General features: G+C 38.4%; 1 protein-coding gene, 1 non-coding gene and 1 pseudogene across 2 annotated transcripts; 2 read left to right on the plus strand and 1 right to left on the minus strand.

Moving 5' to 3' along the window:
- The first annotated feature begins 7,967 nt into the window (after positions 1 to 7,967).
- LOC141697762 (uncharacterized) lies at positions 7,968 to 8,886 on the plus strand. The gene has a single exon (XM_074502301.1). It carries the CDS (start codon positions 8,021 to 8,023, stop codon positions 8,687 to 8,689), a length of 669 nt encoding a protein of 222 aa, XP_074358402.1. The 5' UTR covers positions 7,968 to 8,020; the 3' UTR covers positions 8,690 to 8,886.
- Positions 8,887 to 11,594: 2,708 nt separating this feature from the next.
- LOC141695722 (uncharacterized) lies at positions 11,595 to 55,787 on the plus strand (annotated as a pseudogene).
- LOC141699446 (small nucleolar RNA R71) lies at positions 13,874 to 13,980 on the minus strand. The gene has a single exon (XR_012565909.1). It is a non-coding gene; the product is annotated as a small nucleolar RNA R71 (small nucleolar RNA).
- Positions 55,788 to 72,089: the final 16,302 nt, after the last annotated feature.

The raw sequence follows: 72,089 nt of genomic DNA on the forward strand, positions 1-72,089 counted from the left end.
ATGAGATAAGATTACAAATCTTAACAACCGAACTTTAGTTGAGTCGAGATGATGAACACAAATGGTGAGATGGTCGAGGTGAAAATGAGCGAGGGAGAGGACTGTTTAGTCAGGAGAGATGGGTGAATTTTTCAAAGAGGGAAATAAGGGAACCAAAATATTGGCTCATGGGCGGGGTAAAATTTTGGGATAAATGTAAGAAATTTTGACTAAGGGGGAAATTAAAAAGCTGAGCGCGAAATGAAATTTTTTCATGTAATTTTAGACATCAGTTTTAAAATAAGCGATGTCTTCGAATGACAATAACATCATAAAAATACGGGGTGATGTTATAAATTCTTTTAACATCAGTGGCAAACCTAACTGATGTCTAATGTGTGATGTCTATTGACAGTTTTCTTATAGTGACCGAATAAGTTAGTAATAATAATCTCCATCTTCCTTGAATCCTCCAAAGAACCCATCCAAGTAACCATGTCAAAATATCACCCTAGCAATCCTAGAACTTAGGGCGCGCCTTAAGCTTTCCCAAGGGTAAAAGATTCAGTTCTATAATGAATTCTTCAACATCCTTCTTTCAATCGATAGGGCGCGCCTCCCTCATCCTATTGAGGGTGCGCCATAACATCGTACATGTGTAATTTTCAATCAAGTACTTGAACTACACGGCGCGTCCTTCCCTAAACATATCAGGCGCGCATATTGTTCTTCCATAAAGGAAAGTCTTCATATTTGTTCCTTAATTTTAGGCTTTTATTCCTCAATCTTGATCATGTAATCCAATTTCAACCTGAATAACGTTTATACCAATTTTTGGGCATAACAGTTTGTTTATATACTCATTCTACCAAAGTTTAAAGTGTACCTAGCTATATATGATTTGAAGAATAGAAGTTTGTATATGCAGTATAATGCGAAGGTGACGGTCACATAGTAAGTATGAAATGATGAACTGTTGGTGCAGATTGGGTATAGGGGGTGGATAGGATTTTCATTAAACATTTTTCGCACCTAATCTTTCTATTTCAAAATTCAAGATCTTTTCGTCTTCAAAATTATCTCTGCTGATCACTAATATACATTCAAGAAAATTTAATATTTTACAAGATATTAAACAATTATCAATGTTTAACCTCGGATAACAGATCTTTTAAAAAATTATTAGATTATACATCCAAGAAAATGAAACATAGTTTTATTTTTCGCAATTTAAATAATTTCAAAACTTTAAAAACTCGTACAACCCATCTATTATAAATTATTAGATTATGAATCAAATAATAAAAATATTTTATTCTTTTATAAATATTTATTGCCTAAATATTAGTAAATAATACAAAATAAAAATTAGCATCTTTTTAAAAAATGGTCTTGATTTGTTATTCGACCAAAGACCCTAAAAGATAAGGAATGGGTACGAACCGAGTCGAGTCAAGTTTTGATTAAATCGAGTCGAGCTTTATATTTTCTTCTAACGAATCGAGTCGAGCCGAGTTTTCTTATCGAACAGAAAATCATGTTCGAGCTCGTTAAGTAACGAGTCGAACAAAAGTTTATTCGCGAAAAAAAACGAGCCGAACCAAACCGAGCAGTAACCGAATAGCTCGTTACAAAATAAATATAAAAACAATGGTTCTTCTCATCCATACTTATTCAAGTTCAATTCATTTATCAAAATAAGTAATCCATAAATAAGTAATCCAAGCCTAGCCAGTGATCCAAAACCCTAAACCAATATTATCAAATACTCACCTTTTTATTCTCTTTTCACATCTTCCCTTCTCAATCTCCCTTCTCTCATTTCCCCTATTCATCTTATTCACCTAAATCTCAATCGCGCCTAAATCTTAATCATGTATTAACACACACAAGTTTTATTATGTATTTCGAGTAATACAAACAATCGTATCGATGAGATGGGGCTTCAGATTCAAGCTTATATCAACAAAGTTGCAGCTTCAGTTTGGGGTTTAACAAGAAGTGAAGGAATATAATTAGGTGTGTGAAAATATTTGTATGATTTGGTTATGTTTAGATTTAGTTTTAATTTGTATGATTTAGTTGTGTTTAGGTTTAGATTTGGATATGACTTGGCTGAGTTCATCCCTCATTTCTCTCCAACTCTGAGACTGAATGTCTATATATCTGTGTAAATTGTGTTAATTGTAAGTGATATAAGTATAATTAAAATTTATGAATTTTTTTTTGAGTTTTAACGAGTCGAGTTCGAGCCGAACATACTTAAACTCGGCTCGAGCTCGTTACACTTAACGAACACAATTTTATGTTTGAGTTCGAACTCAAATTTATAAACAAGTCGAGTCGAACAAGTTCTTTATAAGCCGAGTCCGAGATTGTTCGCGAACAATTCGGTTCGTGAACCGTCCTAGCTATTAACAAAACCAGTCTTCTGGTTGGGGACCATATATATTTAGAAAAAAATGTTGTAATTGGATGCATGACCATAAGAAACGTCTGTACTGAAAATACGAGAAATGCCAATTAGAGCAATTTGAAGAATGATTGCCAAGAAGGGTGCTGAAATAGAAGGGTGTCAATATCATGTGCCACAACTTGATTTGACATTTTTATTAGTATTTTATTAAAAGGTTATTGGGATGCCATTGAAAAAATTAAGCACTAATAACAACACACACACACTTTGTTTGTATTGCTTGGAAGAATATTTCTCACGTTAAATTCAAAAATATGATTACAAGACATATTAAAAACTAAGCTGATAAAGCCGGAGCTACAAAATAGCAACTAATTCCTACCACAACTTCACTTCCTTATTTATCTCCTAATAGTTATCTCTACTCTCCTGACTAAATCAACCACAACATAATTAAATAACAGCTACATTTTATTTTAGGAAATGTTTAGATTAAATCTTTTTCTAACACATTCCCCCATAATCTAAACATTTTCCTTTTCCAAGTTCTGCACGACATCTGCTACTACAAGATCGACCACTCCAATCAAATCTTTCATTGCTTCAAACTTGACGCATCCCAGTGCTTTAGTGAGGATGTCCGCCTTCTGTTCTTGGGTGCTAACATACTGAACAACCAATTCTCCTCGATCAATGCATTCCCTGATAAAATGAAACCTGACGTCTATGTGTTTACTCCTTCCGTGCAACACCGGATTTTTCATCAGTTCTATAGCAGACTTATTATCAACACACAGAGTAACTGAACCAACTGCTTGTCCTGAAACTTCTTTTAACAAACCTCGAAGCCAAATGCTTTGACACGCTGCAAACGTTGCAGCCATATACTCAGCTTCACATGACGACAATGCAATCACTCTTTGCTTCTGTGATGCCCAGGAGATTAAGTTTCCATTCAGGTAGAAGCACATTCCGCCCGTGCTTCTTCTATCAACTACATCTCCTGCTAGATCACTGTCCGTATAACCTGACAGTGCATTGTTCTTCCAACCTCGTGCATAACTCAGACCATAGTTTGTTGTTCCTTTTATATACCTCAGTATTTGTTTGACAGCCTGATTATGTTTCATCGTAGGCTGTTCCATGAACCTACTTACAACACCAAGAGCATAAGAAATATCTGGACGGGTATGAGTTAAGTACCTTAGGATTCCTACAATGCATCGATACTCAGTTGCATCCATAAGCTCGCCACCTTCATCCTTGTCCAGCTGCAGTTTTTGATCCATCGGGCTCCTTGTTAAATTGCATTTTTCCATTCCAGCCTTCTGTAAAATTCGCTTAACATATGCTGATTGTCTTAACGTAATATTTGAACTCGTCTGTTTGACTTCAATACCAAGATAATATGAAAGTAGCCCCAGGTCGCTCATCTCAAACTGCTGATTCATTTCTAAATAAACCCATTAACCTCAGTCAAATTAGCCCCTGTTACAATCAAATCATCCACGTAAATGCCCACAATCAGCACACTCCCACCTCTGTATCTCGTGTAAACAGCTTGCTCGTGTTGGCACTTCTTGAAGCCCAGTTCCTTAAGACATTTATCAAGGCCTGCGTTCCATGCTCTTGGGGCCTGACATAGCCCGTATAGAGCTTTCAACAGCCTATAAACCTTTGCTTTTTGACCTTGTTTGACAAATCCCTCGGGCTGTGTGATATACACTTCCTCAAGTAACTCCCCGTTTAAAAAAGCTGACTTAACATCAAGATGATGCACCTCCCATCCTTCTTTTGCTGCTAAAGCCATTAATAGTCGTATTGTTTCCAACCTCGCCACTGGTGCGAATACTTCATTGTAGTCGATGCCTTTCTTTTACACATATCCTTTTGCGACAAGTCTGGCCTTATACTTTACTATATTTCCCTCCGTGTCCTTCTTCAATTTGTATACCCACTTCAGTCCCACAGGTTTGTGCCTAGCTGGTAGATCCGTGAGCGTCCAGGTGTTATTTTTCTCGATCATCTATACCTCTGCCTTCATAGCTTTCACCCATTCACGTTTAACTGAAGCTTCACTGTACCGTGTGGGCTCCTCTGCCTTTAATAGCATAAGCTCATCGATCATCTGTATCACTTCAGTCTCATTATAAATCTCGCTCAGTGGCCTGTATTTATGAGGTTCAAAACTTTCTACACTCGACTGCCCAGTCCCACCTGTGAACTCATCCTCTGTTCGTCTGTCATGTGTTTGCACAGGTGTTGTCACCTCTCGCTCTGTCTCTGTATATCCTTCACTCATTGTCTCTTCCTCCATTTCCCACATCAACCCTGGAATCATCACCTCTGCAATTTCTGTTTGATCCCACGACCAGAACTCGTTCTCAAAGAACACCACATCTCGACTAACATGTATTTTTCCCGTAAGAGGGTCATATAACCTGTTTCCCTTTATTCCAGGCTCTCTTCCCAGGTACACCACTCTTCTACTACGATCATCCAATTTCTTTATGTGCACAGCCGGTATCTTCATATATACACAACACCCAAACATCTTTATATGTGCTAAATCAGGTAGTCTACCACTCCAAGCTTCATACGGAGTCTTTCCCTCTAGCACTCGGGTTGGTAATCGATTTAATACGTACACTGAGTGTCTCACGGCTTCCCCCCACATACACGATGGCATCTTTGATCCTTTTATGAAGCTCCCGACCATGGCTGCTACCGTATGGTTCCTCCTCTCCACCACCCCGTTTTGTTGTGGGGTGTATGGGGCTGTGTATTGACGTTCAATCCCTTCATGCTCACAGTACATACTAAACTCACTCGAGCAAAATTCACCCCCACGGTCTGTCCTTAACATTTTAATACGCATTTCACTTCTATTTTCAACCAACGATTTGAACCTTTTAAAGGCTTCAAATGCACAGCTTTTTTCTCTCAATAAATACACCCACATTTTTCTACTGAAATCATCTACAAAGAGTAGAAAATACCTGTTACCTCCTGGTGTAGTAGGCGTGATGGGACCACAGATGTCTGCATGTATGAGTTCCAACTTCTTCTTTGCTTTGAACATTGCACTTGCAGGGAAAGAACTTCTAGGTTGCTTGGACATCAAACACCCCTCGCACTTCTTGCTCGGTAGTGTCAAGTTTGGAATCCCTGTTGCCATTTTCTCCTTTGACATCAACTGTAGTTCCTGGAAATTCACGTGGCCCAACCTGTTGTGCCAACGCCATGTTTCCTGTTCAACTTTCGACATCAAACACATATCACTATTTTCTTCCAGGCTAATCTTATATAGTCTATTCTCTGATTTCTTCACCTTCATAAGTACTCTCCCACTTTGTTCATATACCCACAAGTATTCCCCGTCCATGACAATCTTATTACCATCCTCAGATAACTGTCCAAGGCTTATTATATTATTGCACAGCTCTGGAATAAGTAAACATCCTTAAATACTCTCTCTTCCCTATTTTTGCACTTAAACGATATCACACCTCTACCTTTTATGCTCACCATTGACCCGTCCCCGAATTTTACTTGCCCAGTGACACTCTTATCCAGTGATTTGAACTTTCCTTCTTCGCCAGTCATATGATTACTGGCTCCATTGTCAAGATACCACACCAGTGATTGTTTTTGTCCTTCACCTTGTCCTTGCAGCCTTGGAACCACATTCCCCTCCTTTACCAACATGATGGTCTCATTTTTATTCTCAACTTCATCCACGAGTAAGGCTGGTTCATCCCCCTGTACTTGAGAGAGGTTTACTTCTTTGCGTACTTCTCGTTCTCTACGAGGTCTACGACACTCTGCTGCAAAATGCCCAAAGCCTTGGCAATTGAAGCAGCGTATTTTAGTTCTGTCGCGAACACCACGAACAGCTTCCTTCCCACGGGTTTCATTACGACGTCGAGTCCCTTCTTTTGCACTCCATTTTAGCCACTCCTCTCGAGTTAATAATAATTCACCATCCTGAGTTTCTCTTCGTCTCCACTCCTCTTCAGTCAGCAAAAGGTGTCCTTGACCTGACCCATTTTCTATTTGGCCTCGAACTCTTTCTTCATGGGCTTTTAGCGAGCCCACCACTTCTTCTACTGACATCTCTTCAAGCTTTCCAAACTGCTCGATAGCTGAGGCAATGTGAAGGAACCTTGAAGGAACGACACTAAGCAACTTTTTCACCACGTAACTTTCTTCCATCTTCTCACCTAGTGCTCGAATGTTTGTAACCAAACCATGCAGTTTCAGATAGAAATCATCTAGCGACTCACTTTCTTTCATGCTAAGGCTTTCAAACTCCCCTTTCAGCGTTTGAGATTTAGCAGCCTTGACCTTGTCCTCCCCCAGGCTCATCACTTTGATTTCATTCTAAGCGTCCTTGGATGTTTTTTTTTCAGCAATGGCTAACAAAATCTCTTCAGGAATTCCCTGGTATATAACTGCCAGAGCCTTCTTATCCATTTTGTCATCTACCACAGCTTTCCCTTCTTTTGGTTCTATCGCCTCCCAGACTCCGTATACCTGCATGAACACTCTCATTTTGAGAGCCCATGCTGCATAATTCGTTTTTGAGAGCATTGGGTAATTCACCCCAAACGAGTTCTTCTTGGGCTTAATCGTCTCCATGGTAGGTCCTTGAGCACGCTCCGTCATTGATCACTGAAGCTCTGATACCAGATGAAGCACTAATAACAACACACACTTTGTTTGTATTGCTTGGAAGAATATTTCTCACGTTAAATTCAAAAATATGATTACAAGACATATTAAAAACTAAGCTGATAAAGTTGGAGTTACAAAATAGCAACTAATTCCTAGCACAACTCCACTTCCTTATTTATTTCGTAATAGTTATCTGTACTCTCCTGACTAAATCAACCACGACATAATTAAATAACAGCTACATTTTATTTTAGGAAATGTTTAGATTAAATCTTGTTCTAACAAAAAAAAGAGAGATCACATGAAATACTATTTTGGGATGTTAAAAGTTGATATGACATAAATTAGCGAATTTTGTTTGTGATGTCGATAATAATTAAATTATTATATTAATTTTATATATCGTCTCAATAATAAATAAATTATGACATTTTTAACTGATTTGTATTATATATAATTTTAGTAATTTTAGTAAACTAGTATGTGTGTAATTTATCGGAGTTGTCAAAATAGACGTGGAAAAGAGATATAATAAAAAATAATATTTATAAGTATTTAATAAAATTGACACTTCTTCACGAATGTCAACAAGCAACTATTGGACATGTTCTTATCGATAAAACTCAGTAATAATGCCGTTTACCAGATTTTACTCCATAAAGTTTGTATAAGCGTACTTAAATTGCTAGTAACGGTGGGCAACAGCCAATAGTTCATTTGGTGGGACTTTTTTTTGCTATTTGTTGGTGTATTTCCTACTGGACCATGTATATCACGATGTGGGGACTCGATCCATTATTTTAGTCCTTGATTTCATTCCGTATTATTTTAGTGTCTGTGTATATCAAAAAGTTGAACTTTTGTAACCCTAGCTACTACTTTAAATATGTTGCTCATTTCTTTGTTTTTCATCAGAGTCGATCAATTCAAACACATTTCTCAGTTCCAATGGCAACTCACAGAGGGCCCACTTTAGTGTTTCTTGTTTTGTTAGGTTTTGGAATATGTTCTGCTGCTAGGTCTCTCTTCACTTTTGAACAGAGTGCTGGCTATGATTCTTATCCGGGTCATGAATTTGCTTCCGGTGGTGGTGGTGGTGGCGGCGGTGGCGGTATTGGAGGTGGAGGAGGAGATGGTTATGGAGGTGGAGGAGATCATGGTGCAGGATCCGGAAAGGGAGCTGGTGAAGGTGGAGGTGCTGGATATGGAGGCGGAAGAGAAGGTGGCGGTGGTGGTGGAGGAGGTGGTGCTGGAGGCGGTGGTGGTTTTGGTGCCGGAGGTGGTGCACATGGTGGTGGTTATGGTGGCGGTGAGGGAGGCGGTAATGGTGCTGGTTATGGTGGTGCTGGGGGATACGGTGGTGGTGGTGGTAATGGCGGAGGCGGTGGTGGAGGTTCTGGTGCTGGTGGAGCTGGAGGAAGTGGATATGGGACAGGCGGAGGTTCTGGTGCAGGTGGGGGACATGGTGGGGCAGCTGGTGGAGGCGGTGGTGGAGGTTCAGGGGGTGGTGGTGGAGGTGGATATGGAGCTGATGGAGGTGGTGAACATGGAGCTGCTGGTTATGGAAGTGGTTCTGGGAGCGGAGAAGGTGGTGGACATGGTGGCTATGCACCCTGATAAACACATGCATGTGCTAAGATCTACTTGATGTCAATGGTGTTACCAATAAAAAAATTAAGATTGTTGAAAATGTGATTAAATTGTACATGCGTGTAAATCAATGTATGATTCATGCAAGCAATATGCTCTCAAGTCTGAAGAGCTTCAAGTACATTTGTAAGCTCTTCCGATCAACTAATTATCTTTTCAGCTCACTCATGCTCAAATATTTGATACCGTGCCTGGAATTTAATTACTACATATCAAAAAAAGTGTTACCTAACTTGACCAAATTTATGTCCGTTGCAGGGGGTGTGAAATTAAATTTAATACTATTATACTAAAAAGTTGTTTACGCGACATCTATTTGGATGGAAATACTTGAAATACACGTGGCATATGAAAACTGAATAAGCTGTTTACAAAATATTGATTTTCAGAGCATTCTACAAATGGTGTAGTTAGAGCATTTTTAACGGTATTGTTAAAATTGTTAGTTAAAATAATTTAAAGTAATAATTATCTAAAAATTTATTAGACTTCTAAGATTATTTATTAGAGTAAAGTTGACTATATTAAATGGCTATATTTTAAAAATATTATATTATTATTATAAATAGAAAATATTATTTGAATATGATAACATATTATGTGTAATTTTACTAAAGGTTATTAAAGGTTCGACAAATATAACAAATATAGAGAGATTGGCTAAGGGTAATGTATCATTGAAGCGAATAATTTTTTACATAATATCTAAAATGTATATTTATGTTATGTTTGACACATTTTTGACTAAGGCCCATCCCCCGTTGGAGATGCTCATATAATTGTTTATCTTAAATTTTACTAGACCACAATCAGCTTGTATTTCAGCCAGGAAAGTTGGCTATAATGATTCATTATATTTAAAATATTATGTAATTATTATTTTTGTTTATTATAAATAGAATATTTAATTTTAACATGGTAGCTAAATGATTTAGAATATTTCAACATGTCTGGAGAGGTTCAACATATATGGTAGGTTATCTAAAATTTTAACTAATGATTTTGCATCATTGGAGGGCATACTATTTTTAATTAATCTCTATAATTATAATAATTATGGTATTTCATATGAATTTTTTAACTAAAGAGATGTGTTATTGCCAAAATTTGGCATTGGATTATTTCGAATCAAAGATAAGTCAATTAGACTCAAATTAGGATAAAGGAATGGGAAATTAAGATTTAGGCTGCAGGGGGCAGGAACGAGGATGTGTCCTCATTAGCTGAAATATCTGATGTAAGTGACTCATGAATAAGTATGGGTGGATGCGCCCAAGAGTGGGTGACGCGCCCTCTATAGGTGAGGAAAAAAGAGATGATTTGTTTGTCAAAGTCAGGAAAGAAGCATGTGGTTCACAGGGTTAGGACGCGTCCAGCCCCTAAAGGGTGCATGGTATGAGACTAGGACGCGTCCAATGTTTGAAGGATGCATGATCTGGAACAAGCTCAGGACAAGGCAAGCATGGAAGAAGTGATAGGAGATATTTTTACTAAAGTACTTGTTGCAGGTACTCTTTGAAAAATTCCCTGCTTGAGACGGTCAATGAGGGGTATGTCCGTGAAAATCTTGAAGGCCTCCAGGGGTATGCGTGATGACTAAAGGCCTCCTCCTGTATTCAACGGGTATCCTCGTTGGGGATGCGGGGTTAACTTTGGTGTGTGCTCTGAGAACTCTGTTCTTGTATTCAACTGGTGTCCTCGTTGGAGAACTTTGGAGTCATCCTGCACTTTGCACCCAAAAGCTTGGGATCACCTGTCCTGCTATCTGGTGGGTTATCTTCATTCGGGGGACAGAGACGCTCTGACATTTGGGGTGAACCGTGGCTATACCTGCGTTTGTAAATCAAGGAAGATAGTTGTAGCGGAGTGTATCCTTGCACAGGGAGATGCACTATCCGTGAAGTCCTACGATTATGAACGAGCCTTGAGCCTTCACGGTAGGGCCTCATAGTTGGACATTCCTAAAACTAGCGGCAGATGGATTCTAGAAGGACTTCTACCGGGCCTAGGAATGAGAAGTCTAAACCCATTAGATTTCTTGTTCCCCAAGAACTACGGCAGGCTTGATCGCTATATATAGGGTACGTAGACACATTGAGAGGGGTAAGAAGTTGAGAGCTTAAAAGGAGCCACCACTTGCCCTAATCAATCTCAACGACCAATTAACACACAACCACTGCACACCACTTGATTTTCCGGTAAAGAACCACCGTCACAGATCTTGATTCCGACGAGAAATCTCAAACTTTGTTGTTACCAGATTCCTCCATCAACAAATTGGCGCTAGAAGGAGGGGTGCTGATCAAGATCATAGTCATAGGAGGAAAAGACGTCTTATAATCATGATGAAAGTTCTTCTGATGGAAGTGACAGCAGATCTAAAGGAGATGGCGAGGGAGACTTCACTCAACATGAGCCATACGTGCCCAGAAACGTGACGAATCTTCCGCGAGCTCCGAATGTGGGGGGGGACACCCCTAGTTCTCATCAGCAACGCCGATATCTTGGAGCAGCTATATCGCATGGGAGATACCTTGAATACCTTTAATTCAAGATTGAGCACAGTGGAACGTTGCAAGACAAGGCGAGGCCGCCGCCTTCCTCGCCACGACCATGCTGTGGAGAAGGCTCCTATAGTTGAAGGAGATACGCGAGATGTTCGTGGTCAAGCTAGTGGAGAGAATCCTCGAACCACTCCGCGATGCCTAGAGTATTCTAATGACGTTGAGCGTATTGTGGAACTTATTGATGAGGACACTGACGGGAGAGAAAGGCCCCGTATTGACAATCAAGTTGTTCCGCACCCGCATAGGTCTGGGCGTACAATTGACGAGCGTCGTCGTGCGAAAAACATCCAGAATCAGGATGAAAAATGAAGAGATTTTTCAACCCTGAAAGAAGACTTGGCATAAGGTTGGAAGATGAAGATTTGAGGAAGTTGCTGCTAGAATGGAAGAAGGAAGGAAACAGTGGAGAAGCGAGGCCCCGTGATACGACGCGTGTGCCCCTTACATATCCAAGGGATGATAGGATGCGACACCGTGAACACGAGCGTGCCCCTCCACGAGGAAGATTTGGGAATTATGGCCGAAGCTATCCGAGGAATGGACGGGGAAGGATTATTAGAACACTTCTTAAAGGCTCAAATTGGTGTTTTGTACTCAAGTTATTTGTGTATTTGATGTGTTATTGTAGTGTTTTGTATTTCAGGGCATAGATAGGAAAAAGGGCTGGATTTTGCATGATATGTGCTTGGAAGAGTGTGATGATGAAGCCTTGGTCAAGTACGCGAAGAAACCAGCAAGATAAGACAAGAAATAAAAAAATAATATTTTTTTCCAGTAGCTCAAGGCGGCCGCGCCAGTTTAGCAGAATGTTAGTGCGGCCGCGCCGCTTCACAGAGCGGCCGCGCCAGGACGTTTTCCAGAAATCCTGATTTGAATAGAAGACTGATTTGCTGGGCTTTTGGATGGTTTAGGCTGCTATATAATGTGACTCTTTAAAGATGTTTTTCATAATGGAGACTAATGAGAAGACAACGAGAAGACTTAGGAGCACAAATACAATGAAGGAGAAGAAAACTTGTTTTTACTTGTGATTCTTTGATTGAGTTGTAATCTTGGATGCTTGTTTTCTTGTTTGTTGAACCTATTACTCCTGATTACGTACTTTGATTATTTATTCAGTTTATAAAAACTTAGTTTATTATACCATGCTTTTATCGGAACCCACGGTGATGATGAGTTTGTTTATGAACTAATCGTTATCGTTGGGTTCTAACGGATTTACTTATGAATTCCAATAGTTAATTTGTTTCGATATCTTAGTGTGTGGTGATTGTATGATATCCTAGTATTGGTTGTGGTTATTCGTCTTATGAGCGACGTGAACCTATAAGATAGCGTGTTAATCTCTATTGAAGCGACAGTGAATATAGAGGTTTAGAACTTTCCATGGTAGCATAGGTTCATGTATTTGTTATGCATGATTCATAGGTAATTTTAACCATCTTACTTGCACTATGTAATCACGATAAATAACTTGCGCATTAAACTTTTATGTTATCAAATTCTATAGACATATAGGGTCTCAACATAATTGGTGTTTATTCAGCTTCTATCTCTTTTGTGGATGTCTGGTAGTAGGGTATTCATACAACGAAAGTTGGCGTTTACTAGTTTCATGTTATATGATTAGTTGTCATCACCATTGCATGTTAAGGTTAAGAACAATGACTTTGAATGAAGTAGTAATGAAGTTAGAATCCCATGTTTGTCTCATATAAGTAATTCAACCTCAATTCTCATAGTTAATGTTATTTAATATAATCTCTTATTTAATTAAAACCAATTTATTATTTGTCTTAGCATTGAACGATAGCCATATCATTGTTGCATATGTGCATAAATTGAAGTTAACCTAAACCTGTCTCTGTGGGAACTAACTAGAAAGAATTCTATATTACTTGTGAACGCGTATACTTGCGTGTAAATTTAGCATGAGTTTTCGTCCTAACAAGTTTTTGGCGCCGCTGCCGGGGACTCGGTGTTAATTTTTAGTTTATGTACTTGTCATCAGTGGTCGTTAAAGTTCACTTACTCGGATATTTTACTTACTGGTTTCCTTGTTGCTTTTTTAGGTACTCTAGAGAGCGTTTATGCTAACGCGTTCTCGATCTCGAAAGAGAACACTGGATAAAGCGGAGGAAGTAGTTGACGAAGTTTTTGTTGAGAAGAAAGTTGAAGAAGAAGTTGTTATAGCAATGGGAGAACCAACAGCGAATCCGAAGGCTTTGATGGATTACTCTCAACCGAAGATCGATGATATTCAGTCTAGCATTGTAAGACCATCCATCACGGCTAACACTTTTGAAATCAAGGCTAGCATGATTTAGATGATACAGAATTTTGTTCAGTTTAGGGGTTTTCCTATAGAAGATCCCAACATGCACATCAGAGATTTCATCAAGATCCGCGACACTTTCAAGTTCATTGGAGTTTCTGAAGATGCTATAAAGCTAAGGCTTTTCTCGTTCTCTCTGAGGGATAAGCTAAGAGCTTGTAACATTCTCTACCAGCAGGTTCTATCACCAAATGGCAAGATCTTGCTTAAAAGTTTCTAACTAAATTCTTCCCTATGGCAAAGACAGCTGCAATCAGGAATGCTCTTACTCAATTTGTGCAGCAATCTGTAGAATCGTTGTGTGAGGCTTGGGATCGCTATAAGGAGATGCATAGGAAGTGTCCTCATCATGGGATGCCTGACTAGATGATTATCAACTACTTTTATAATGGTTTGGGTGCGACTTCTAGACCCATGCTTGATGCAGCATTAGGTGGAGCCTTGTGGGCTAAAAGCTACGATGAAGCTTATGAATTGATTGAACTAATGGCTACTAATGAATACCAGAACCTGAAAGAGATATGTCCTAAGTCCAATCATGTATGAGGATTTAGGAATAACTTTTATGTAATCTATTTTGATTTCATTGATATTAATAAAAGACTTGTTTTGTTTTTTATTGCGGGCTCTATCTATTTAAATGTTTAAATAAGATATACCACAGTTTAGAGTAAAGCTTTTTATGGATTGTGATGAGATCATAATAATGAGACCTAAAAGATGATAACTCTAAACTTAAATAGTTCCTGGTCGTAGGATTACTAACTGGTAATTAATAATCCGCAAAGATCGGTACATACTATGCTTACTTCATTATGAAGGATGTATGTTCTCATAGACATTTGTGTGGTGACACTATAGCTAGTATGTAGGTGTTTATTATAGAATAAGTTCATTGAACATGACTCACACAACTGAACAATTGATGGAGTTCACTCACGTGTTAGCAGTTGTTCACATAGTGATAGTTGTACAAGTATCCTTAGACATGAGGTCATCATAGTCATCTTGTGTACACTGAACTATGCTTTGGTTTAGTTCTTAGTCTCAAGGGACAATTATAAGGGCTCTACTGGGTATAGGAATTTGTACACGAAGATAGTGTATGATCAATAAAGGATCTACCCCTTCCAGTGTAGGAAGAGAATGTTCAATACTGATTCACTTATGTTAGTTCGGGAATCTCTGGCCAGAATGAATGAAATTAGAAAGGAGTTTCTAATTTACATTAAATAGAACTAAGCATAGTGAATGGGAAAGCAAGTGATTAAATAAGATAGGCTTGACACAAGTTCCATGCCTTATATTTAATCGTGACATTGCAGGGTAGAAGGAATTAATTGTACGGTAACTACTCACTGAATAGGTTCTTGGTATTCCAAGCAGTGAATTCGTATTATCCGGATAGTCGCGATATGCTGACAAGTATCCCTCACGATGTAGAATAAATATGATTAATTAATTAATCATATTTAATGAATTAGAGAATTTATATAAATAATGATACAATAGTTTTATTATTTTTTATTTCTACTATCGGTTTAATATTGAACCTACAGAGTCACACCATAAAAGAGAATGATTTAATGGTGGAGAAATTAATTAATAATGGCTGATAATTATTTATTTATGAAATAAATAATTAATTAGAAAATTTAATAATTGATTAAATGAGATTTAATTGATTATAAATTAATTAAGAAAAGGTTCTTAATATTATTAATTAAGAATTTAATTTTTGGAAATTAAATCAAGAGAGAGAATTATTTCGAAAGTGTTTAGAAAAAGGATTAATAATTAAAAGGTGTTGTTATGGATAAAAAGCTAAGGTTACTACTTGCTGTATTTAATACTAAGATTCGGGAGCTCAAGGCCTTTAATGGCTGCTCTCGTACTTCGTAGCTTAATTCTGCCTTTCCGAGATGCCTACGTATCTCTGTGAATTAGAGAATCAAGCCAAAAAACGTAGTTCTGATTTGTGGGGTGAGGCCCCTTATATAGATGTGGGAGTCCTTGAATTGGACTTGGTATAGGAGACTTGGTGGACAAGCCTCTGAATTAGGATAGACTTAGGAGTCCTAGGAAGTAGGAAGCTGATTCCTTATCCTTTTAGGTCCCCTTGAGGCTAATCTATAAGGATTTATATCCTTATCGGGACTCTTCTCAATAGCTGATTTTTCCCTTATTAATTAATTAAGAAATTAATTAATAATTAGGGCTTTTGGGCCTTTTTTATTCCATCAGGCCTGATCTGGTCCATCAGGCTTAACCTTTCTGGTCTGAGTTTCATATATCTTTTTATTGGGCCTAGCAGCCCACAGCTTGTACAATTAATGCAGTATTTAATTATACAATCATAATTTATTTATCCCTATCATTTGCCCCCCAACTTTTGGGAAACATTGAATAGGTTTCGCAGAAGTTAAGTCTATTTGTTCCCTTACAGGGTTTCGTTTTTCCGTAAAGTGTGGAGCGACCTACACGTTTACAACGAATTTTTCCTTTTATTTAGGAATTATTTTGATTTCCAGGAATTTTTCCCTTATTTCTGGGATTTTTCCCTAATTTCTGGAATTTTCCCTAATTTTTCTGGGATTTTCCCTAATTTTTCTGGGATTTTTCCTTATTTTTGGATTTTTCCCTTAATTTCTGGATTTTTCCCTTAATTTCAGGGATTTATCCTTAATTTCTGGAATTTTCCCTTAATTTCTGGGATTTATCCTTAATTTCTGGATTTTTCCCTTAATTTCTGGATTTTTCCCTTAATTTCTGGGATTTATCCTTAATTTCTGGAATTTTCCCTTATTTTCTGGGATTTATCCTTAATTTCTGGATTTTTCCCTTAATTTCTGGATTTTTCCCTTAATTTCTGGGATTTATCCTTAATTTCTGGATTTATTCCTTATTTCTGAAAACATTAACATTTTTCAGAAACTATTTAAGGAATTTCCTTATTTTTTGTAATTTTCCAGGATTTTTTCTTCCCTTTTTCTTCCTTTTCTCTCTCTTTTTTTTTATATAATTTTCGACCAGGAATCCATTCGACCAGGATCCTGGTCGAATTAGCCTTTGTTGTGCCTTGGTCGAAGGAAATTCTACCTCAATTCATTCGACTAGGATTTTAAGGCAAGTCCTGATCGAATTGGGTAAAGGGTACCAACTTTTTATTTCTAACTTTCCTGGGCCTCTATCTTGGGCCATCCCTTTTTCTGATTAGATTTTCTTGGGCCAACCCTTTAGTGGGTTTTAATCCTGGGCCCATTCCCTAATAAATCTGGGTTTTCCCTTTTGGGCCTTTGATTTTCAACTAAATGGGCCCTTTTCTGGGCTAGTTTTATTGGGCTAATCTTTGGGTCCTCTGTTTTTAACTGGGCTTTTCTTTCACCCCTCTTAAAAAGGTATTTGGGCCTCAAACATGGCTTTTATACCTGGGCCTTAGTTCTGGGCCTTTATCTTTAAGCCCAAATTCCAGGTTCTTCTAAGGTTTTTCTGGATTCTTCTAGAATCTTTTAAAAATTAAAATTTTTCACTTGGTTTTTCCAGGAACTTCTTGGATAGTTCCAGAACCTTCTAAGCTTTGGGCCCAAATGGGCTTTTTTAAGGCCCATTATCCCCCTTCCTTGGCTATATAAAGGTGGGGTGAGAGTTTGATTTCTCCACACCTCTCATTTCACCTCTCTACTCATTCTACAACTTCTCCTCATCCTTCCTCCAACTTTCTAACCTTTCCTCTCTCAAATCCCCTCCTTTAGTTTTCCAACCTCTCCTTCCTAGCTTTACTAATGGCTGACAAGAGTTCTGAGAGGGCGGCCAAGATAGCCTCGGCTTCAAAATGAGGTAAGGATATCGAGATCCGTTCTTCATATATGTCTTTAATCGATATGATTAACACTAGGGGGGATGAATATCCCTCCACTGCACATCTCGACTCTTTTAATCATTGTAATACTTGGCACAACATGGATTTCAATAAACTAAATGCTCGTTATAACGTCCTTCCTCCCCTTAGATTAGTTCCAGTCTCTGGTGGTGATCGTACTTGCCACTGGAGACCCGATACTCTCTTCATTTACACAGATGCCCTTAATGCTGGGCTTAGGTTTCCTTTTCACCCCTTTATTCCTCATCTTTTGGCTGATTTACAAATCAACCCGTGTCAGCTTCCTCCAAACGCCTGGAGGAACATTCTATGTTTTATGGTCTGCTGTCTTAGGGAGGGCTTTCCTCTTTCTGTAGCTGTTTTTAGGAAAGTCTTTCAGTGTTACAATAGTTCTTCCAGCATCTGCGGCTGGGTCTATGTCAAGCAAAGGCCCAAAAGCAAACATATTTTTAACAGTGCCTCTATTCCTGATAATAATCAAAATTGGAGGAATAGTTTCGTCGGGTTACGTAGGGAGAATGGTGACTGGGGCACACTTTTTCGATCTTCCTTTGGGAAGGTCAGTGATGGTAGCCTCAAATCCATTCACTTAACTCCTGAAGAAACTATTATTTATAATGGGCTTACTCAGGATGATGGCACGACCACCAGCTGGACTCTCTTAGAGGAGTTTTCCCTGATTCATGTGGGACTATCCTCTGTTTCTCAACAGGGTATTTTTCTTCCCTTCTCAATTTTACTTCATTTCATGCATTACTAACTTCACTTATTTTGTCCTTTGCTTTGTTTCAGCTGCTAAGGAGATTAACGAGGACAATGTTCCTTTGGTTGAGGAAACAGCTAGGATGAAGAAAGCTCGGCTCGCAGGCCTAGACACCCGGGGAAAGGCCACGGAGCCTATCTTTTTGAAGAAGCACAAAGAGCCTATAGGGGAGGCCTCAACTGAAGGAGCTGGAGGCCATGGTACTCCTATCACTGCTGCTGCCCCTACTGCTGCTGCCACAGGCGCCTTTCAGCCTCTCTGGGGATTCCGCCGAGGGGACACCGTAGTTGGTTCCACGAAACATGCTTGGGATTGGTCTTACCATAGCGTGACCCCCAAGGATTTTACTGATGTGGTGGCCACCCCTGATCTTGAGAGGATCAAGCTCATGGGAGCTCAGTCTCTGGCTTCGGTATGCCTTCTCTTTTTTGAACTTATTTTTCGTTCTTGTAGCATTGCCTTATACTTTGTTAATTGCTTTGTTTCAGTCTAACGCCTATTTTCAAGGCGCTGTGAGGCAAGCCGAATCATGGAAGCGGGCTTCTGATAAGGCCGATAATGCCCTCAGGAGGCAACAGAAGAAGTATGCTACCCTGGAGAAGAAGCTCAAGCGCAAGGAGGAAGAACTCGGAGAGTCTAACGCCGAGCTGGTGGTACTTCGGGTGGAGAAGGATAAAGCTATAGACAACTATCTGGACTCGGAGGAGTTTGCCCAATCCATGAGGATTAGGGATGATTCAGTCTTTCCCGAGTTTTTTAGGACTGGTTGGGACACGGCCCTTGGGACCGTGAACGAGGCTTGTCCTGATATTAACCCGGCGGACTACATCTGCCCTGATGACGAGGCTTTGCTACAGAGGTTTCGTACCCGAGTAGTTGTCTCGGACCATGTTCCTCAGGATCCACTCCTTCCTCCTCCCGAGTCTTCTTCCAGACCTGCTGAGGACGACAGCTCTTCCTCCTCCTCCGAGATGACAGAGACATCCAGCGAGAGTGGAGAGGACGATGATATGGATGCCGAGGGTACTTCAGCTCCTTAGAGCTTTTTCATCCCTGCGTGGCTTTTTTTTATTTTCGAGACTTTATTTATCAAACTTTTGTAACATCTATCAGATCTATTTCATTTATCACCTTTTATGCTTGCATCCATGCATTTGATTTTTATTTGTTAGGCCACAAACATACTTTGAAGAACTTATGAATTTCATAAAATTGTCTGGGATTCGTCCCTTACACAAGTCTTAATAAATTTCGTAATAAAACTAAAACATATAAATCCTAAGCAAGCAAAGCTTCAAGGTGCTTTTCAACCTACTCGCCATCCTGACGAGTGAGAATCGTATCCGGCTTCCCTACACATAGTAAACCTTCAGGTTTTGTGCATGCCAAGTTCTCGGGACTTCAAAACCATCCATAGTCTCTAGCTTGTAGGTTCCTCTACCTTGAACACTCTTGACTCTGTACGGCCCTTCCCAATTCGGGGCAAGCTTCCCTTTTTGTCCTATACCAGATGCTTCTATCTTCCTCAAGATTAGATCGCCTTGTTTAAAAAACCTTTCTTTAACCCTTAGGTTGTAGTAGAATGAAGCTTTTTTCTGATATTCTACTATCTTTGCATGTGCTTTATCTCGCACTTCATCAATTAAATCCAGGGCTAATCTCTGCCCTTCCTCATTTTCTTTCTCATCGAAAGCCTGAATCCTTGGAGAGGAATGTGATATCTCCACGGGAACTACTGCTTCCGCCCCATATGCCAACATGAAAGGAGTTGCATCTGTCGTGACTCTACAAGTAGTCCTGTAGGCCCATAATATTGGAAGTATCTCATCTACCCAATTATTTCTTGACTTCTCGATCCTCTTCTTTAGTCCATCCAGGATTATCCGATTTGCTACCTCTGCTTGTCCATTGGCTTGCGGGTGAGCCACAGAGGTGAATCGTAACTCGATTTCATTTTCTTCACAATACTTCTTGAATTCCTCATTGTTGAATTGTGTTCCATTGTCAGTGACAAGGATACGGGGAATTCCATATCGGCACATAATGTTTTCCCACAGGAATTGTGCAACCTGCTTAGTAGTGATTTTGGCCAAGGGTTTGGCTTCAATCCACTTGGTGAAATAATCAATGGCTACAATCAGAAATTTCCTTTGTGCCGTGGCCATAGGAAAAGGCCCTAGAATATCCATCCCCCACATGGCAAAGGGAATAGGCGAGTTGATAGAGGTCAGCATCTCAGGGGGTTGTCTAACAATCGGTGCATGCTTCTGACAGCGGTCACACTTCTTTACATATTCTTTGGCATCAGCCATCATTTCTGGCCAATAGAAGCCTAAACGAGTTATCTTATGAGCCAAGGCCCTGCCCCCCAAGTGTTTCCCACAAATACCTCCATGCACTTCCTCAAGAGCTAAGCGTGCCTCATCGGGCCTGAGACACCTCAAGTAAGGAACCACGAAAGATCTTTTATATAGAATCCCATCTATCAAAGAGTACCTTAGTGCTCGAACAGTTAACTTCCGTGCCTCAATTGCATCGCTTGGCAACCAACCGGTCTGAATGTGAGCCTTGATGGGATCAATCCATGACGTCCCCAAGCCTACGGGAGCCACAAGCTTAACATCTATGCTTCGTGTCTTCAAAACACGGAAGTACACACTTCCTGAACTTTCTTCAATCTCAGATGAAGCAAACTTTGATAGCACATCTGCTTTAGCATTTTCTTCCCTTGGAATGTGTTCAACATGGCATTCATTAAATTGGGTCATCACAGCCCTTACTAGGCGAACATACTTAGCCATCGTATCATCCCTTGCTTCAAATTCTCCCTTTACCTGGGATATGATCAACTTCGAGTCTCCACGGACCTTTAAGTTTTTGACTCTAAGTGTCCCAGCTAGACCAAGGCCAGCAATCAGGGCTTCATACTCTGCCTCATTGTTTGTGGTTGGGAAGTCTAGCTTCATGGCATACTCAATTAAGAATCCATCAGGGCTTTGCAAAACCAACCCTGCTCCACTGGAATTTGTTTTTGATGCTCCATCAAAATAGAGAACCCAATATTCTTTCTCCTTGTCCCCATTGTCGACTCCCTTGTCTTGATGTATGGTATCTTCCTGCCCCCCGACTTCTTGGTTGGGTATGGTACATTCCACCACAAAGTCAGCTAGTGCCTGGGCTTTTATGGCCATACGTGGCTTATACTTGAGATCGAACTCTCCCAACTCTATTGCCCACTTAATCAGTCTCCCACTTGCCTTGGGACTGTGAATGATATTTCTCAGTGGCTGATTTGTTAGCACTTCAATTTGGTGAGCTTGAAAATAAGGACGCAGCTTTCTTGAAGCCATTACCAAGGCTAAAGCGAATTTCTCAATGGCTGAATAATTCAACTCAGCACCATGCAAAATTTTGCTGACATAGTATACGGGTTTCTGGACTTTCAGTTCCTCCTTAACCAACACCGCGCTCAAGGCGCTTTCTGAAACAACCAAGTACAAGAATAAAACTTCACCCAGAACTGGCTTGGCCAACAACGGGGCCTGGCCCATATACTTCTTTAACTCTTCAAATGCCTTCTGATTTTCCTCACTCCATACAAAGTCTTTAATGTTCTTTAATGACTTGAAGAATGACAAGCACTTGTCTCCTGACTTGGAGATGAATCGTCCTAGCGCAGCAACCCTTCCTGTGAGTTTCTGAACATCCTTGACAGTTTTTGGGGGTTCCATGTCCAGGATTGCCTTTATTTTATCGGGGTTAGCCTCAATTCCCCTCTTTGAGACCATCAATCCCAAGAATTTTCCAGATCCTACTCCGAAAGCACACTTCGTAGGATTCAACATCATCTTGTGGTACCTCAGGACCTCAAAAGCTTCCCTCAAATGGGTTATATGATCAGTCTTTACTAGACTCTTGACTAGCATGTCATCAACATAGACTTCCATAGTCTTCCCAATAAGATCCTTAAAAATTTTATTCACCAACCTTTGATAGGTGGCTCCTGCATTCTTGAGACCAAACGCCATAACAAGATAACAATAAACACCAAAGTCAGTGATAAATGATACCTTTGGAATGTCATCCTTATGCATTTTGATCTGGTTGTATCCGCTAAACCCATCCATGAAACTCAGCATCTCATGTCCAGCGGTGGCATCAATCAAAGTATCAATTCTAGGCAGCGGAAAACAGTCTTTGGGGCATGCATCATTCAGATCGGTGAAGTCTATACACATCCTCCACTTTCCATTAGCCTTCTTCACCATTACAGGGTTTGCTAACCACTCCGGAAATTGAATCTCCTCAATAAAACCAGCCTCTAAGAGCTTTTCCACTTCCTGCTTTATAGCCTCTTGTCTTTCCGGGGCAAAATTTCTTTTCTTTTGTTTCACTGTCTTCCGGCTTGGATCCACGTTTAACTTGTGAGTAATTAACTCCGGGTCTATGCCTGGCATATCAGCTGCTGACCATGCAAACACATCACTATTTTCTTGCAAAAATTTCACTAACTTCCCTCTAAGGGGCTCCTCTAATGTGGCTCCAATGAAAGTCATCCTCTCAGGATTCTTGGGATCTAAAGGAACCGAAACCAATTCTTCTGCTGGCCTTCCTCTATTCTCATCATTTTCTCGAACATCCATATCTTCAATAGGAAGAACCTGCCCCCCGACTCCATCCGCCCTCAAAGAGGCCACATAACAGCTTCTAGCCATTTTTTGATCCCCTCTCTCTTCTCCAATCCCGTTTCGGGTGGGAAACTTCATGACTGAATGGTAGGAAGAGGGGACTGCCTTGAAGGCATGTATCCCTGTTCTCCCCATGATAGCATTATAAGTTAAACTAGCCTTTACCACTACGAAATCCAGCATCTGCGTTGCTTGCCTTGGCTCCGTACCTATGGTGGTTGGCAACTTGATTATCCCTTCCACAGGACATTCTACTCCAACAAATCCATATATCGGCATGTCGGTTGGTGTTAACTGGGAGTCGTTATACCCCATCCTTAGAAAGGTGTCGTGGAGCAAGATATCCACAGAAGCACCATTATCCACAAGGACCCTCTTAACCGGGCTATTTCCTATTATCGGCGTTATGACCAGCGGGTCGTCATGGGGAAACTTCACACCCTCTAGGTCGGAATCATCAAAAGCCAATGTTACTTCTGTCCTGGCCCTCTTCGGGGCTTCTCCAACAATATGCATAACCTCTCTAGTATATGCCTTTCTGGAATTTTTGGACAATCCAGCAGCAGTTGGACCTCCAAAGATCGTGTTTATCACAGGCCCTCGAGGTCTCGGCCCTCCATAAATGGTGTTTATAACTGGTCCTCTAGGTTGGGGATTCCGCCCCTGATCATCTTGGTCCCTCCTACGATCTTCAAAGTTCTTCCTTCCATTATTATTTCTGTCTCCTCCATCTCCAGTATACTTGTTCAATCTTCCTTTTCGAATCAAAAACTCAATTTCATCTTTCAACTGTCTACACTCATCGGTGTCATGGCCAACATCTTTGTGAAACCTGCAATACTTACCCTTATCTAGCTTGGCGGGATCAGCCTTCAAGGGCTTAGGCCAGCGAATATCTCTGTCTTTCTCAATCTCCATCAAAATCTGACTTCTGGGAGCATTCAGCTTAGCGTATTCAGTGAACTTTTGCCCAGGTCCTCCCTTCTTGGGGGTTGAATCAGGGTTTTGTTCAGTTCTAGGATATTTATCCTTAGCGATATACTCCAAATCAGTTTTTCGTTTCTTGCCTCCAGTGGGCTCATTACTTACTACGGTCTTCCTCATACTTTCTTCAACCTTGATATACTTCCCTGCCCTCTCTTGGAGCTGCAACATGCTCTCAGGGGGTCGTTTGGCCAAAGACATCTTGAAAAACTCATCCCTAGTTCCTTGTTGCAGTGCTATCATGGCTACCTTATCATCAAGGTCTGGGACTTTTAAAGCCTCCTTTGTAAAACGATTCAGGTAATCTCTTAAGGATTCCTTAGCTCCCTGCACAAGACTCATAAGAGATGCTGAACTTTTCTCATGGACTCTTCCACTGATGAATTGCTTAATAAAAGCCTGACTTAATTCTCTGAATGATCCAATAGAATTTGGGGGTAGGCGACTGTACCATCTTTGAGCCATACCCGACAGGGTTTGAGGAAAGGCCCGACATTTTACAGCATCGTTCACGGGTTGCAGCAGCAGTGCATTAGAGAATGTCCTAACATGATTAGCGGGGTCTCCCGTGCCATCATAGGCTTTGATAGTGGGCATCTTGAATTTCCTTGAGATATGGGCATTCATTATCTCTTCTGTGAAGGGTGGAGTTGGATCATCAGGATCTCCAAGGGGAAGGAGATTGCTTGGATCAGTTCTTGGGACAGCAGCCCTTCTTCTTACCGGACCATCCAGGTCTATGATAGGAGGAGGATTTCTCCCCCTAGGAGGTATGTGGGTTCTGGTGGCTTGGTGAGCCTCCAAGTCACGCCTCAGCCTTTGGATTTCAGCCTCATGAGCCCTGATCTTTTCCCGCACTTCTTGGGGATTCACCCCTGGGGTGCTTTGGGGGCGTTGCCTTCCATCGGCCATTGGCTCTTTTCCAGGACGCCTCCTTCTCGGGGCCACTTCATCATCCGAAGATTCGGAGTCTCTCTCAGTGTATGGACCAGAAAATTCCCGATCCTCAGGGATAGGATCCAAACCTCGTATATAGGGGGGCGACCGCCCTCGTGCTTCACTTCGCCCAGCATATCCGCTTCCTCCAACCTCAGGGTGAAGGGGCATCCCATAAGGGGGGTTAGTAGTAACAACAGTTGAATATTCATACCCGACGGGTCGAGAATTCACAGGTATATGTACTTGTTGAACTTGAGGATTCGTACCTTGAATAGTCGGGGGAGTTGTCCCTTGTGGCTGAGGTTGAGTTGCCCCTGTCTGGGCTTCCCCCTGAGTAGATGCATAAGTTGAATGGGGAGGAACCTCCACGGTTGATGAAATCACCTGGGTTGTCTCTGATGGTGTTCCTTCCTCTAGAGCTCCAATTGTTCTCCGTGTTCTCGCCATGGTTGTTGTTTTTCCCACAGACGGCGCCAAATGTTATGGATAAAAAGCTAAGGTTACTACTTGCTGTATTTAATACTAAGATTCGGGAGCTCAAGGCCTTTAATGGCTGCTCTCGTACTTCGTAGCTTAATTCTGCCTTTACGAGATGCCTACGTATCTCTGTGAATTAGAGAATCAAGCCAAAAAACGTAGTTCTGATTTGTGGGGTGAGGCCCCTTATATAGATGTGGGAGTCCTTGAATTGGACTTGGTATAGGAGACTTGGTGGACAAGCCTCTGAATTAGGATAGACTTAGGAGTCCTAGGAAGTAGGAAGCTGATTCCTTATCCTTTTAGGTCCCCTTGAGGCTAATCTATAAGGATTTATATCCTTATCGGGACTCTTCTCAATAGCTGATTTTTCCCTTATTAATTAATTACGAAATTAATTAATAATTAGGGCTTTTGGGCCTTTTTTATTCCATCAGGCCTGATCTGGTCCATCAGGCTTAACCTTTCTGGTCTGAGTTTCATATATCTTTTTATTGGGCCTAGCAGCCCACAGCTTGTACAATTAATGCAGTATTTAATTATACAATCATAATTTATTTATCCCTATCAGGTGTTTTAATTATTAATGAGAAAAATAAAGGGTTAATAATAATAATATTTTATGGAAAAAATTTCAGCTGAAAATTTTGCCTATAAATATACTACTATAGACCATATTTTTGCCTCAACCAAAAAGATTTACAAAACCCTAATTCTCTCCATCTCCTCCTCCTTCATTACATCGTTTTCTTGGTGGATACCGGTGGAGTGCTTCACACTTGAGGAGCAGCTGCTAAGGATCTCCGTTCATCGTTTTTGGATCACCATTAAAGACCTCCATCTTTCCATTAACGTAAAGCTTCTTAAGGTAAACATACTGAACTACGAATTAAATATTATTTTTCGCATGGATCCTGCGGAGGGTTTCGGTTTTTTTTAAAATTTAAATTTACGTTTTCGCAGCGTTTATGTGCTAAAAACCCTTCAATGAAATCAGAGCTACTTGCGAAAAGTTTTTAATTCATTTATGTGTTTAAATGTTTTCGATATATGAGCATGTACGTGATTCGCCATGATTTGATGTTGATATAATATGCTTATATATGTATGATTTTGAATATTGATATTTATATGAGTTGTATAATCATAAGATGATTATGTAATCTGTATATATACTGATATATACATGATTTATGTTTGTTATAATTATGAGAATCATATTAGATACGGATTCTGAATTGCCTGCTGCAGATTTGCTGAAATCTGGGTCTGGTGTCCGATTTACGCAAACGAATACCCTATTCCATAGTTAAACGAGCGTCTGAACAAAACTGATAGCTAAAGATATCAACGACTCATCTGTAAGGCGTTTGACATCGTTTACTGCCCGTAAATAGTGATTCTTGTTTTTCTGATTTGATTCTGATTTTTGTCATATTTTCTTTTTATGATTAGATCATGGATAATATGATATGTTAAGATCATATTATGTGTTTTAACATGATTTTATGTGTTGTAAGAGCATGGTGGATGGTTATGGCCTTTCGACCTTAGTGTAATGGTTTTGGTTTTGGTTTTAAATACGACTTGCATGTCGTCAATCTTTGTAATCATAAATCTCGAATGTAACTCGAGTTATTCTTGTAAGTTCATTAGATTAGTTTTACTTTCAATCATGTAATGTAATTGAAGACTCAAGAAGGCTATCCAATGGAGAGGTGATACAAAGAAGAAGACGAGGCATACAAGAAGACTTATGTAATAAGTAGTTGTATTTATTTCCATCACCATATTAGATTGACCTTGATCTTTATCATGAGCTTGATAAAGATCACATAGGATGGGGCCATAACCAAACACATTTACTTTATTTCACTTTACATTTACTTGTTTATTTAATTTTATATATGAGATATATGCCTATGTTTACCATGCGATGATAGATTTAGGTGAACTTAAATCAATATAAGGCGTGCTCTAGAAAATCTAGAATATGAATCGTTTCTTGCCTTAACAATAAATATTATGAATACGATCATGAGATTCTTGTGTTTATGAAACACGTAACTGAATATGAATTTTCAATATTGAGAGAAAGGATGATTCTGTCAACAACAGATTTCTATCTGTAAGAAAGGGTTATTAAGTGACGCCTCTTGACAATGCTCCACCCGATCTGGGAATCATCTGATTATCGGTTATTGATTTGAAATATTTAATTTAAAAGGAAGAATCTCTTTATAATATGATTATGATTGTAATGTAATATAATCCCTCTAAAATTAAATAATATCATGTAGTAATTGGCCAATGACACAACGGGCTTGTGTCGGTCATAGCCTTCCAACATGGTAGAAAGTGGTTCTTATTTTTAAATCATTGTCGTTTCGTGCTACAGCCGAGGGCTTTGATTTCGAAATAAGAAATACTTGTCTATTACATAGAGATGTGTACATTGAATTAAAATCTAAAGGTCGGTACGTGCCACAGCCGTGGGCTGTTGGAGACTGATTCAATTGTACGAAATGTTGGGTTAGACTTGACTTAGAATATTGAGTTTATCGTGCCACAGCCGTGACTCAATTATTCAAGAGGCTAAAGTTATATTAGGGAATAACATAAGATGTAATTGACAAGAGTTGTCTGCCTATTGAACATCACATGACGTTTCATGCCACAGACGAGGTTGTGTGATGGAATGTAGGATCCCTATTCCCACTAGCATTATGAATGCTTAATTTTCACTTAAGGGATTGAATAAATTAGATAAACTAGTGGGAGACAGTTATGAATAAAGACCCGATTCATATAGTGTTTTGAAATGAAATTGAATATTTGTTAAGTGTTGTTATGTGTTTATCATTTACAGATTTACTATATTCGTTATGTCTTCTGCACTATCACTCTGAAGCATACTAGATGCTCACACTGGTCCTAATTTAGCTGTTTGTTTTCACTATAACAAGTTGGGGCACTGGAAGAGGAACTGCAAGGTTTACCTTGCAGAATTAAGAAGAAGGGTAGTGAGACTACCGCTTCTGATTCACGCATGTTCATGATCGAAGTTAATATGTCACTAGGTCAAATTTCTACTTGGGTATTAGATACCACATGTGGTTCTCATATTTGCAATTCGTTGCAAGGACTAAAGGGAAGTAGGACTCTTGAAAAAGATGAGGTGATTCTACGAATGGGCAATGGAGCAAGGGTTGCGGCCATATCTGTAGGATCATTTAGTTTACATATGCCTACGGGCAAGACTATTATTTTGAATAATTGTTATTACGTTCCCTCTATTGTGAGGAATATTGTTTCTATTCCTATGTTGGATGTGGATGGTTTTTCATTTATTATTAAAAATATTGAATGTTCTATCCTTAGAGATAATATTTTTTTTGGACGTGGCATTTTAAATAATGGTCTGTATGTATGTGACGTAGAGCATGATTTACTTCAGATTGAACAAACTAATAAAAGAAAACGAGATGATGAAAATATGACCTATTTATGGCACTGTAGGCTAGGTCATATTAGTGAAAATCGACTGCGGACATTGCATAAGGAAGGGTTACTTGACCCCTTTGATTTTGAATTATATCCTAAATGCGAGTCTTGTCTATTTGGTAAAATGACCAAATCTCCATTTAGTGGACATGGAGAGAGGGCTGCAGATTTGCTAGGATTGGTACACACAGATGTATGTGGACCAATGTATACGCAAGCCATAGGTGGATTTTCGTACTTCATTACTTTCATAGATGATATATTTAGATTCAGATATGTGTATTTGATGAAACACAAGTCTGAAGCCTTTGAAAAGTTCAAAGAATATAAACATGAAATGGAGAAACAAACCAAACACAGTATTATAACTCTTCGATCAGATCGAGGTGGTGAATACTAGAATGGAGAGTTTCTAGATTATCTCAAAGAAAATGGTATAGTCTCCCAGTGGACTCCTCTATATACTCCACAGTTGAATGGGGTACCTGAAAGGAGAAATCGAACTTTGTTAGACATAGTTCGGTCCATGATGAGCTATGCGAATCTTCCAGTATTCCTATGGGGTTATGCATTGGAAACCTCAACATATTTACTGAATAAGGTGCCTTCCAAATCTGTTCCTCAAACACCATATGAGATATGGAAAGAAAGGAAACCGAGTCTTAAACACGTTAAGATTTGGGGATGTCCAGCTTATGTCAAAAAAGTTGACCCAGATAAGCTGGAATCTCGATCCGTAAAATGTAATTTTGTGGGATATCCTAAAGAGACTTTGGGGTATTACTTTTACACCGATCATCGGGTGTTTGTCTCCAGACATGCTACCTTCTTGGAAAAGGAGTTTATCCTTGAAGGAAACAGTGGGAGCAAAATTGAACTTGATGAAGTTCAAGAAGCACAAACTACTACGGATCAAGTGGAAACACCTGTTCAGACTGAACAACCTTCTGTGGAACAGCCCATTCATAGGACAGGGAGAGTGTCTCGCCAACCTGAGAGGTATTATGGCCTTGTCATTGAGAATGACAATGAGTTGTCAATCACTGATGATGACCTGTGACCTATAATGAGGCTATGAGTAGTGTTGACTCAGAGAAATGGCATAATGCCATGAAATCCGAAATGGAATCTATGTATACCAACCAAGTATAGACTCTGGTTGAGGCGCCTGAAGGTGTTAAGCTTATTGGGTGCAAGGGGGTATACAAAAGAAAGATTGGAGCAGATGGCCAGGTGGAGACCTATAAGGCCAGGCTCGTGGCAAAAGGATTCATACAAAGGCAAGGGATTGACTTTGATGTAACTTTTTCGCCTGTAGCCCTGTTAAAATCAATATGGATTTTGCTTGCGATTGCTGCTTACTACGACTATGAGATCTGGAAAATGGACGTGAAAACGACCTTCCTCAATGGGGAACTTGAGGAGGAAGTGTATATGACACAGCCAGAGGGTTTTCTTTCCAAGGGAAATAAACACCTAGTGTGTAAGCTGCTGCGAACCATATATGGTTTAAGGCAAGCTTCTCGTAGATGGAACATCCATTTTAATGAGATAATCAAAGAGTTTAGTTTTATAAAAAACATAGATGAACCATGTGTCTACAAGAAGGTTAGTGGGAGCGCGGTAACATTTCTTATATTGTATGTGGATGACATACTTCTTATAGGAAATGATATACCGATGCTACAATCAGTCAAAGTATGGCTATCAAAGAACTTCACCATGAAGGACTTGGGAGAAGCATCCTACATTCTCGGTATGAAGATCTATAGAGATAGATCTAGAAGAATGATAGGTCTTACCCGGGGTACATACATCCAGAAAGTGCTTAAAAGTTTAGCATGGAAAACTCCAAAAGAGGTCTCATACCGATGAGCCATGGAGTGTCCCTTTCCGAAAAAATGTCTCCTAAGACACCTGAGGAAAGAGAGCGTATGAGTAAGATTCCTTATGCTTCAACAATAGGATCTATCATGTACACGATGTTGTGTACAAGGCCTGATGTTGCTTATTCAATTAGTGTGACGAGCAGATATCAGTCCAATCCAGGTGAAGGCCACTGGAAAGCAGTGAAAAACATCCTTAAGTACTTGCGAAGGACTCAGGACATTTTTCTTGTTTTTGGTGGTGAATCTGAGTTGAAAATAGAGGGTTATACTGACTCTAGTTTTCAATCAGAAAGTGATAGCAAATCCATGTCAGGGTACGTGTTTACTCTGAATGGTGGTGCAATTCAGATTGTTGAAAGAGGAGATGTCAACGTCGAGAGAGTTGACACACATAACAACGTAGCAGACCCACTCACAAAGCCATTTTCTCAAAGTCACTTTGATCGTCATAAAGATAGGTTGGGTATTAGATACCAGAGTGATTGGCTTTAGTACAAGTGGGAGATTGAAAGAGATATGTCCTAAGTCCAATCATGTATGAGGATTTAGGAATAACTTTTATGTAATTTGTTTTGATTTCATTGATATTAATAAAAGACTTGTTTTGTTTTTTATTGCGGGCTCTATCTATTTAAATGTTTAAATAAGATATACCACAGTTCAGAGTAAAGCTTTTTATGGATTGTGATGAGATCATAATAATGAGACCTAAAAGATGATAACTCTAAACTTAAATAGTTCCTGGTCGTAGGATTACTAACTGGTAATTAATAATCCGCAAAGATCGGTACATACTATGCTTACTTCATTATGAAGGATGTATGTTCTCATAGACATTTGTGTGGTGATACTATAGCTAGTATGTAGGTGCTTATTATAGAATAAGTTCACTGAACATGACTCACATAGCTGAACAACTGATGGAGTTCACTCACGTGTTAGCAGTTGTTCATATAGTGATAGTTGTACAAGTATCCTTAGACTTGAGGTCATCATAGTCATCTTGTGTACACTAAACTATGTTTTGGTTTAGTTCTTAGTCTCAAGGGACAATTATAAGGGCTCTACTGGGTATAGGAATTTGTACATGAAGATAGTGTATGATCAATAAAGGATCTACCCCTTCCAGTGTAGGAAGAGAATGTTCAATGCTGATCCACTTATGTTAGTTCAAGAATCTCTGGCCAAAGTGAATGAAATTAGAAAGAAGTTTATAATTTACATTAAATAGAACTAAGCATAGTGAATAGGAAAGCAAGTGATTAAATAAGATAGGCTTGACACAAGTTCCATGCCTTGTATTTAATCGTGACATTGCAGGGTAGAAGGAATTAATTGTACGGTAACTACTGACTGAATAGGTTCTTGGTATTCTAAGCAGTGAATTCGTATTATCCGGATAGTCGCGATATGCTGAGAAGTATCCCTCACGATGTAGAATAAATATGATTAATTAATTAATCATATTTAATGAATTAGAGAATTTATATAAATAATGATAAAATAGTTTTATTATTATTTATTTCTACTACCGGCTTAATATTGAACCTACAGGGTCACACCATAAAAAAGAATGATTTAATGGTGGAGGAATTAATTAATAATGGCTGATAATTATTTATTTATGAAATAAATAATTAATTAGCAAATTTAATAATTGATTAAATGAGATTTAATTGATTATAAATTAATTAAGAAAAGGTTCTTAATATTATAAATTAAGAATTTAATTTTTAGAATTTAAATCAAGAGAGAGAATTATTTCTAAAGTGTTTAAAAAAAGGATTAATAATTAAAAGGTATTTTAATTATTAATGAGAATAATAAAGGGTTAATAATAATAATATTTTATGGGAAAATTTTCAGCTGAAATTTTTTCCTATAAATATACTATTATAGACCCTATTTTTGCCTCAACCAAAAAGATTTACAAAACCCTAATTCTCTCCATCTCCTCCTCCCTCATTACATCATTTTCTTGGTGGATACCGGTGGAGTGCTTCACACTTGAGGAGCAGCTGCTAAGGATCTCCGTTCATCGTTTTTGGATCGCCATTAAAGACCTCCATCTTTCCATTAACGTAAAGCTTCTTAAGGTAAATATACTGAACTACGAATTAAATATTATTTTTCGCATGGATCCTGCGGAGGGTTTCGTTTTTTTTTTAAGATTTAAATTTATGTTTTCGCTGCGTTTATGTGCTAAAAACCCTTCAGAACCCTTCTCAGAGACTACCTCAAGGCAAGGTAGCAGGAATTCTGGAGGTGGATGCAGCTACTGCTATAGCTGCCCAGCTTAAGGTTTTAACGATGAAGGTGGATTCTTTGGCTAATTATGGAGTTAATCAGATCACTAGTGTTTGTGAGCTTTGTGCTGGTGCGTATGAGATAGAGCAGTGTGCTATTTCTAGTGAATCAGCTCAGTTCGTGAGCAACTTTCAGAGGTCACAGCAACCAGTTCCAGCCACCTATCATCCCAACAATCCCAATCATCCTAACTTTAGCTGGAGCAACAATCAGAATGCGGTGCAACAGCCTTATCAGCAGTATACATCAAAGCAATACAACCCTCCTGGTTTTCAGCAACCGCAATATGCACCAAAACAACTCCAACTGCAACAATCTAATGAAAAATCTGAATTGGAGGAGTTGAGGCTCATGTACAAGAGCCAGGCGGTTTCTATTAAGACCTTGGAGAGTCAAATTGGGCAGATTGCCAATGCCTTGCTGAATCGACAACCTGGTACACTCCTTAGTGACACAGAAGTTCCAGGAAAGAAGCAAGAAAAAAAGGAGGTTAAGGCAATTATATTGAGGTCTAGGAAGGTTGCAAGTCCCGAAAAATCTCAAGTTTCAGAAGATGAAGTTGTGGCTGAAGAAGATGTGCAAAAGGAAGCAGAGGTGAAACCAAGGAAGAAAACTGTGGAACAGACTCCTCCTGAGGGTAATAAATGGGAGAAACAAGTCTATCCTCTACCTCCTTTTCCTAAGAGGCTGCAGAAGCAAAAGTTGGATAAGAAATTTGCTAAGTTTTTAGAGGTGTTCAAGAAACTTCATATCAACATACCTTCCACTGTAGCTCTTGAACAGATGCCTAGCTATGCGAAGTTTATGAAAGTATTCTCTCTCGGAAAGTGAAGCTTGATGACTTAGAGACTGATAAGTGGCATTTTATACCACTTAGAACATTTTATAATGGCTTGAATTGATGTCTTAAAATCAAGTATTTTGTGTATTTGATGCGTTTTTCTAGTGTTTATGCATTTTAGGGTGTTCCTTGTGTTTATGGGGAGATTTCATCAAGAATAAGCCTTAGTATGTGTTTGGCATTGCAAGTGGGAAGATAGGAGCAGAATGCAGCAGAGAACGGGAGCATAATAGAGCATTTTCAAGTAAGGTGCTGGGCGCCCGCTCAGCCTGGCTAGGCGGTTGCTCAGGAAGCTGGGCGCCCGCTCAGGATTGCTGGGCAGCCGCTCAGGGGCGCGAACTAAAAATCTGATTTTTAGAGTTCTTGTTCTGCTGGACTTCTGACTTCTTAGATGGATGGGTTTTGTGGGGCTTCTATATAAGTAGTTTTTAGAGACGTTTCACGTGTGTTGAATCGTCGTATTAATCAAGGAGTAAGGAGATAAGGAAGAAGACCATTTTAGCACATCACAACAAAGAGGAAGCATAGTTTCTTGTGATTCTTTTATTCGTTGTAACAGTGGATGCTAGTTTTCTTTACTTTGAACCTATTTACTCTTGTGACGTACTCTGGTTTAATATAAGTAGTTTTATTAATTATTCTCGGGTGTTATTATCATGTTTTCATATGAACCCATGGTGACGATGAGTTCAATCATGGGTTAATCGTGATCATGGGGTCGTAACGGATTTGCTATGGAATTCTTTAGTTAGTTGTTTAATACCTTAGTGTGTGATGATTGTATGATATCTAGTATTGGTTGTGCTTATTCGTCTTATGTAAATCGCGAACATATAAGATAGGGTGTTAATCTCTTGTGAAGCGACGGTGAATCTTGAGATTTAGAACTTGTCATGCTAGCATAGGTTCATGTATGTGTATGCATGATTAGTGGGTAACTCTCACCGTTTTACTTGCCCTGTGTAATTATAAGGAACAGCTTGTGCTTAAATCATTATGTTGTCAAATTCTATAGACATATAGGGTCTCAACATAATTGATGACTATTCAACTCATATCTTAATTGTGGGTGCTTGGTAGAATGGTATTAGTACAACGAAAGTTGGTTTTTATCAGTTTAGTGTCGTTCGATTAATATCATCATTGTTACATGCTAAGGGTAATAACAATAACTATTGAAGGAAGTAGTAATGAAGTTATGATCTCATGTGTGTTTAATATTGTTAATTCAAATGTCAACTAAGTGTTTAATTCTAGTAGTTAATTCTAGTTAAAAATTAGTAAATCAATTCTATATGTTATTGTCTTAACATTGAGAAGTAATCATACATTGGTGAGTAAGTGTTAATTGAGCATAATTAGTCTGAGTCTCAATGGGAACGAACTAGAAAGTATTCTATATTACTTGCGAATGCGTATACTTGCGTGTATTATTAGCGCGTGTTTTCCGCCCTAACAAGTTTTTGGCGCCGCTGCCGGGGACTCGGCGTATTTGTTTAGTTTATGTACTTACCATCAGTGGTCATTAGGACTCATTGATTAAGATGTGTTACTTATCGTTTCCGGTTGTGTTTCAGGTACTTTAGCGAGAGTTTATGCAAACACGTTCTCGTACTCGCAAGAGGACTTTAGATACGGCTGAGGAGACAGACTCAGTTCTTGATATTCCGGGGAAGATAGATTTTGAAGATCGGATAAAGAGAGTGAGCAGAAAGAACCAGTAATCATGGGTGATCGTATAGTTCCGATAAATCCAGCTCTTATGGATTTTTCTCGGCCTAAAATTGATGACATTCAGTCAAGCATCCTTCATCCGGCTATTCAGGCTAACACTTTTGAAATCAAGTCGGGCACTATTCAGATGGTGCAAAATTCTGTTTCTTTCGGAGGTGCTGCAACTGAAGACCCCAACATGCACATCAGGAATTTTGTCGAGATCTGTAGTACTTTCAAATATAATGGTGTGACTGATGAGGCTATCAAGCAGAGGTTTTTCCCATTCTCTCTGAGGGATAAAGCTAAGGACTGGTTACATTCTGAACCAGCTGGGTCCATCACTACTTGGAAAGATCTTGCGCAAAAGTTTCTGGTAAAGTTTTATCCAATGGCGAAGACTGCAGCTATGAGGAGTGCTCTTACTCAGTTTGCGCAGCAACCAACAGAATCTATGCGCGAAGCTTGGGAGCGCTACAAGGAGATGTTAAGAAAGTGTCCACATCATGGTATGCCTGACTGGATGGTGATCACTGGTTTCTATAATGGTTTGGGGGCCCAATCTCGGCCCATGCTCGATGTAGCAGCTGGAGGCGCTTTGTGGGCCAAAAGCTATACTGAGGCTTATAATCTTATTGAAACTATGGCTGCAAATGAGCATCAAAACCCAACTCAAAGGACGATGCCTGGGAAGGTAGCAGGTATTCTGGAAGTTAATGCAGCTACAGCTATTGCAGCGCAGCTCCAAGCGCTATCTATGAAGGTCGATTCTTTAGCCACCTATGGAGTCAATCAGATAGCTATGGTCTGTGAGCTTTGTGCAGGTTCTCATGCTACAGATCAGTGTTCTCTTGTTAATGAATCTATTCAGTATGTGAACAATTATCAGCGACCGCAGCAGCCTGTGCCAGCTACTTATCATCCGAACAACAGAAATCATCCCAATTTCAGCTGGAGCAATACTCAGAATGCTATTTAGCAACCATATCATCAAGGCGTAAGTAAACAGTTTAATCCACCTGGATTTCAGCAACCACAGCAGTATGCTCAAAGGCAATCATATCCTCAACAAGGAGGTGCTGCTCCACCTTCTAGTGCTGATTTCGAGGAACTCAAGCTGTTGTGCAAAAGTCAGAATGTTTCTATCAAGACCTTGGAAAATCAAATCTGTCAAATAGCCAATACAATGCTCAATCGTTAACCTAGCACACTTCCTCGTGATACTGAAGTGCTAGGCAGGAAGGAAGCTAAAGAGCAAGTCAAGGATATTACCTTAAGGTCTGGAAAAGTTGTTGATGCTGAAAAAGCAAAAGACGGAGAAGCTGAAGTTGGTGATGAAGAAAAGAAGCAAAAGGAGAAAGCGGCGGAACCAAGGAAGACTACTGTTGAACACACTCTTCCTGAGGGTAATACAGGGGAGAAACAACTCTATCCTCCACCACCTTTCCCTAAGAGATTGCAACAACAAAAACTGGATAAGCAGTTTGGTAAGTTTCTGGAGGTGTTTAAGAAACTTCACATCAACATACCTTTCGCTGAGGCTCTGGAGCAAATGCCTAGTTATGCGAAATTCATGAAGAGTATTCTTTGAAGGAAGGTAAAACTGGATAACCTTGAGACCGTTGCTCTAACGGAAGAGTGCAGTGTTGTGCTACAATAGAAATTAACTCCAAAGCTTAAAGATCCAGGTAGCTTCACCATTCCTTGCACCATTGGCAAGTTGTCTTTTAATAAATGCCTGTGCGATTTGGGAGCAAGCATCAATCTGATTCCGTTGTCTATCTTCAAAAAGTTGAATTTGCCTGATCCAAAGCCCACCTACATGTCTCTACAATTGGCTGATCGTTCTATTACATATCCACGGGGCATAGTGGAGGACGTGTTAGTAAAGGTGGATAAGCTCTTCTTCCATACAGACTTTGTCATTTTGGATTTCGAGGAAGATAAGAAGATCCCCATAATCTTGGGAAGACCTTTCTTGGCTACAGGCTGTACCTTGATAAATGTGCAGAAAGGTGAACTTACTATGAGGGTGCAGGATCAGGATGTGACACTCAATGTATTCAAAGCGATGAAATTCCCTACAGAAGACGAGGAATGCTTAAAGGTGGATTTGATTGATTCTGTGGTAACTTCAGAACTTGATCATATTCTAATGTCTGACGCATTAAAAAAGCCTTAGTGGGGGAGTTTGACAGTGATGATGAGGATGGCAATGAGCAACTACAATATCTAAATGCTTCTCCTTGGAAGCGAAAACTAGACATGCCATTGAATCTCTTGGTACTTCTGATCTCAAGAATGCTGAAGGAAAGCTCAAACCATCTATTGAGGAAGCACCTACTTTGGAGCTTAAACCATTTCCTGAACACTTGAGATATGCTTTTTTAGGTGATACATCTACTTTACCTGTTATTATTGCATTTGACCTTTCAGGTAGTGAGGAGGACAAGCTCTTGAGGATTTTGAGAGAATTCAAATCAGCTATTGGATGGACTATAGCAGATATCAAATGGATCATCCCTTCGTACTGCATGCATAAAATTATGCTAGAAGAAGGTAGTAAGCCAACTGTTGAGCAACAGCGATGACTTAATCCTATCATGAAAGAAGTGGTGAAGAAAGAAATTCTGAAGTGGCTGGATGCAGGAATCATATATCCTATTTCTGACAGTTCTTAGATGAGCCCCGTGCAATGTGTACCTAAGAAAAGAGGTATTACTGTGGTAGCAAATGAGAAGAACGAGCTCATCCCCACTCGAACAGTCACAGGATGGAGGGTATGCATGGATTACAGAAAGTTGAACAAGGCCACGAGAAAAGATCACTTCCCTCTTCCATTTATTGATCAGATGCTTGACAGGTTCGCCGGTCATGAGTAATATTGTCTTCTGGATGGCTATTCGGGGTATAATCAGATTTGCATTGCACCAGAGGATCAAGAAAAGACTACCTTCACTTGTCCATTTGGCACGTTCGCTTTTCACAGAGTTTCGTTTGGCTTATATGGCGCCCCTGCCACTTTTCAGAGATGTATGATGGCTATATTCTCTCATATGATTGGAAATAATGTCGAAGTGTTCATGGACGACTTCTCCGTCTTTGGACATTCGTATGATGAATGTTTGAATAATCTTCGTGCGGTGCTCAAAAGGTGTGTGGAAACTAATTTGGTGCTCAATTGGGAAAAATGTCACTTTATGGTGTGTGAAGGCATTATTCTTGGGCATAAGGTCTCTAGCAAGGGTCTTGAGGTGGACAAAGCCAATGTGGGAGTCATTGAAAATCTTCCACCACCTATTTCTGTGAGGAATCCGTAGTTTTCTTGGTCATGCGGGTTTTTATTGGCATTTCATTAAGGACTTCTCGAAGATATCTAAGCCATTGTGCAACTTGCTCGAGAAGGATGTGCCTTTCAAATTTGATGATGAATGCTTGGCAGAATTCGAGACTCTCAAGAAGAGTTTGATAACATCACCGGTTATTACGGCACCTGATTAGAGAGAGCCTTTTTAGATGATGTGTGATGCAGGTGATTAAGCGATGGGAGTAGTTCTTGGGCAGTGCAAGAATAATCTTTTTCATGTGGTCTACTATGCTAGTAAGACTCTAAATGGAGCTCAAATGAACTACACCACTACTGAGAAGGAGCTCTTTGCTATAGTCTTTGGTTTCGAAAAATTTCGATCTTATCTACTTGGGACAAAGGTGACAGTATTCACTGATCATGCGGCCATTCGCTATTTGGTTTCCAAGAAGGATTCGAAGCCTAGACTTATTCGTTGGGTGCTCTTGCTACAGGAATTTGAGTTAGAGATCAAGGATTGAAAAGGTACTGAGAATCAAGTAGCTGACCATCTCTCTAGATTGGAGAATCCCGATTCTACTTCACATGATAAGACATTGATCAACGAATCTTTTCCGGATGAGAAGTTATTCGCAGTTCAGGAGGAAGAGCCATGGTTCGCAGATATTGTGAACTATCTTGTCAGCAATATAATGCCTCCTAATATGAATACAGCTCAAAAGAAGAAGTTTCTGCATGAGGTGAAGTGGTACATATGGGATGAACCGTATTTGTTTAGACAAGGAGCTGACCAGATCATCGGGAGATGTATCCCATTCTGTGAGACGGAGGGGATATTACGAGACTGCCACTCCACAGTTTATGGTGGACATTATGGTGGTGAAAAGACAGCAGCTCGTATTCTGTAAGAAGGGTTTTTCTTGCCTACTTTGTTTAAAGATGCACATCAGTTCATTTTAAGGTGTGATCGTTGCCAAAAATGGGGAATCTTACGAGGAAGGATGAGATGCCGTTAAATGTGATGCTTGAAGTCGAGGTCTTTGATGTTTGGGGAATCGATTTCATGGGACCATTTATCTCGTCCTGTAATAATCAGTACATCTTGCTGGCAGTCGATTATGTCTCAAAATGGGCAGAAGTCAAGGCTCTACCGACGAATAATGCAAAGGTAGTGTTGAATTTTCTTCATAAGCAGATTTTCACAAGGTTTGGAACGCCACGAGTAATCATAAGTGATGAGGGGTCGTATTTCTGCAACCGTAAGTTCACTTCTATGATGCAGCGCTATAATGTGAATCATCGTGTTGCTACTGCCTATCATCCGCAAACGAATGGTCAAGCGGAAGTGTCTAATAGAGAGATCAAGCGTATTCTAGAGAAAATTGTTTATCCGTCAAGGAAGGATTGGTCTTTAAAGCTCGATGAAGCTGTTTGGGCTTATAGAACAACATACAAGACTCCACTTGGGATGTCCCCGTTTCAACTTGTTTATGGTAAGGGATGTCATTTACCTGCGGAGCTTGAGCATAAGGCTTATTGGGCGTTGAAGAAGTTGAACCTTGATCTAGATGCAGCTGGAAAGAAGCGAATGCTTCAGTTAAATGAACTTGATGAATTTCAACTCCAAGCGTACGAGAACAACAAAATGTACAAGGAAAAAGTGAAAAGGTGGCACGAAAGGAAACTATATCCTAAGTCATTTGTGTCGGGGCAAGAAGTTCTTTTATTCAACTCTCGTCTCCGACTTTTTCCTGGAAAGTTGAAATCAAGGTGGTCTGGACCTTTTATTGTCAAAACTGTGTTTCCACATGGAGCGGTAGAGATTTTTGAGAACGATTCGGGCCAAGCATTCAAGGTTAATGGTCAGCTTTTGAAGCATTACTATGGGGACACGGAAAACCGGGAAGTGGTTAGTGCCGTTTTATTGTCAACTTGAGCAAGGTACACTACGTCAAGCTAATGACGTAAAAGAAGTGCTTCTTGGGAGGCAATCCGAGATTTGTTGTTATAGGAACCATTAAAGGTCAGTAACCTATCCAAAAACACAAAAAAAAATCAGAAAAAAGGGCAAGAAAAAAATATTTTTCCAGAGACCACCTGGGCGCCCGCTCAGCCTTGCTGGGTGGCCGCTCAGGATGTTGGGCACCCGCTCAGCTCAGCTGGGCGGCCGCTCATGACCCGTTTACCTGAATTTTTTTAAGCCTAATAAAAATAAAAAAAATCAGAAAACACAAAAAATAAAAACACAACCCACTACCCACGAATCCTTTTCCCATAAACCCACATTTTTAACCCTCAACCCCACTCCTAATCAATTTTTAACCCTAATCTCTACCCTATATATACATACAACTATTCCAAATACTCCCTCATACACTTTCAACCTTAAAACTCTCTCCCATATTCAAAAAACACAAATCTTAAACACTTTTTCTCAGTTTCAGTGGCACCCAAGAGATCCAGGACTATTGATAGCAGCACTGTTCCTACTGTTGATTCTTCGAGGGGTACTGCTGCGAGACCTCGTTTGTTTGATAGGGCTGTTAAGGAGGAGTATACTAGGCTTCTGGGTAAGCCGATTTTGAAGGAGAAGGGATTCTTACCATCGGGGAGGGATGGTGAGTTGTTGCCGATGATTGCTGAAAAGGGTTGGATTTCTTTTTGTGAGTCGCCAGAGGCGGTTCCGATGAGCGTGGTTCGCGAGTTCTATGCAAACGCAAAGGTTGAAAAGAATGGATTTTCTGTTGTGTGTGGGCTAACGGTGGATTATCATCCTGAGGTGATTCTTCGTGTGATTGGGCAGCGACAGCGGAAGCCCACGCAGGAGAATTGGAATGAGAAGCCCTCTGAGGTATTTGATTTGGATTTGATTTGTGCTACTCTCTGTCAACCGGGCACGGTTTGGAAGTTCAAGACTGGGACTAATGAGTATCGTTCTTTTCTGGAGATTGCGATGAATAGGTATGCCCGTGCATGGAATGCCTTTATTTGTGCTAATATTCTACCTACTTCACATGCACATGAGGTTACAATTGAGGGAGCAAGGTTGTTATGGGGTATTTTGAATGAGGGGTATTGTGTGGACCTTGGTGAGTTCATCTACCAAGGAATTCTGAAGTTTTTGAGGGGAGCGAAGCACATGAACATCCCTTATGCATCTACTGTCATGAAGCTATGCCGAGCAGTGGGAGTTCATTGGCCTTCTCACGAGCAGTTGCAGATGCCGGCCGCTCCTATTGATTCAGGGACTTTGAATGTGATGCAGGAGTGGACGGGTGGAGAGCCCAAGGAGCATGGGCTGGGTTATCGTCTTCCAAGAGGACGTCCAGCAGCTGGTGCTACCATTTCTAGGCTGGGTTGTGATGAGGCAGGCTCTTCTAGAGCTCAGGAGGGTGCTGGAATGGCTGATGCCCAATATAGGAGGCTGTCGAGGAGGATGGACGCTATGTACGAGACGCAGAGTAGGTTTGCTCAGGAGCTCACCCTTGCACTGGGGACTGCTTTTAGAGGCCTTGGAGCTGACATCCAGTGGCCCATTTTTGGTGAGGACTCTGTTTATCCGCCTCCTGATACTCCACCCTCTGAGGGTGATGACGATGATTTCTCCGAGTAGGTATACCCTGAGTTCCTTTCTACTACCTTCACTGGGGACAGTGAAGATTTTAAGTTTGGGGGTGGTAGTTAAGGAATATTTTTTTATGTGTGTCATATAGTTGCATATTCATGATAGTTTAGTTCATATAATTGCATATTTTTGCCATATAGTTTTTTTTTATTATATTTTATAGCTTTATTTATGATGTCATTTAGCTCATGCATTTACCATGATCCCTTTTGCGTTGCTTTACCAATTGATTTGTGATATTGATGCGAGTGTAGTGATAGCGTTAGAGTGATGTTGAGTCTTGTAGGATGACATGCATGCTAGAAACACTTGTAATTTCACTAAGTCTTAGAGTATGCTTAAGGACTAGATTGTTGTCATGGTTTGATGGTTTTTGAGGTTAATCTATTGATTATGCTTAGAATTTATAATAGGTTCTTAATGATAAAAGGCATGAAAAGAATACATTGGTGTAAAAATTGGAATTCATTGCTAATTGTGGTTAGGTGTCAAATGGCTAGTAGCCGGCTCGTATTTTTGTGCGAGTAGTCTAGGGTTGAGCAAGATGGAGCGAAACACATTTGCTCAGAAATTTGAAAAAAAAAGAAAAAAAAAGAGAGGAAAAAATAGAAAAAAAATAAAATAAAATAAAATAAAAAATGTAAATAGTTAATGCATAATTGATCACGCATGGGCTCTTTGGTATTCGAGTTATTAAGTTCTTAGGGGACTTTGTGCCTAGTGACCTAAGGCTTTTATAGTATGGGATCCGCTAACCTAACGCTCGCTAAATGGATGCCATTGTATAAGTCTTTTGTGGACCTCACTCATTGCACGGTCAAATAAGCATTGTTGTTGTGTTGAATAAAAAGCATGATTCCGCAATAAGCTCCAGTAATCTTGAAGTGTTTAAGTCATTTTGTGCCTAGAATTTATTCTTCGTATAATCATGTGATTACCTTGAGGATAGTCGAGTTATGATAATTGATCTAGTTTCGAAGCATATCTGTTAAGCATCAGCACACACCACGTTTCTGGTTGTATGTTAGTTTGCATGATTTGATTGATCTTTATTCGCCTAATTGCATTTGTTGAGATGTCATAAGTTGGTTGGTTTGGTCGTAGTGAGGGGGATCACTGCATATTATATAGATTGCATTCATGCATGTTTTTGTTTTGTTTTTGAGTCTGTGACGCTTGAGGACAAGCATCGATTTAAGTTTGAGGGTGTGATAAGTGGCATTTTATACCACTTAGAACGTCTTATAATGGCTTGAATTGATGTCTTGAAATCAAGTATTTTGTGTATTTGATGCGTTTTTCTAGTGTTTGTGCATTTCAGGGTGTTCCTTGTGTTTATGGGGAGATTTCATCAAGAATAAGCCTTAGTATGTGTTTGGCATTGCAAGTGGGAAGATATGAGCAGAATGCAGCAGAGAACGGGAGCAGAACAGAGCATTTTCCAGTAAGGTGATGGGCGCCCGCTTAGCCTGGCTGGGCGGCAGGGCGGCCACTCAGGTTGCTGGGCGCCCGCTTAGGGGCGCGAATTAAAAATCTAATTTTTAGAGTTCTTGTTCTGCTAGACTTCTGACTTCTTAGATGGCTGGGTTTTTTGGGGCTTCTATATAAGTAGTTTTCAGAGACGTTTCACGTGTGTTGAATCGTGGTATTAATCAAGGAGCATGGAGATAAGGAAGAAGACCATTTTAGCACATCGCAATGAAGAGGAAGCATAGTTTCTTGTGATTATTTTATTCGTTGTAACAGTGGATGCTAGTTTTCTTTACTTGAACCTATTTACTCTTGTGACGTACTCTAGTTTAATAAAAGTAGTTTTATTAATTATCTCGTGTGTTATTATCATGTTTTCATATGAACCCATGGTGACGATTAGTTCAATCATGGGCTAATCATGATCATGGGGTCGTAACGGATTTGCTATGGAATTCTTTAGTTAGTTGTTTAATACCTTAGTGTGTGATAATTGTATGATATCTAGTATTGGTTGTGCTTATTCGTCTTATGTGCATCGTGAATATATAAGATAGGGTGTTAATCTCTTGTGAAGCGACGGTGGATCTTGATATTTAGAACTTGCCATGCTAGCATAGGTTCATGTATGTGTATACATGATTAGTGGGTAACTCTAACCGTTTTACTTTCCCTGTGTAATCATAAGGAACAACTTGTACTTAAATCGTTATGTTGTCAAATTCTGTAGACATATAGGGTCTCAACATAATTGATGACTATTCAACTCCTATCTTAATTGTGGGTGCTTGGTAGAATGGTATTAGTACAATGAAAATTGGCTTTTATCAGTTTAGTTTTGTTCGATTAATATCATCACCGTTACATGCTAAGGGTAATAACAATAACTATTGAAGGAAGTAGTAATGAAGTTATGATCTCATGTGTGTTTAATATTGTTAATTCAAGTGTCAACTAAGTGTTTAATTCTAGTAGTTAATTATAGTTAATAATTAGTTAATCAATTCTATGTGTTATTGTCTTAACATTGAGAAGTAATCATACATTGGTGAGTAAGTGTTAATTGAGCATAATTAGTCCGAGTCTCTGTGGGAACGAACTAGAAAGTATTCTATATTACTTGCGAATGCGTATACTTGTGTGTATTATTAGCGCGTATTTACCGCCCTAATAGAGACCGTTGCTCTCACGGAGGAATGCAGTGTTGTGCTGCAACAAAAGTTGTATCCAAAGCTTAAAGATCCTGGAAGTTTCACTATTCCTTGTACCATCGGAAATTTATCATTCGACAAGTGTTTATGTGATTTGGGAGCTAGCATCAATCTGGTGTCTTTGTCTTCCTTCAAGAAGTTTGATTTACCTGATCCAAAGCCTACTTATATGTCTTTGCAGTTGGTCGATCGTTCTATTACATATCCACGAGGCATTGTGGAGGATATTTTGGTCCAGGTGGAGAAACTCATCTTTCCTGCTGACTTTGTAATTTCTTATTTCAAGGAGGATAAAAAGATTCCCATAATCTTGGAAAGACCATTCTTGGCTACTGGTCGAACCTTGATTGATGTGCAGAAGGGTGAGCTCACTATGCGAGTACTGGATCAGGATGTGACGTTTAATGTTTTCAATGCCATGAAATTCTCTACTGATAACGAGGAGTGCTTATAAGTCGAATTGGTCGATTATGTGGTTACTTTAGAACTTGATCAAATGCTAAGGTCTGATGCCTTAAAGAAAGCCTTGATAGGGAATTCAGATAGTGAAGGTGATGTGCAGTTGCAGTATTTGAATACTTCTCCTTGGAAGCGAAGGCTGGATATGCCTTTTGAATCTCTTGGATTGGAAGAGCTGAAAAAGTCTACAAAGCGTCTCAAGTCATCTATTGAGGAAACTCCTACACCCGAGCTTAAACCATTACCTGAACACTTGAGGTATGCATTTTTAGGTGATGCATCTACTTTGCCTGTTATTATTGCATCTGACCTTTCAGGTAGTGATGAGGAAAAACTCTTGAGAATTCTGAGAGAGTCAAATCGACAATTGGATGGACTATAGCAGATTTCAAGGGAATCAGCCCTTCTTATTGCATGCATAAAATTCTGCTAGAGGAAGGAAGTAAGCCGACTGTTGAGCAACAACGAAGGTTGAATCCGATCATGAAAGAGGTCATAAAGAAGGAAATTTTCAAGTGGCTAGAGCAGGGATCATCTATCCTATTTCTGATAGTTTTGGGGTGAGCCTAGTTCAGTGTGTGCCGAAGAAAGGAGGCATCACAATGGTTGCTAATGAGAAGAATGAGCTCATTCCTACTCGAATAGTCACGGGGTGGAGAGTTTGCATGGATTATTGGAAGCTGAAAAAGGCCACGAGGAAGGATCACTTCCCTCTTCCTTTTATTTATCAGATGCTTGACAGGTTGGTTGGGCATGAATACTATTGTCTTCTGGATGGCTATTCAGGTTACAATCAGATTTGCATTGCTCCAGAAGATCAGGAAAAGACTATCTTCACTCGTCTGTTTGGTACTTTTGCCTTCAGAAGAGTTTCTTTTGGGTTGTGTGGTGCACTTGCCACATTTCAGAGATGTATGATGGCCATTTTCTCGGAAATGATTGGTCAGAATATGGAGATGTTCATGGATGATTTTTCTGTGTTCGGGAATTCTTTCGACGAGTGCTTGCAAAATCTTGGCGAAGTTCTTAAAAGGTGTGTTGAGACCAATCTGGTTCTCAACTGGGAGAAATATCATTTTTGTTAGTGTTTGTGCCCTAGAGACAACATTATTATGTTTATATTATGAAACATTTGGATTATTAATTATGATTCTAAAGATTATTCTTTAGTAATATATTATATTTTTATTTTCTGCGATAAAATGTTAGATTAATAAATGTCCTTGGAGTATGATATGTAAATCTGTATCTCTAAGTACGTGATTCAGAAATGAGATTATGAGAATAGTATTGATATTCCTAAAGATCCCTAGTCAAGTATTATTGTTAAGGGATGATAATAAATACGTTGAGACTAGCATGTTTTTTGACTGATGATCATATCTCATTGATCATAGGTATGGTGATATTAAAGTCAAAACACAGGCACATGCATTAAATACATGGTGCTGGATTGACCTGTTGCGAGATACTACATGTTTAAAGTGTCATAAGTTAATCTCACACTGATAATGATGTATTGGTCCTTTGACCCAAAATCATTATATTTCTATACGAGAATTAATATACTTTGATACTATTGAAAGTTATCCTTGATCGGGTAATAATAAAAATAGACAATGGGTATTTATAAATCGTATGAGAAATATGAATGATTTAGATGGGATTTAACTCTCCTTTATCAAAGGAATGATATTATTGACCTCTTGATTGAGTGAGACTATAAAATGCATGGTCGTGCTCAAATAGTGATTTGTTTAATAGTTTACTCATTGATCAAGGAAAGAAGGATTAAACACTTGCAGAGGATGAAACAATGCATTCCTCGAGTTTGATCTATAATGTAAGGCTAAAGGGATTATATTAGATTGTACATTATTCACGAAAGGTTTAACTGAATCACCAATCATTATTATTACTTGGGGAGCAATGATATATTACTAGATGCCACTCATTATTTAAAATTTTATTATTAGAAAATAAAATTATTTCCAACGTAATAATAGCCTATAGGGTCACACACAAAGAACGTTTAAAACAGAGTGTTATTTAAACTATGAATTTAAATATATTATTGTTAATTCGAATTTAATTATATAATTAATTAAGTGAGACTTGATTAATTGTATATATATTAGAATTCGAATTTAATAATTATATAAACCCAAAATCAGAATGGGTCCTTTTAGAAGCCCATTAAGATTAGGGTTAGGCCCAAATCCTCTCTCCCTATATATACATTAAGATTTATATTTTTAGGGTTTAGTTGACACATCACGTTTTTGAGAAAACCCTAGCAGCTCTACATCTTAGAGAGGCTAGAGAGGGAGAGAGAAAATAGGCAACCAAATCGGCTAGTACCGTCTCCGGTGATCGTTGGACGATCGGGCTTTCGTGTGGATACCTTGGAGAGCAGATCTTCGAAAGGAGGGCTGCTGTGTTGGTTCATCAAGATCTGTACATTCATCACAATCAGAAGGAAAGCTTTATTAAGTTAAACATCTAATCCAAATCGGCTAGTACCGGCTCTGGTGATCGTTGGACGATCGGGCGTTCGTGTGGATACCTTGGAGAGCAGATCTTCGAAAGGAGGGTTGCTGTATTGGTTCATCAAGATCTGTACATTCATCACAATTAGAAGGAAATCTTTATTAAGGTAAACATCTAATCTCCGAATTAAATGTCTTGTTTCGCATGGATCCTGTGTTTGGGGTTTCATTTTTTATATTTATTTTTTATTTTTCCGCTGTGTTTATGTCATGAATCCCAACAATGGCATCAGAGCTACTTGCGAAACATTTCAATTCGGTTGTATGTTTACAATTTTGATATAAGTGAGCATGCATATAATTTTTGGTGCGTGTATATGCCTGTATATATGATTTTGAATATATATATATATGATATTCATGATGTATTTTATAATCATGTGATGGTTGTATGTATCGATGTGTGAGTATATATGATATAGTTTATTTTTATTATGGAGATTGTATACGATGTGATTTTTGAAAAAAGCTGAACAGATTTGGTGAAATCTGTGTCCAGTGTCCGATTTTTGCAAATGATATGAGTTTTCTGACTGTAATCGGGTCACTGAGCAAGACTGACAATGTCAGATTCGCGTCTGTAAGCCATTGGATGTTGTTACAGGCCTTGAAATAGCGATTTTTATTTTTTAGATAGCTGATTTTAATTTTCAGATTTTGGAAAATATGTTGTGTTTGATTATATAGTCTGAACTATGATACGTGATACCATGTTAAGATTATAAGTGTTTTTTTATGTGTCATGTGATATCATGGTGTATGGTTATGGCCTTAAGACCCTTAAGTTAATGGTGTTTTTATGGTTTTGGTTTCTAAATATGACTTGCATGTCATTTATTCTTTGTAATTCGTTTATCTCGAATGTAACTCGAGTTTTCTTATGTAAATACATTAGTATAGATTGTTTTAATGTAATATACTTCAAGGAGGCATGATCCAAGAAGAGAAGTAGTAATCGAGACAAGAAAAATAAAGATTTGTAATTATAATTGTATTTATATTATTCACTATAGATTGACCTTGATCCTTTCATTAGCTTGAAAGGATCACGTAGGATAAAGACCATAACCAAACACGTTTACATACCGCACATTACATATTGATGTATGAATGTATGTATAGAATAGCTAATGATGCATGCTTTAATTAGATTAATCATGCATGAATGTATGCATTAGATACGTCACCCATGTCATGCCTGCTAAACAAGATAAAATATGTAATGACTCAAGATTTTAAAATTTATAAATGATTATGAGATTCTCGTGTTTATGAAACACGGAATGAAATACGAATCTTCTTTATTTCCGACATGGGGCGATTTTGTCAACAACGGGTTCATTGAACTTGTAAGGCTGTGGTTTTTAAGCGATACCGATGTGACTCCTCCACTACCTGGAAATCAAACCATTGACGAATATTGATTTGAAGTATTTTATTCAAGGAAAAATTGGGAATCTCTTTATGATGGGATCATGATCGTTATATTACTAACAAAACCCTAATGTTTATATTAAGTTGTTTAGATGCCTTCTTTATACTGGAGCTCTTTTTCTATTATTTCTTTCTGTCATATCGTTAATAGCAGGTTGGTTATAGTGATAATTTGATTCTTCGTCGCCGTAGTAAATAGGAGAGAAAATATAATTTATTTCTTCTCAATATATCTAACACGTTAACCCCTAGATCGATAAGGAGTGGGTTCTCCAGAGAGAAGTACTCCCATCTATCGTGGGACAGCGTGTTGAAGTAGATGATACTTTTTAGACCTTTGGGTTTGACTTAACTAAGTTACCATAATAGGATTGTGAACTTAGAGGCATAGAGTTTAGTGAGATTTATTGGATAAATATGAATAAATATTGTTCCACTAAACTATCCAAGAGTTATATAGTTGATATAATTGACAAATATTGTCTACTTTATTAAATTATGTTTTAGGAGTAAAGCCAAAGCTGAACTAAAATGTTGTAAAAATTTGGATCTTGGCTCACTAGAAAGTATAAAGAAGATATTTTTTCCGAATTAATAGTTAGGGCTATTAATTTGATTAAAATAGTGGGAGATATATATTTTGAATATATATAAATAATCATTTGAACATAATTTAATAATCATTTGTAGACTAATTTATCTTATGCACTTAAACATTGTAGATATCAAAATGGTAAAAAATTCAAACAACTTCTCTGTGTGATCAGTCCTTGAGAAGGACAAGCTGACGGGAATAAACTTCCTTGACTGGCAGAGAAACTTGAGGATTGTCCTTAAATAAGAGCGCAAGCTCTATGTAATTGATATCCCTCTCCTGGCACCTCTCCCTGAAGGAGCATCATGTGCTCAACATAATGTTTATCAGAAACATATCGATGATGACACGGATGTTCAATGTCTCATGTTAGCGAACATGAGTGCTGAACATCAGAAATAACATGAGAATATGGATTCTTATGATATGATTGATCACCTTAAATGTATGTTTGAAGGACAAGCTCTTCAGAAGAGGTTTGATACTTTCAAATTGTTACATGCATGTAAGCAGGGAGAACGTGATCTGGTTGGACCGTATGTTTTAAGAATGATAGGGTATATGGAGTACCTTTCCAAGTTGGGTGCCCCAATTGCTATGGAGCACCAGATTGATCTTATTTTGCAATCTTTAAATAGCAGCTACTCTCAATTTGTGATGAATTACAATATGAATGAGATAGATAAAAAACCCACCAAATTGTTGGCTTTGTTGAAAACTGTTGAGACCAACGTTCAAAAGGCATCCCCTGCTCCCATGTTGATGGTGAATAAGGGGAAGGCCAAAGGAAAGGGTAAATGGAAAGGCAAGAGGAAGATGGGATCTAAATCTGATGCCGATCCGAAACCTGTTCCGACCAAGGCTTTGAAGCCTAAAGGTGGTGTTCCAAAGGTTGGTGATTGTCACTATTGTAAGAAACCAGGTCATTGAAAGAGGAACTGTCATGCTTATTTAGAAGATCTGAAGAAGAAGAAGGCTGCTATTGCTTCTTCTAATTCAGGTATTTATGTTATAGAAGTCAACTTGTCTACTTCTACATCTTAGGTATTAGATACTGGATGTGGTTCTCACATTTGTATAAATATGCAGGAACTGCAGGAAAGTAGGGCATTGATGAAGGGAGAAGTCAACCTACGAGTTGGCAATGGAGCAAAGGTTGCTGCTTTAGCTGTAGTGACTTATCGTTTATCGTTGCCCACTGGGCTTGTTTTAGAACTGAACTGTTTTTACGTGCCTGCGATTTACAGAAACATTATTTCGGTTTCTTGTTTGGACAAGAAAGGTTTTTCATTTTTGGTTCAGAATATAGTTGTTCCTTTTCATTCAATAATGTTACCTATGAGGTTGCACATTTGTTTAATGGTTTATATGTTCTTGATTTAGATACTCATGTCTATAACATAAATAATGATAATAAATATATTAAGATGACAGACTCAAATCAAACATACCTTTGGCATTGTCGTTTAGGTCACATAAATGAAAAACACATTTCCAAATTACATAAAGATGGTTACTTGGATAAGTTTGATTTTGAATCATACGAAGAATGCAAATCTTGTCTCATTGGAAAAATGGCTAAAGCTCCTTTTACCAAACAAGGTAAAAGGGCCACCGAATGATTAGGACTTATACATAGTGATGTATGTGGTCCAATGCATACGATGGCAAGAGGTGGCTTTTACTACTTCATTACATTTACTGACGATTTCAGTAAATATGGATATGTGTATCTTTTGAAGAACAAATCCGATTCTTTTGAAAAGTTCAAAGAATACAAGGCCGAAGTGGAAAAGCAAACAGGGGAAAGTATAAAAGTTTTACGATCAGATCGTGGAGTTGAATACTTAAGCCTCGAGTTTAAAGGTTTCTTGAAGGAGTGTGGTATTGTATCACAACTTACTCCTCCTGGAACGCCTCAATGGAATGGAGTTTCTGAGAGGAGAAATTGTACCTTGTTGGACATGGTACGATTGATGATGAGTCTAGCAGATCTTCCAATAAGTTTTTGGGGTTATGCTCTAGAAATGGCTGCATATACATTAAACTGAGTTCCAACTAAATCGGTTCAAAAGACTCCATATGATATATGGAATGAGAAACGTCACAGCATGTCTTTTATGAAAGTATGGGGATGCGAAATGTTTATGAAACGCTTGGTGTCTGACAAGCTGGGACCAAAATCGGATAAATGTTATTTTATGGGATATCCTGAAGAAACTAAAGGGTATAGTTTCTGTAATCCTACCGAGAATAAAGTGTTTGTTGCTCGAACCGTTGTATTTCTTGAAAGAGAGTTACTTTCCAAGAAAATTAGTGGGAGGACTATAGATCTCGATGAAGATCGAGTTGTACAAAATAACATTGAACCAGAGCTAAAAAGTGGGCAGTAAGTACATCAAGATGTTCCTGCTCGGGAAACACAGGTTGTTCGTAGATCTAGTAGGGCTCGTCATGAGCCGGAGAGATATTATGGATTTCTCTTGACTCAAGATGATGATGTAATGCTCATAGATAATGATGAGCCTCTTACCTACCAAGAAGCTATTAATAGTCCACACTCCGAGAGATGGCTAGAGGCCATGAAATCCGAAATGGAATCCATGTATCAAAATAAAGTATGGACTTTAGTTGATCCACCTGAAGGGGTAAAACCTATAGGGTGCAAGTGGGTTTTCAAGAAGAAAACTGACATGGATGGTAAAGTACAGACCTATAAAACGCGACTAGTGGCAAAAGGTTTCAAACAAATTCATGGTATAGACTATAATGAGACCTTTTCACTAGTTGCTATGGTCAAGTCCATCAGGATTTTGCCAGCAATAGATGCTTACTACGACTATGAGATTTGGAAAATGGATGTCAAAACCACTTTCTTAAATGGGAGCCTTGAAGAGGATGTATACATGATACAACCTGAGGGTTTTATCGATCCCAAGTTTGCTAAGATGGTCTGTAAGCTGCTTCGATTTATTTATGGATTGAAGTTAAGCCTCAAGGAGATGGAATCGTCATTTTGATGAAACAATCAAATAATTTGGCTTTTTCAAAATGAAGATGAACCATGTGTTTACAAGAAGGTTAGTGGGAGCCATGTGGCATTCCTAGTACTATATGTAGATGACATATTACTAATCGGGAATGATATACCTTCTCTACAGGCTATTAAGACTTGGTTGGGAAATAGTTTCTCGATGAAGGACTTAGGCGATGCCACCTATATATTAGGGATCAAGATCTATAGAGATAGATCAATGAAATTAATCAGCCTAAGTCAGAGTACATATATTGATAAAGTATTGCATCGTTTTGGGATGTAAGAGGAAAAAAGAGGATATATCCCAATGTCTCATGGGATATTGATCTCAAAAGACAACTGCCCTAAATCATTAGATGATAAGGGCCGTATGAGCAAAGTTCCATATGCTTCGACAATTGGATCTATAATGTATGCAATGATATGTACTCGTCCTGATGTTTCGTATGCCTTGAGCATGACGAGAAGGTACCAGTCTAATCCAGGTGAGGGTCACTGGACAGCTGTCAAGAATATTCTTAAGTACTTGAAGAGGACTAAAGATTCATTCTTGGTGTATGGAGGAGATGAGAAGCTAGTTGTAAAGGGTTACACTGACGCCAGCTTCCAGAGAGACAGAGACGATTCAGTATCTCAGTCAGGTTTTGTGTATTGCCTTAATGGAGGTGTTGTAAGCTGGAAGAGTTCAAAGCAAGAGACAGTAGTTGATTCTACAATGGAAGCTGAGTATATTGTTGTCAGTGAAGCAGCCAAGGAGGCTGTTTTGATACAGAAATTCATAACGGGACTTGGTGTGGTTCCATCGATCACAGATCCAGTTGATCTTTACTGTGATAATAATGGAGCTATCGCGCAGGGTAAAGAACCAAGGTCCCATTCCCCGGAAAAGTATATACTTAGGAGATATCACCTTCTTCGAGAGATTAATGAAAGAGGAGATATACATATATGTAAAGTGCATACTGATGATAATGTTGCAGACCCACTGACTAAAGTTTTGTCGCAGCAAAAGCACGAAGGTCATACTAGTTCCATGGGTATTAGATACATGGGTGATTGGCTCTAGTGTAAGTGGGAGATTGTTGGTGTTTGTGCCCTAGAGACAACATTATTATATTTATATTATGAAACATTTGGATTATTAATTATGATTCTAAGGATTATTCTTTAGTAATTTATTGTAACGACCGGGAAATTTACGTTGTATAATATCATATTTATAATAAAATATGTGTATTAATATGTCAATTATGTGTGATTATCTGTTAAACCCTAATTGTTACGTGTTACGTGTATTCTGTATCATTTCTGCATTTTTAAGGTATTTTTCAGATGTTTTATATCGTATTCAAAGGTTTCATTTCAAACGTTTTGCAACCCAAATAATGCTTTTAAAGCCAGTATTTCAAATAAAATAATGGACCCTTTTTTCATCAAACGGCTTTTACAATCCCAATATTCTGAACATCTAGATATTTTATAAATTTTCTCGTTTTACGAAAAATGACTTTTCCGGGCCCCGTTGGGTGTTAAAAACCCCACAAAAATCACATTTTTATTTTTATAAAATTATAGGACTTTTATTTATACCATTTCTTTGCATTTTTGAATTATTCACAATTTTTGGGAATTTTTGACATATATATTGCATTTATAAAATATTTATTAATTAAATTTTAATACCCAAAAATTATGAAAATTAGGGCCAAATATTTTTATTAAATGTATAATTAGCCCCCTAATTTTATTTAGGAGTATTAATTTTTCAGCTATAAATACCGTAATTATTATTAATTTAATTAATTAAAATCAGAAAAATTCAGCAAAAATCCCCAAATTCCAGAAATTAGGGTTTGGTGTTCTTGAGATTCAACTAACGATTTCATCGTGATTCCGACCTCCAAATCAGACATGTAAGTACTCGTTGCAAAGCTCTTGATCTCTACTTTCTAATTCTGTTATCAATTTTGAGTTTTATTGCTTCGATTTTCAATTCGTATTTTTAGGGTTTATAGCCGAATTGGGTATTTGCAAATCGTTGTGTTTTGGTTGATGAAAGTGATATGAATCGATTGCCCAGGTTGATTAGATGATGATACATATTTTTATTTAATTTTTCTATTCCCGGATTAGTGAATTGTATTTTTGAGTTTCAACCCGTTTTGAATTCGGGTTTTTGTTTTGGATTGTTGATTGTTGATTTGATGATTACGAGCTTAAAGATCGTCGATTTCTGAGTTGTTTGGCATCAGTTTCGTCGAGTTTGGTTCTGATTTTCGCGTCGCCGGATTGTTACGCCGCCGCTGCTTGCCGCTCGCCGGCTGTGTTCGACGAGGAAGGGGGACCTGGGGACGAAGGGACGGGGAGCTGTAGGAGAGACGAGGTTGACATCTCCAGAATCGCTATGTTCCAGTCACGTTCTGTTCATCGGAAAGCTCGCCGGGAAACGCCTACGACGCCGGTTTCTGGGCAGTCGGGGCGGTGTTCTTGAGCGACCCGGGTTCGACCCGGTTTGCAACCCGGTTTCGACCCGGGTTTGATCCTGAAAACTTAACCCTGAACCCTAATTTTGTGTTTCTGGTTATTTTAGTATTTATTATTTTATTTTTTTTTAAATCAGAAATTAGTTTTAGTAATTCTTAAAATTTAATAAAAAAATCAGTTTTAAATTTTGAAAACTAGTATTATTAATTTCTAAATTATTTTATTAATTTATAAATTCGAATTTAATTATTTAACTAATTATTTGATTAATTATCTAATTATTTATTAGTTATCTAATTAACTAATAATTAGATAATTAATTAGTAATTAGGTGTAACAACCGGGAAATTTACGTTGTATGATATCATATTTATAATAAAATTTGTGTATTAATATGTCATTTATATGTGATTAAATGTGTTGAGTCATTAAACCTTAACTGCTATGTGTTACGTGTTATCTGTTTTGATCCAAACGTGTTTTGGACATTTATTGAGTGTTTTATTGTAAGTTAGATATCTTATATCAAAACCCGTACAGCTCAAAACCATGTTTTAAAAGCCCGTATTTCAAACAAAATCATTGGCCCTATTTTGCCAAAAATGCCCTATATCATATCGTTATTCTGAACCCCTAGACGTTTTACAAATTGACCTTTATCGCGAAAAATGGCTTTTCCGGGCCCCTTCGGGTACCAAAAACCCCACAAAAATCACATTTTTATTTTTATATGATCATGACATTATCATATATCATTTTTCTTAGCATTTTTGTAATATTCATAATTTTTGGGAATTATTTAGCATTAATTTTGTATTTATTGGATATTTAAAAATTCAATATTAATACCCAAAAATTATAAAAAAAATTGGGGCCAAATAATTTTATTAGGAGTGTAATTAGCCCCTTAATTTTATTTAGGGGTATTATTTTACATAGTATAAATATCTGATTTTTCAATAATTAATTATTAATTTTAATTAAAAATCAGCAAAATAAATCAGAAAATTCAGAAAAGGGAATTAGGGTTTGTGTTGGTGAAGAACAGACAGAGAATCAAAGCTGAATTTGAAGGTGATTCCGGAGTCCAAATCAGTCATGTGAGTACTCGTTTTGAAGCTTATGATCTCTAGTTTTTGATTATGTATTTGTTTTTCATGGTTGATTGATCGAATTTATATTCATATTTTCGGGTTTTAATTTTGAATTCGGGTTTGAATACTCGGTTATTGTTTGATGATTTGATGATTACGAGTGTTTAGATCGTCGTTTTTCCTGTCGATTGGTACCGGGTTTGCTGGGTTTCATGTTGAATTCGTGCTCGCCGGAGAACGACGTCGCCGCCGCCGTTCTTTGTTTTCCCGACGTCGTGCTCGTTGAACGAAGAAGGAGATGGACGAGGGAAGATGCTGGGCTTGATTATCGAACGAAAACGCAACAGAACGAGCCTGGAATCGTTTTGGTTGCTCTTCGTTTTGGTTCGCCGGGAAACGCCGCCGACGTCGGTATCTGGGCAGTCGGGGCGGTGTTCTTGAGCGACCCGGGTTCGACCCGGTTCCAACCCGGAAATCGACCCGGGTTTGATCCTAAAAACCCAAACTCTGAAATCAGTTTCATGTTTCTGGATTTTTATTTATTTATTTTATTTTCTGAAAATTAGAAATTAGTTTTAATAATTTTAATAATTTGCTAAAAATATGTTTTGAATTTTGAAAAATAATATTATTAATTTCTGAATTATTTTATTAGTTTATAAATTCGAATTTAATTATTTAATTAGTTAATTTTGCGAATAGTGATTTGATAATGAGAATTATTATTCGAGCGTTAGTTATTCGAATAATATTGCCGTAATTGTTCGTATCGTATAATTAAATACCGATAATTAATTGATTAACGAATCGTTTAAATTCCAAAAATAATATATTAATTCGGTAGTATTCGAGAATAGTGCGTAGCTCGTATTTATACGAGTGTTTAATCGTTAAGTTGGTTTATAATTCGAGTAATTCGTAGTTTTTCGATAAATAGCGTATCAGTTAATTAAATCGATTGATTATTTGTAAATAATCGATCTAATCAAATAAATAGCGATGAGTTGTAAATATTTGCAATAAATTGTGATTAATCCTAATAATTAGGGATTAATTAATTTAAATTAGTAAATAATTATCTATTAATTATTTATTAGTTATTTATTTATTAAATATTTAAAAAGTGATTAATTATTTCGATAATTAGTCACATAATTTTCGATAAATCATAACTTCTTCATTTTAACTCCAAAAATTATAGAAAAATTATTTTTGACTTTGATTTTTCTTAAATAATTATTTAAAAATTATTTTTGGGATTTAAAATTAGCAATAATTATTTATATTGAATAATAAATTGAATTATCAGTGTTTAATTGATAATAATTCAACCGTTAGTCCGAATTGAGCGAAACGAAAGCCTGTTGACTCAGAAAAATGAATTCTTTTTACTAAAAATAATATGAAGACCTAATTTCTTCACAAAATTAGTTGACCTTATTGATTGCTTGATTATCAGTCGAAATACGTGCCGAGACGAGTTCGAAAAATTCCGGAAAAATGGGAAATGAAGCAGAAGGTGATCAACGGAGCAATCAGCGAATCGATTTCGATTCTAAAAATTATTTTAACTATAAAAACGATTATGTGTTTATGTGCTTATGTGTATTATGAGGTTAATCGAGTCTTACTTATTTATATGTAATATTCGAGTTGGTTATAAACGTATGGGTAAATAGTAGGAACAAAATGAAGTCGATTTAAGGTACGACAGAAGTATAAAATGACTTAACCAATCTATTTTGCTAACAGAAACTAAGCCAGCAAGGCAGGTCAAGTAGGGGATAGACGGAAGTAATTTAATTGCAGTAAGTCGCACAGAAGGCAAGTTTCTCCTCTATTCTATTTTCCAGAATAGTGATATTCTCTTCAGATTCTTATTATATTTGCATTACTTTAACTCCTTTATTCATATCTCAGTTCGATTCTTGAATTATTCTTTTCATTTGAATTTATTATTCGTATTCCAATTATTTCTCACAATTATTAATATATTCTGGTGATTAGAATATATCAAAGTATACCGATTATTCCGGTTGCTATTCCAGGGACTGGATAACATTACTTTTGGGGATTAAGGTTACTTAATCCTAAGGACCGGAACATAACCGGATCCTTGAGATGGGCCGTAGTGCCTGGGTGCCCGACGGGATCTATATAGTGAGATATAGATCTGCACTGTATCCTGGCTGATCAGTAGGGTATAGCTGCGAACTTGAGTCCAGTGTAGTTCGTTTGTATTTGCCAGCAATGCCCTTCTTTTGATTCTTATAAGGTTATATCTTTGCAGATAAACCTGGGATATGGATTCAGTTATATTGTTTTAACATTGTGTATATTTTGTAGACTTGTTGAGCAATTTTGGCTCACCCCTTTTTGTTATTATTCACCTTATTGTTTCAGTTAAGAAGGAATATGAAACCCGTCAGAACACGAGTGGTAAAGAAGCGGGTCAAGCCTCGGGATCCTCTTATACCCAAGGTGTTGATCCCAATCCAGGAAGAAAGCTTTGAGTTGGCCGAGCAGGTGGAATGTTGATAGATAGTATATGTGTTTGAATAAAAGCTAAACTTAGTTTAAAATGAGTTAGACAATGGTTTGTAATAAAGAAAGTTTGTGAGATTTTGAATGTTGGTTTGTAATAAAAGTAGTTAGTGGTTCTTGTTTTCATACTTCAACCTAGAAAGGTCCTGGTAGTTGTTAAGGGGTTTAATTTCATTTCTTTATTATTTATTAATAAGCTTGTACAGGTTGGGTGATTAGCTCGTAACCCCCAGACTTATACCCCGGGTCTGGAGGGCGTTAAATTAGGTAATTAATTAACAAATAAGGATTAAATACTACGATTAATAATCCGATAATTAGTTAATATTACGTATAACTCGTATCTATACGAGTATTGATTCGATAATTAAAACTATTATTCGAGCGATAATTATTCGAAGAATACCTTAATAATTATTCATATTGAATAATTGAATACAGTTAATTAATTGATTAATTAATCGGATAGGTATAGTAATACTAGCGATTCGATAGTTATTCGAGAATTACGATTAACTCGTAATTATACGAGTAATTGAACGATAAGTTCGATTATTAATATTCAGACGATAGTAAATTATTCGTATAATATCGTAATAATTATTCGTAATGAATAATTAAATACGGACAATTAATTTTTAAAACGTATACGTGCAATAATAATAGTAATGTTTCGATAATTATGCGAGAAACGCGAATCACTCGTAGAAATACGAGTAGTGGATCGTTGCGTTGAAATATGATTCGAATAATGGCTCGTTTATTCAATAATTAACGTACCAGTTAATGATATCGATTATTTATTTATAAATAATCGATCTAATCGAATAAATAACGATAAGTTGTAGATATTTGTAATAAATTGTGACTAATCCTAATAATTTGGGATTAATTATCTTAAATTATTAAATAATTATTTATTAATTCGTTATTAGTTATTTATTTATGAAATATTTAAATAAGTGATTAATTATTTCGATAATTAATCACATAATTTTCAATAAATCATAACTTCTTCGTTTTAACTCCAAAAATTATAAAAAAATTATTTTTGACTTTGATTTTTCTTAAATAATTATTTAAAAATTATTTTAGGATTTAAAAGGTTGTAATAATTGTTTATATTGAATAATAAATTGAATTATCAGTGTTTAATTGATAATAATTCAACCATTAGTCAGATTTGAGTGAAACAAAAGCCATTTTACTCAGAAAAATGAATTCTTTTTATTAAAAATAATATGAAGACCTAATTTCTTCTCGAAATTAGTTGACCTTATTGATTGCTGGATTATCAGTCGAAATACGCGCCGAGAGGAGTCCGAAAAATTCCAGGAAAATGGGAAAGGAAGCAGAAGGTGATCAACAGAGCAATCAGCGAGTCAATTTTGATTCTAAAAATTATTCTAACTATAGAAATGATTATGTGCTTTTGTACTTATGTGCATTATGTGGTTAATCGAGTCTTACTTGCTTATATGTAATACAAGAGTCAGTTATAAGCGCATGGGTAGATAATAGGATCGAAATGGAGTCAATTCAAGATGCAAATTGAAGTACAAGATGATTTAATCAGTCTATTTTGCTAAAAGAAGCTAAGCCAGCAAGGCAGGTCAAGTAGGGGATAGACGGAAGTGATTTAATTACAGTAAGTCACGCAGAAGGCAAGTTTCTCCCCTATTCTAATTTCAGAATAGTAATATTCATTTCAAATTCTTATTACGCTTGTATTCCTTTAATTTCTTTATTCATATCTCAGTTCGATTCTTGAATTATTCTTTTCATTTGAATTTATTATTCATATTCCAATTGTTACTCACAATTTTTGATATATTCTGATGATTAGAATATACCTGTAATAACCCCAAAATTTTGAACTCTTTGTAACCCTTATGAATAGTGTTTTTGCTGATATTGCTGAATAAGAAAACTGTTCATGCCACACTATGTAGGGGTTCTGTTATGGATATTCTGTGATTTTATTGGTACTCTATAGGGTATATAAGTGTATGTAAAGATCGTCAGAATCCAATTCCGAACACTTTGATTTTTCCCGGAAATCCACTAGATACGGAAAGAATTGAGTATAAGGTAACAGGACAAAAAGGATTTAAATTAAAGGATTATAAGAGAGGATCATAAAAGGAATATAATATATTGAGAAAGGTTAAGGGAACCTAAGTAATAAGATCCCGGGTATGATCCCTCAAACGATAAATAAAAACGAAAGTTAAGCGAACCGTATAACAGATCAGCGGTCATTAGGCAAACAATTAGGAAGTTAATCAAGGAGGTTAGGGATGATGAGGTCATCCAACCAATAAGGAGAGGACAAGTAAGAGATGATGACACAATAAGGTGATGTAAGCATGACATAGGGAGGGAGGAGATGTGGTTGGTTTATAACCACACAAAGACAAGGTTAATAAGGTAATTAACCAAAACAAAAAAACCAAACTACATCCACCAAGCCAAAACAAATCATTTTCATCAAAACAAAAATTGTATTTCTCTTTACCAAGAACATTTGCTCTCGGCTTTTTTCCATTTTCAAAGAGAAGATTTTTCAAAATCCAAGTTCCAAGCTTCCTAAATTGGTAAGATAATTCTCTAGTACTCCTTATGCATAGTTATGGCTATCTTATGAGTTTAAGACTCCAATTCATTCTTAATCTTCTCCAAGAAATCAATGAAGAAGATAATGAATAGTGATTTCAAGGTTTTTAACTTGATTTTTCTTGTTTTTCCTTTAAGATCCAAGCATCTCTAAGACATCTCAAGGCTTCTTAAGGCTTCCTAGCTACTCACATCACTTCAAGGAAGGTATATCATCTCCAAACCCTAGCTTTACTTTGTATATTAGGATGATTTTGATAGTTATGGTAAAGATTAGCTTGAAGCTTGTTTGTTTAGAGTTTGGGTTGGAATGGTGGTGAATTGAATGTTGAAATCTTATGGTTTGGTTAAAGGATTTAAGTATAGTTTAAATTCAAGTTTAAGAATAAGTATAATTGTTAATATTGAGTTGATTGGGGCTGTTGTAGTGTGATATGGATGGACTTTGATTGTATGAATGGATTGGGGTTGTTTGGTGATTGTATTGGAATGGTATAAAATTGGGAAATCGCGTAAACATAGTCGTCGTAATGTCCGATTTACTTTAGACTACTTTTGTTCATAACATTAGGACCCGAGAACTCCCTGCTAGGTTTTTACCATTGCCATATTTAGATAGTTCATGTTACGAGCTTCGTTTTGATATGTGGTTCGTTTGATTCCGATGTACGGTTTAGGAGAAACGGCCGTTTTAAGTAACGACATTTCGCGAACGAAACATTACCCCTCGCCTTACTTTGAAACATAGGTTAAAGACCTAAAAAGGGTTAATTAGTGTATGAAACAATTATGTTAAGTGTGTTAGGTAGTTAGCAAGACACTTGCGAAAGAATCGCCTTAAAACTCGTAATGGTTAAATTATTAAAAATGGTGGAGCCGAGGGTACTCGAGTGACTTAAGAGAATCAGTAAGCGCAAAGCGAGCGTTAGAGTCTAATTTGGTTAAAGTATAGATTTACAAGTGAGTTTGGTTTAATTCCAACTCACATGCTGTTTATAGGTTACCAGACTCATCCCAAGACATTAATCACCCTCAGTCGCTCAGGCAAGTTTTCTACCCGTATAACTGTTGTTGTGATGTACATGTGTTTATGCATGATCTTGCGATAAATGCATATTTGTTATTAGCAAATTCTTGCGATATATTGTAGCATGTGATATGGTATATATGCATGCCTGTTTCGTATTCTTGATACATATATCTGTTGATTCAGTTGATAATACCTATGCTAGAGATAAGCGGTAATTTGCATATACCCTTAGTATAGGGGACCCAAAGGTGAACTTTTTTCTAAAACCGGGAGTCGATGCTCCCGAGTATATATATATATATATATATATGAATAGTTTTTAAAATTATGAATCAAATAAGGTTTTTTCGATAACTTTATTTTATTAATGAATATTATTTTGAATATTCATTCGAGGACATATGACTCCGCTTATTTTATTTATTGAATATTATTTTGAATATTCATTCGAGGGCTTATGACTCCGTTTGTTTTATTAATGAATATTATTTTGAATATTCATTCGAGGGCTTATAACTCCGATTTATTTACTAATTAATATTCTTTATTTTATTAAAGAATAATATGTCGGTAATCAAACTTACTTTTTATTATTCAAATAAAGATATTACTTTCGTATAAGTATATCTTTGGTTATTTAATAGTCATTTCAAGTATAAGTTTTACAACATCTACTTCAATTATTTTTATAAAGATTATTCTTTATGGGAATATTATTTAAATAATAATATTCAGATATTTTCTAATATATTGGGACTGATTTACTTTATTAAATCAGCATTACTCCAAACACTCTTTAAAGTGTTTTCGAGTCTTTAAAATGATTTTTAAAAGTTAGAGCGGATCCCAAAACTCATTTTTATATTTAAGATCCTCCTTTCGAAGGGGATTTAAATACTCGCTCAAAACCAGAGGGATCCGGCTCTGTGGTGTGTTTTATATTCGCAACAAGGTTGATGTCTTGATAAAAGAATTTTGATTACTTACCCAACACTCAGGAAGTAAAATTCTTGGAATAAGTTAATCCATTAACAGGAATCGCCTGGGAAATATCGGTGAGTTTTCCTTTCCAACTAGATACGACTTCTTGGTGGAGCCGTATCAACAAGTTTCTACTTGGGGAAGGGGGGACGAGCTTTACGTTTCAGAGTCATGGATTTCATCTGAACTAGGAGTGGCGTAAGTGGTCGAGTGGCACCGGCCCAGCCTTATTATATTGGCCCAAAATGGCCTGGAAGTTCCGCTAAGACGGTCCATTCCTTAGGAGTCCAGTGTTCGGTTGACAAGTAAATCCGACAGGTTCTCCTCTACATGTAAAAAATGGTGGGGTTGTACTACTGCGACTGATCATCGTAAGTGGTCTTCCTGGCGCGACAAACTCCCGTAATGAGTTCATCATCCAGTTGGATAATTCTGCAACACTACCCGTAGCATTTCGATCGAAAGGCTACGAATGGGTGGTTGCCGAAGCATTGACAGGGTCAAACAGTTTTATTGGTGTTTCCATTGAATGAAGTATCTCGTAACTTCATTCTTTTAAAAATATTTCAAAGATTGAATATATTCAAGTTTTAATTTATGGTCTCATCTATGGGATGACCTCTTGAATCTTATTATACTTTGAGCAGTAGTAGTTCAAGTAGATTTCTAAAAATGGTATAAGTATAGTAAAGTAATTGGTAACTTCATCTTCTTTTAAACTTATATCCAGTAAGTAATTACCTTACACATGATAAAGGATTCTAGTAAGTATCCATTCAGATACTTGTATTATTGTTAACAATATATATTATCTTGCGAGCTGTAATGCTCACTCTTGCTTCATTTCTTCTTCACACAACAACAGTTAGGAAAGATGGCCAGGCTCAAGCAGACCCAGCGTAAGAGCGTGGGAAGCGCCCCGCGCCTTCCCGTTGAGATCGTAGCTGCTATAGCTGCAGAGGTAGATCTACCTGTAGATCAGACATTCTACTTTTGGGAACCAAATATTGTATAATTATAACTTGTGGCAGATAATGGCAATTAACTGTAAATTTATCAAGTAATCATTTTGGGTTGTAATAACTTTTAAACTGTGGATTCAAAGACTTGTACTTATTTCAATTTCATCTCTGAGACTATAACGAGTTGTGGTGTGTGTTAGTGTAGGGTCACAGCATAAGGTTAATTATTATTAATTAAGTGAAGTGGTATTGTGGAAAGAAAGACCGTGACGGCCCGGATCTCTGACCCCGGATCTGAGGGTGTTACAGAAATGGTATCAGAGCCAAGCGTTATAAACCTCAGAGATGATGCGACGATATAATAACAAACTCACAAAGATAATAAGAACTCTTGCCAAGTTCATGGTCGGACTACTTAAAGTAGCGCTGACAGTTAAAACCCTTACGGGAACCCTTATAAGTATCATGATAGTAACTTAGCTCGTTTAATGTGTAGGCGCATGAGATAGAGGACCCTGAGATGTTCGAGCGTGAGCATGATGAGGCACTGCTAGATGTCGAGGATCAGGAGGAGCCTGAGATGGAGGAGGATGAGGAGGACCCCTCAGAGGAGTTAGAGACAGAGGTCATTACTATTTCAGATGAGGAGGACCCGGATGAGGTCCCAGTAGCTGAGGAGCGTGTCGGACCTATGGTAGTGTACACTGGTACCCTTTTACCCACACTCCCAGTGGTCAGAGCTCCTACCCCTCCACTACCATCCTGGAGCACTTATGATGACAGCTCAGAGACCCATACTCCCGAGCCTAGGCAGACCGAGGAGGCACCCCCAGCGGCTCTGGATTCACCACCTCTCGACCCTGCCCATAGGCAGTCTTTGTTAGCCCACGACTATGTTCAGGATGTACTGAGGACCCGAGTGGCCGTTGCTGAGGCCCGACTGGATGAGGTCAGGAGGGAGTTGGATGCGGAGAGGGCAGGTAGGCGTACCCGAGCTTATGAGACTAGGGCTGCTATACCCCGATCCTTGAGGAGGGAGCTGACGGGGATAGAGCTCACGTCCCGAGTGAGACTCAGATCGCTCCAGGGGGACAGGCATGGTAGGATCTCCAGGCGGCAGGCCGACTATATCTTCCGTCGTGCGATGGAAAGGGTATGGGAGCTGACCCGCTCCGGTGTGTGATTCAGGACTGACGATGGGATAGTTTAGTTGTCTAGTTAGCCGAGGCCTTAGTAAGAACCAATTTTCCGGGATAGTTGACTTGTATATAGCATCCCTTTTTCTGACTAGACAGATAGACTCTTGTGTATCACTTTTGGGACAGATGGCTGTAGCACTGTTGTACTTTTGACCAGATTAAACTATGTATTTCTCGCATTATGTATATATTTGTTTCCTTTCAGTTCAGTTCCTTAGTGACGAGATCACTGTTTTTATCATTATTATTACTGCATTTCTTATTAGAACTGTCATAAAATAATAAAATTGCGAGATACATTCTCCCCATTATAGAATTGTGCAAGGCACAATGTTGTGTATGATTGTGACCTAACGTTAAATTTCCCAATAATTTTTTTTTATTATCAGTAGCATGCCGCCAAGAAAGATTAAAACTAGGGCGAACCCTGGATCTGAGGACCAGGGAAGCCATAACCAGGATGATAGGAACCAGGAACACAGTGAAGAGGAAGATGAGGATTATGTGGAAGAGGATGACTCCCTGTATGAAGAGGAAGAGGAAACATATGATGTTGAGGGATTTGAGATAGAGGCTGAAGAAGGAGAAACTGAGGTTGAGCAACCAGTACCAAACCCAGGCATGGATCCCATGGGCCTGTTCATGCAACTACTAAGGCAGAACTTGGAACGTCAACCCAACCCACCCCCTCAAGGAAATAACAATGTTGTGGCAAACTCTTTCAGGGCTTTTAAGTCCCTTAAGCCCCCTGAGTTCCACGGATCAGCCGACCCAGTTGAGGCAAGGGCATGGTTAAAGGAAATGGAGAAATCCTTTGAGATTTTGAGTACCGATGAGGCACAGAAGACTGTATTTGCTACCTACCTTCTGAAAGGAGAGGCCAACTACTGGTGGGAGTCCAAGAAAAACATGGAGACAGATGCTATCATAACCTGGGAGAGGTTCAGTCAGTTGTTTCTGGGGAAGTATTTCCTGAGGTTTATGGAAAACCAGATGGAGCTCAAGTTCTTGGAGCTAAAGCAGAATAACTTATCTGTAGCAGAGTATGAAGCGAAATTTACTGAGTTATCAAGGTTTGTGCCGGAGTTTGTGAGCACCGAGGAAAAGAAAGCTAGGAGGTTTCAGCAGGGACTAAAACCGTGGATTCAGAATAGGGTGGCAATCCTTGAGCTTACGGATTATGCCACTCTGGTGCAAAAGGCAACAATTGTAGAAGCCGAAAGTGAACAGATGCAGAAGGAAAGAGAAAAGAAGGGAATAAAGAGGAAAAGTATGAGCATGGGTGGGGGTTCAGCAGGAAGGAGCTTCCTAACTAGATTTAATCGAGGAGCAGTGTCCCTACCGGGAAAGAATACTGGGTTTAAGCGGCCAATGAGCGTGAATGTGAGCCAGAGCGGCCAGAAGTCAAGAATGTCCTATTCCAACCAGTCTCGACCCCCATTTCCAGCCTGTAACACTTGTGGAAGAATGCATTCTGGGGAATATAAGGGAAAGCCAGTAACCTGCTTTAAGTGTGGGCAAGTGGGCCACTATTCTCACAAATGCCCTTCGTCAGCCCCTGCCGTCATTCCAACCGCCACTTGTTATTAGTGTGGACGCCCGGGTCATTGGAAGAGGGAATGCCCAATGAACAAACCAGCAGCTTCAGGAGCCAGCAGGGCTGCCTCCAATAAGCCACCTACTGCGAGGACTTTCAACATGACAGTCCAGGATGCTATGAAAGATTCAGATGTGATAGCTAGTACCCTTTCTCTAAATTCAGTCAGTGCAAACGTTTTATTTGATTCAGGAGCAACTAAATCTTTTATATCAAGGGACTTTGCGTATAAATTAAGACTTAAAGCTAAACCCTTGATAGAGCCCTTACAAGTAGAAATAGCCAACCATGAAGTTATTCTTGTTAATCTGATTCACCCCGCCTGTGAGTTAGGCATAGGGGGACAATCTTTCAGTGTTGATCTGATTCCTTTTAAGTTATGGGAATTTGATATAATTTTGGGAATGGACTGGCTATCTAGAAATGATGCTCAGATAGACTGTAAGGGGAAGAAAGTTAAGTTGAATATTCCAGGAAAGAAAGAAGTCATATTTAGGGGAAAGAGGCAGACGCAGAAATTTTTGACCATGGCCCAGGCCAGAAGGATGCTATAAAAAGGAAACGAGGCTTACCTAGCCTATGTGGTGGACACGTAAAAGGAGGTGCCCAACTTACAAGATATTCCAGTAGTCAACGACTTTGAAGATGTATTCCCACAAGACCTTCCGGGATTACCACCCGATAGAGTGATTGAATTTGCGATTGAGTTGGCCCCAGGGACGGCGCCAGTTTCAAAAGCACCTTACCGGTTAGCCCCGTTAGAAATGAAGGAATTAGCTATCCAATTGCAGGAACTTTTGGATAAGGGTATGATAAGACCCAGCGTGTCTCCATGGGGAGCACTAGTTTTATTTGTTAAGAAGAAAGATGGGAGCATGAGGCTGTGCATCGACTATCGAGAGTTGAACAAGCTAACCATAAAGAACAGGTACCCGTTACCTAGAATAGACGATCTGTTTGACCAGCTAAAGGATGCTGTTTATTTTTCCAAGATTGACCTGAGAACTGGATATCACCAACTAAAGATTAAACCCGAAGATATCCCCAAGACAGCGTTCCGTACCAGGTATGGGCATTATGAGTTCTTGGTAATGTCCTTTGGATTAACCAACGCCCCAGCGGCTTTCATGGATTTAATGAATAGAGTATTTAAGAAGTACTTGGACAAGTGTGTGATAGTTTTTATCGATGATATCTTAATCTACTCAAGGACCGAGGCAGAACATGTAGAGCATTTGAGGATAGCTCTAGGAATACTCAGAGAGGAACAGTTATATGCCAAATTCTCGAAGTGTGAATTCTGGCAGAATGAAGTATAGTTTTTAGGACATGTGATCAATAAAGAAGGAGTATTGGTCGACCCCTCCAAGATAGAGGCGGTCTCAAATTGGGAAAGGACAACCACACCCACAGAGGTAAGGAGTTTCATAGGATTGGCCGGCTACTATCGTAGATTTGTACAGGACTTTGCGAAGATCGCAGCCCCTTTGACACGACTTACTCATAAGACAGAGAAGTTTGAATGGACGGAGAAATGCGAGAACAGTTTTCAGGAATTAAAGAAAAGGTTGGTAACGGCCCCGGTGTTGGCATTGCCAGACGGAAAAGGAGATTTTGTGATATATAGTGACGCGTCGCACAAAGGATTAGGGTGTGTGCTTATGCAACACGGTAAAGTGATTGCGTATGCATCGAGACAACTGAAGGAATACGAGATTAGATATCCTACCCATGATCTTGAGTTAGCGGCAATAGTTTTTGCCTTAAAAATTTGGAGGCACTACTTATATGGAGAGAAGTGCGAGATTTTCACAGACCATAAGAGCCTCAAGTACATATTTACGCAGAAAGAGCTCAATATGCGCCAGAGGAGATGGTTAGAGCTAATCAAGGACTATGATTGTGAGATTCTCTATCATCCGGGGAAAGCCAATGTGGTGGCTGATGCCCTTAGTAGAAAGGAAAGACTCAGAATGATAACGACTTCGGAAGAATTGATAAGGGATTTTGAGAGAATGGAAATAGAAGTAAAGGTAACCGGAACCGGAACTGAAAAGCTTTTTGAGATCTCAATGCAGCCAGAGTTATTGGAAAAGATCAGATTGTGCCAAGAGAAAATAATGAATGAAGGCAGAGAGTCAATGATTGGAGAGGAGATCCATAATGAGAAAGATGATAAAGGGATAATGAGGTACTCCTACCAGATTTGGGTTCCGAACGTGCAAGAGCTTAAAGATGAGATTTTGGATGAAAGCCATAGTTCAAGGTATTCCATTCACCCGGGAAGCACCAAGATGTATAGGGATTTGAAGGAGTATTAGTGGTGGCCCAACATGAAGAGGGATGTAGCAGAATGGGTGGGTAAATGTTTGACTTGCCAAAGAGTAAAGGCAGAGCACCAGAGACCCAGTGGACTTTTACGACCCCTGGAGATTCCCGAATGGAAATGGGAACAGATAGCGATGGATTTTGTTGTAGGCTTGCCAAGGACGAAAGCCAATCATGACGCCATATGGGTAATTATAGACCGACTGACAAAGTCAGCTCATTTCATTCCTATCAATGAGAGATACACAGTCGATAGACTGTGGACATTTACCTTAAGGAAATAGTGACGCGACATGGAGTCCCAGCGTCCATTGTCTCAGACCGAGACCCCAGATTCAACTCCAGATTTTGGAGGAGCTTTCAAGAATGTGCGGGGACCAAGTTAAATATGAGTACCGCGTACCATCCCCAGACGGATGGGCAGAGTGAAAGGACCATCCAGACACTAGAGGATATGTTGAGAGTCTGTGCAATAGACTTTGAAGGAAGTTGGGATGATCACTTGCCGTTGATCGAGTTTTCTTATAACAATAGCTTTCATTCTAGCATCGGAATGTCGCCTTATGAGGCCCTGTACGGAAGAAGGTGTCGATATCCCTTATACTGGGATGAAGTAGGGGAGAGGAAGATGCTCGGACCCGAAGTGGTCCAAAGGACCAAAGACATAGTGGATCTTATCAGAGGGCGGCATGTAGCAGCCCAAGACAGACAAAAGAAATATGCAGACCTAGCCCGAAAGGACAAGGAGTATGAAGTAGGGGACTTAGTACTACTAAAAGTATCCCCTTGGAAGGGGTTAATGAGATTCGGAAAGAAAGGAAAACTAAGCCCAAGATACATTGGACCTTTTGAGATACTAAGACGGATTGGGAAGTTGGCTTACGAGCTAGCCTTACCCCCGAATCTACAACAAGTTCATAATGTGTTCCATGTGTCAATGCTAAGGAAGTATCATCGGGATGCCAGACACATAGTGGAGTACGAGCATGTGGATATGCAACCAGATCTGACTTACGTGGAGAAACCAGTAAAGATTATGGATAAGAAGGAGCAGGTGCTTCGGAACAAAGTGATCAAGCTAGTCAGAGTGCTATGGCAGAATCATAATATGGAAGAATCAACTTGGGAACTAGAGAGCGCAATGCTAGAAAAGTACCCCCAATTGTTTTCTATTTGATTCCGGGACGGAATCCTTTTAAGGAGGGGAGACTGTAATAACCCTAAAATTTTGAACTCTTTGTAACCCTTATGAATAGTGTTTTTGCTGATATTGCTGAATAAGAAAACTGTTCATGCCACACTATGTAGGGGTTCTGTTATGGATATTCTGTGATTTTATTGGTACTCTATAGGGTATATAAGTGTATGTAAAGATCGTCAGAATCTAATTCCGAACACTTTGATTTTTCCCGGAAATCCACTAGATACGAAAAGAATTGAGTATAAGGTAACATGATAAAAAGGATTTAAATTAAAGGATTATAAGAGAGGATCATAAAAGGAATATAATATATTGAGAAAGGTTAAGGGAACCTAAGTAATAAGATCCCGGGTATGATCCCTCAAACGATAAACGAAAATGAAAGTTAAGCGAACCGTATAACAGATCAGCGGTCATTAGGCAAACAATTAGGAAGTTAATCAAGGAGGTTAGGGATGATGAGGTCATCCAACTAATAAGGAGAGGACAAGTAAGAGATGATGATACAATAAGATGATGTAAGCATGACATAGGGAGGGAGGAGATGTGGTTGGTTTATAACCACACAAAGACAAGGTTAATAAGGTAATTAACCAAAACAAAAAAACCAAACTACATCCACCAAGCCAAAACAAATCATTTTCATCAAAACAAAAATTGTATTTCTCTTCACCAAGAACATTTGCTCTCGGCTTTTTCCATTTTCAAAGAGAAGATTTTCCAAAATCCAAGTTCCAAGCTTCCTAAATTGGTAAGA

This window comes from Apium graveolens, chromosome 11, assembly GCF_009905375.1.
Source record: "Apium graveolens cultivar Ventura chromosome 11, ASM990537v1, whole genome shotgun sequence".
NCBI lineage: Eukaryota > Viridiplantae > Streptophyta > Magnoliopsida > Apiales > Apiaceae > Apium > Apium graveolens.

What these genes read in the sequence shown, in the direction of transcription:
- LOC141697762 (XM_074502301.1), top strand. Translation starts at nt 8,021, where the DNA reads ATGGCAACTCACAGAGGGCCCACTTTAGTGTTTCTTGTTTTGTTAGGT.